The sequence below is a fragment of the Aegilops tauschii genome, chromosome 7 (assembly GCF_002575655.3).
Source record: "Aegilops tauschii subsp. strangulata cultivar AL8/78 chromosome 7, Aet v6.0, whole genome shotgun sequence".
NCBI classification, from domain to species: domain Eukaryota; kingdom Viridiplantae; phylum Streptophyta; class Magnoliopsida; order Poales; family Poaceae; genus Aegilops; species Aegilops tauschii.
Window position 1 is genome coordinate 430178866 of NC_053041.3, and position 72089 is coordinate 430250954.

The 72089-nt window shown below is 50.7% G+C and overlaps 1 protein-coding gene across 1 annotated transcript; it reads left to right on the forward strand.

Annotated features, from left to right (window-relative positions):
* Positions 1-37252: 37252 nt before the first annotated feature.
* LOC109736266 (RING-H2 finger protein ATL39) lies at positions 37253-38774 on the forward strand. The gene has a single exon (XM_020295490.4). The coding sequence runs from the start codon at positions 37828-37830 to the stop codon at positions 38305-38307; it is 480 nt and encodes a 159-aa protein (XP_020151079.1). The 5' UTR covers positions 37253-37827; the 3' UTR covers positions 38308-38774.
* The last annotated feature ends 33315 nt before the right edge of the window (positions 38775-72089 follow it).

Genomic DNA, 72089 nt, shown 5'->3' on the forward strand with positions numbered 1-72089 from the left:
AGGTCCCAGTCGGATTACCATTGTACCCCCGGGGGGTAGGCCTATATAAACCCCCCGGGGCACCCATGCAAAGGGTTAGCTTCTGAACACAGCACACACACCATAGAGATAGAGAGAAGCAAGAGCTAGCCTTGTTCGGCACCGGGTGTCATATCCATGAATGTATTATCACATTTTGAATTCTTGTCCGGCACCGGGTCCGACTAATCGGCCCGGGGACTGGCCGCCTTGAGCTATATTCTAAGTTCTTCCCGAAGTCAGCAAAGTAGTGCGCCGGCTCCCAAGTCCTCTCTTGTTGAAAGTCGCAGCTCAAAGAACTGACTGTCCGACTAGCAAGAGAGAAGACAGAAAGGACGCCCACATGAAAAACGGCTAAGGAACAACTAACCTATATAGCAAAAAGACGGCCTCCATATATGCCTGCCGACTGTCACAGCAGTCGGCTGGCCGGCTTCCTAAAAAACTTAGCTTAAGTCCGGGAGAGCTAAAAGTACTTCCCCCTCCCCAATCGGCCAGGCACTCCCCGACTACAGATTGCAGAGCAACTGTTTGACTAGGGAGGCGGCAACCAAGGGAGGGCGGCAAAGGAAAACAGCAGAAGGACAAAAAGCGAAAGAACAAGGAAAGACCGATTGCATAACTTATATACATAAAGCCGCCCACAGGCCGGCAACAGACTTAAGTTTGAATACACCCAGTGGGTGGAATTGTGCAGACTTAACCAAACATTGTTCAAAAGTAACAAGACAGGAAAACAAAAGAAAGAAGACTAAGGCGCGACTTGGAGGCCGAGCTGGTCGGTGAAGGCAGCTCGCCGGCTGAAGGAGTGGCCGCCTAGCTGGTCCCGGCTTGACCACCTCCCGCGGCAGGAGACGCACTCGCACGCGACGTAGTGCTGGAGGCGCGGCCAGGCTGGCCGGCTACTCCACCAGCCGGCTCGGCGTCTTCACCTTCCTCCTCCTCCTCTTCGCCCTCGTCGCTGGAGTCGATCTCCTCCGCCGAGTCCTCGCCGTACGCTGGGTCCAGCCCGAACCAATCTTCCGGCTGGGCGACTCCATTGTCGTCCACCTCGGGGGCGAAGACGTTGGTGTCGGTGTAGTCGGCGATCGCTGAAGCCCGCCGAATGATGGCCGGCCGCGCCGGCTCCAGCTCCGTGTCGGCTTGCTGCCGCCAGGTCGACAGCTGGTCCAGGTTCAGGCCGGGATACCAGGCCTTGACGAACTCCAGCGGCCACCTGGCGCCGGAGCGAGCCGCTGACGCCTTCCAAGCCTCGAAGCGGCCAACTGCCACCTCCAGCCAGTCGGCGGTCCGACTGGGGGTGCGAGGGACCACTTGGCCGGGCCAGAGGGCGGCCAAGACCTGCGATCCCGCGCGCTGAAGCCGGCGGAGCAGCCTGTGAGCCGGCTGGATGCGAGCCTGGATCGCCAGGAGCTGTTCCTCCAGCGAGCGGCCGGCGGTTGGCGAGATCTCGAAGCCGGCTTGCCTCTTCGCCTGACGACGGGCTTCGATGGCCTGGTTGGCGGCAGTGGAATAGCCGGGGAAGTACTCTGCGCGAAGAAGAAAAGAAAAGAAGAGCACCAAAATCAGAAAAACAAGCCGAAGTGGCAGATGGCAAGAAAGGATGAAGGGGTAGACGACTTACCGTCAACCAGGTCCTCAATCTGGCCATAGCCGGAGACCAGAGTCTGCCTGGCCTCTGCCCAGCCGGCCGCCTCCGTCTCGAACTCGGCCTGGAGGGTGGCTTCGCGATCCTGCGCGGCCTTCAGCGCCGCCTGGTGGCCGTCCTCCTGGTCGGCCAACTTCTTGACCAGGCGGTCGCGCTCTTGCACCAAGGCGGCGAGCTCCGCGTCCTTGGCACGAAGAGCGGTTTGGGACTCCCCCAACTGTGCCCTCAGACTGGCGTTGGCCGCTGCAGAGATAGAAGAAGAAGAAGAGCAATGAGAAATCATCAAGGAAGATCCGAGCCGACTGCTCAGCAGTCGGCCCGAATCTCGGGGACTACACCCAGTGGGTGCGCTGACGCGCCCCCACATGAGATAAAGAGCAAGTCACATACCTCGGCTTTCAGTGAGATCGGCGGTCTTCTGAGCCAGCTCCCGAGCCTGGGAGTTGAAGGCGGCCGCTCGGAGGTTGTGGTAGTCCTGCAAGACGGACAGAAGACCGAAGTGAGAACAAAAGCAGCAAAAACAAAATCTCCAAGAAGTTCCAAACCGCCTGCTCAGCAGCCGACTCGGAACTCGGGGAACACCCAGTGGGTGCGCTGACGCGCCCCCACGAGAGAAATCAAGATCAAGAAAGAACAAGATGAGAATACTAACCGGATGGCTGCCCGTGTGGCGAGGAATTCGTCGGTGAACTGCCTCAGCGTCGCGGCTTGGCTTTGCAGCCGGGTCCGGATGTCTTGTGCAGCGACGTTCACCACGGCTGTCCCTCCGCCCGGCGTCCACCCCGAGGTAGCGCTGGCCGCCTCCACGTCTCGGGCCGACGAGCTGGAGCCCACGGCCGGCTGTGGCTCCGACGCAGCCTTCTGCGGTTTAGACGCGGCCTTCCCTGCACGCCGGCTTGGCGGAACCCGGACCGCCACCTCAGCCCCCGCGGGCGGCTCGCCCTCCGCCGACTGTGCTGGCGCAGGCTCAGGCTGGCGGCCTTGGGTCGCCCTAGTCGGAGGAGTCAGCCCCGGCGCCTCCCCCAAGATGACGACGTCGTCGCCGCTTCCTCCCAGCCCCAGCTGGGAACCGCTGGCTCCCCCTGGCGAGGGATCCACGTCCCCGGGCGCCATGGTGCGCAGGGGGGTGACCATCAAAGCCTCCCCTGCCGCCGCTTCGGCCTCGGCCTCTGCCTGGGCCTTGGCTGCGGCCTCGGCGAGCGCCTTCGCCGCCTCCTCCTCCCGAGCCGCCTGGGCGGCGGCTGCCCTCCGTGCCTCCGCCTCCCGCGCTTCCTGCTCCTCCCGCGCCTCCCGCACGTTCCTTTCCGTCGCCTCCAGGAGGGCGGCGCGGGGATCTACGCGGTGGGTGGTGCTCCCAGAGCCCCCTGGCGACTCGATGACGGAGCCGGCGGCCGCCCGCTCAAGTGATAGCGGAGCTCTGACCATTGAAAAAGAAGACGAAGGTTCAAGAACCACCAAAGGAAAGAAAGAAGGACAGTACATAGAAAGAAAGAACTTACGCCGACACAGTCTGCGGCTGCTTCACCACTTTGCGGAAGCGAGCCGCCTTCGCGGCCGCCTCTTCCCGCCTGGTGGCCGCCGCCCCGCCCCTGGGCTTCTTCGTCCGGCTACCGAACATGCCCTGGGTGGCGCGACGTTTCTGGCCTCTACCCCGAGCAGGCTGCGCGCCGGAGGAACCCGCGCCGCGTCCGGATGCCGGCTGGCGATGCGGGACGGCTTCGGCTTCGTCCTTGTCCGGCCAGTCGTCGAAGGTAGCGGTGAACCCGGAGCCGCCTGCTTCGCCGCCGGCTTGGCCGCCGGCCGGCTCGGCGGCGTCCTCCATATGGACCGCCCCCAGGTCGGGGTCCTCCTGGTCGTGTTCGGTCCGGTCGGGGACGAAGCGGCGCTCCACGTCTGCCCCGCCGGCCGGCCGGAGCAGAGGACTCTGTCAAAAGAGCAAGCCGACTGAGTTAGTGTCGGCCCAGAGGAACTCGGCGACAAAGCTGAGAGAGAGAGAGAGAAAAAGAGACAAGGGGAGCGTACCGTAGGCGGAGGATTGGCGCGGCTGTATGGCTCCTTGCCGAATTGCCAGTCTTCGGAAAGTTGGCAGTTGGCGAGGTAATTCACCATGTCGGCGGCGTCGGGCTGTGGCATCTCCTTGGTGCACATCCGGCTCGGATCGAGCTGGCCGCTCATCTGACAGATCAGATGAGGCCGGCTCTGGAGCGGAAGGACCCGGCGCGTAACGAACGCGGCCAGGAGGTCGGGCCCCGTCAGGCCCTCCGACTGGACCATCACCCGCAGGCGGGCGATGGCGGCGTTTCCTCCCTGCGACAGCGTCACCGCCCGGAAGGACCACTGGGGCAGCCTCCCCGCCGGTGGGCCAGCTACGTAAGCCGGCAGGTTGAGGTAGTCGCCCCGGGGAGCGATGCTCCGCACGTAGAAGTATGACTTCTGCCACTTCTTCACCGATTGGATCAGCGTGATGACGGGGAAGGGGTTGTCGGCGCCTGATCTCCGCGACGCGATGAAGGCGCCGGTCTGAGCCGGCACGCCCCGCACGTGCGTGCCCAACTTCGACTGGAAGAACTCTCCCCAAAGCTCGAGGGTGGGGAGGACGCCAAGATAGCCCTCGCACAGGGTGACGAAGGCCGACAGCAGCACCACCGCGTTGGGGGTGAGGTGGTGCGGCTGGAGCTGATAGAATTCCAGCCAGGAGCGGAAGAAGGCGCTCACTGGCAGGCCGAAGCCGCACAGGAAGTGCGAGCGGAAGACCACCCGCTCGCCCTCCCGCGGCGCCGGCCTGACTTCCTTCTCCGGCGCGAGGCGGACCTCCACTTTGTCCGCGCTGGGCAGACGCCGGGTGTCGCGGAGGAAGTCGATGTGGTCGTTATGGACGATGGAGCCATCCCAGTCCCCGCCCAGCTGCTCTACGTGGGGAGGCATAGCGGAAGCTAGCACGGCGGCGGAGGAGCGTGCGGAGGAAGAGCGCGGCGGCGAGGCGCTGTCGCGAGAACGAGCAAGGCAAGAAGACAGAGGAAGTAGGAGGAGCGTGCGAGGGTCTGCCGCCCTCCACCTCCCCCTACTTATAGCTTCATGCGGCCGAAGAGGCCGGACGTGGGGGGGGGAGACGTGGGATTAACTGCGCCCATTCCCCCCACGTCTCGCGTTTATTACGCATAAGTGCGAGCCGAAACTGCCGCACGGAACGTGCGGGCGGTTTCGGGATACAAAGGATCCGCGCCTGGGCCGGGGCGCGGACGTGGCGGGCCCCCTCCCTGCGGCGACGTCCCGTCACGCGCGTGGGCTGGCAGGCTTTCCGGCCACGTGGCACGCCAACGGCCCGAGGCCGGCCCGCGGCCCGGTGCATGTCCCTGCGGGTTCCCGCCCCCCGACTCCAGAAGAATTCGACTAAGGCGGCGCGCCTGATCAAGGCCGGCTCCCAGCTGCCGGCTCGTCACGATAGGAAGCTGATCGGGCTTCTTGAACCCCACTCCACCTCGAAGCCCAATCAGCTTCGTGGACTACTATCGGAGTAAATGGCCACGGGTAGCCTAACCGACTACCCCTGGCTCTTCAGAAAATTTATCAGGCCTTTGGGCCTTCAAGCACTCCAAGCATTTGGGCCGCCTTCCCCGGCCGGCTACTACTAAAGCCGACTCCCGGAAGGAGACCCAGCCTCACCGACTCCTCCCTAGGACGACTGGGGGGTGGCCGACTCCAGGAAGCCGGCCAAGAAGGACGCCGACTCCTAGAAGCCGGCCAAGACCACAACCACTCCTACATAACGGCGACATGACGGGGTGTGGCCACAGTGCGGCCCACGACCCCCGAAGCCCGAGGCGGGCATGGCTACAGGAGGCCGTACGGGAGGGACATCCCCCGTGCGGCTCGGCACTGTAGCCACGCTAGCCTCGGCGTCATCCACAACCCACTCCTGTACGGCCCAAGGACTGCGGGCCCCTTCAGCCAGAGAGAGGCGTGAAGGCGGCCCGGCTTTTCCTAGTCGGCCAAGAGTATAGCCGGCCTCCGGAAGCCGGCTACTCCCTTCCTCGAAGCAGGAGCCCCATTAAGGAGACAAGACGAGGTGAGGCTACAGTGATAGCCCCCGAGGCGGCCCACTGTAGCCACGCTCACCTCGACAAAGCCCTCATCATCAGAGGCGCGGCTACAGTAAGCAGCCGCCGACAAAACCCTAGGCGGTGGGACCGGCCTGTCGACCAAGTAGCCGGCAGCCGGCGGGACCCAGCAGCCGGCGGGACCCAGCAGCCGGCGGAGAAGCCGGCGAGCGTACACACTGACGGCTGGGACCAGGTCCCAGTCGGATTACCATTGTACCCCCGGGGGGTAGGCCTATATAAACCCCCCGGGGCACCCATGCAAAGGGTTAGCTTCTGAACACAGCACACACACCATAGAGATAGAGAGAAGCAAGAGCTAGCCTTGTTCTTCTTCTCCCTTGAACCCAACAGCTCTAGGAGCAATTGTAGCTACCTTTCCTTGATCTAGTGATCATGCGGAGACCCCGCAGAGCAGGACTAGGGGTGTTATCTCCTCGGAGAGCCCCGAACCTGGGTAAGATCCGCCGGCGTGCATGTCTTCGCCTCATCCTGTTTCCAGGCACCGGCGACGTTTTATTGGCTCCCACAATGATAAGCCATCCCTTGGCATATGTCGCACCAACCACCCGACATTTGGCGCCCACCGTGGGGCCAGGTGCACCGTCGTCCGGAGACCTGTTCTGGACGGGAACCCTCTTCCTTCCCCACGAGCGCAGCCAGCCTGCTGCGCCCGATGGCGTTTGCCCCGACGCGCTGCAAGGCGTCGACGACGCCTGCGCAGCGAGCCGCCTCGCCGATCTGCTCGGCGAGACTTGCATCTCCGACGAGCCTGCGTCCGACGCAGGCACCGACTACCCCGAGAGCCGCCTCGTCAGCCTCCTCGACCAACTTCACGTCTCCAGCGAGCCTGCCGCGGACATGGAGTCGGTCGGCTCCACCGACCCGATGCTCATCGACTCCGACACCGCGTCGCTCGACGCCTACCCCTCCGACGTGGTGGTCTTCGACGACCCCCTCCCTCGAGCTGACAGCGGCAGCAGCACTGTCACCGAAGTGCTGGTCATCAGCCACGTCTCCAACTCGGGCGAGAACGCCCGCGGCGCTCAGCAAGCGGCGACGCACGACCTCTCCGTCCCCATCCCGCCCGACGCAGACGTGGAGACCCTGGAGGCACGCCGCCTTGCCCTCATCGCGGAGAGCAAGAAGATAGCCTCGATGAGACGCCTCACCGAGGCCCACCAGCGCGAAGTCGACCGCGCTGCCTTCGGGACGCCACCGCCTAGCGGCCCGAGCCGAGCCGGCTTCGTCCAGAAGCGCGGCGCAGCCGTTCCCAGCATGCTGGGCGCGGATCGCCCCGTCTACGCCACCCCGCTCGAGAACCTGCGAGCCGCTCAGGCGGCAGCAGAGGAGCTCAATGGGCTGGGAGCCGATGAGCTCCCCTACATGACAAGACGGATCCAGCAGCTGATCGACGCGGCTGCAGAACGGCACGAAGCCGGCGCCCGAGCTGATAGCCATCCCCCGCGCCGGGAGCACGCTGTGACGTCCCGCTCGCTGACTACGAGCGGTGCGCGCCAGAAGAAAGACAAGGAGCCGGCTGCCAGCCGCAGCCGGACTCGCATTACCATCGAGCGCGACGCGGATGGCCGCCCTCGAGCTGTAGAGCACCAGGGAAACCTGCCTCCTCCCCCACCTCGAAGAGAAAGACGCCTCACTCCACTGCCTGTCACCCATCCGACTCTTGGCGACCGACTCGGCCGCCGAGAAGGAGTCGGCGAGAGTGACGCCCGCCACAGGATCGACCGCCTTGCTCGATCCTTGGCGTTAGAAGAAGAAGACGATGTCGGCCCGCCGTGCTTTGGCCCCCGCATCCGCGACGAGCCCTTCCCCAAAGGGTTCTCGCTTCCCAGAGACACGCCCAAGTACAACGGCTCGGTGAAGCCGGAAGATTGGCTCATCGACTACTCCACAGCCGCCAGCATCGCCAACGGCAATCGGCGCGTCGCCGTGAAGTACGTCCCTTTGATGCTGCAAGGCACGGCGCGCACATGGCTCAACAGCCTCAAGCCCTACAGCATCAACAGTTGGCTGGACTTCGCCGAAGTTTTCATCCGCAACTTCACCAGCACCTACAAGCGGCCTCCCAAGCCTCGCCAGCTCTCCCTCTGCGTCCAAGGGCCCAACGAGTCGACCCGCGACTACCTCACGCGATGGGCCGAGCTCCGCAACTCCTGCGAGGGAGTGCACGAGGTCCAGGCCATCGAGTATTTCACCGCCGGGTGCCGAGAGGGCACCCTCCTCAAGCACCGACTCCTCTGCGACGAGCCGGCTACCCTCGATGAGTTGCTGATCACCGCCGACAAGTATGCCACTGCCGACTCCTCCATGAAGACCGAGCTCCGAGTGGACGCCTTGGGGAAAGTAGTTGCTCCGGCTCCCAAGACGCCGGCTGGCGACCCTAACCGGCGCCCCTACCAGAACGACCACAAGCGCAAGGGCCCCATGCCGACTTCCTCCAGTCGGCAGGTGGCCACCGTTGAAGACGAGCAGCCCGAAGAGCGGCCCGCTCCCAAGAAGAAGGGTGGCCGGCCGCCTTGGCAGCCGTCTTTCTCCTACGAACAAGCACTCGATGCTCCCTGCAAGTTCCACAGTGGCGCGAAGCCGTCCAACCATACGACACGGAAATGCCATTGGCTCACCCGCATCACCAAGGGCGAAGGGATGGTGCCGCCTCCGCCTCCCGGCCCGCCGCCTCTAGCTCCCCAGCAGCCGGCGGCCCGGCCGGCAGTCGGCGCCATCCAAGACGAGTTCCCCGAAGCGCACGACGCCTACGTCGTCTTCACAAGTCAAGTCGACGACAAGCGCAGCCGACGCCGGCAGCACCAAGAAGTAAACGCAGTCGCCTCTAGCATCGCCGAGTTCATGCACTGGTCGGAAAAGCCCATCAGCTGGAGCCAGGCCGACCACCCAGAGGTGATGCCTTCGCCTGGCTCCTATGCTATGGTCTTGGACGTCACCCTTGCGACGGAGAGGCGAGCTGCCAGATTTTCCCGCGTCCTGATAGACGGCGGAAGCAGTATCAACATACTGTACCGCGATACCATGGACAAGCTGAACATCAAAGCAAAGCAGCTCATGCCGAGCCGCACCGTCTTCCATGGTATCGTACCCGGCCTATCTTGCTCTCCGATCGGCAAGATCAAAATGGATGTTCTCTTCGGAGACAAAGATCACTTTCGCCGGGAAGCAGTATGGTTCGAGGTGGTGGATTTGGAGAGCCCCTATCACGCACTACTTGGCCGACCTGCTTTGGCCAAGTTCATGGCTGTGCCCCACTATGCCTACCTGAAGATGAAGATGCCTAGCTCGAAGGGGATCATCACGGTAGCCGGCGACTACAAGAAGTCCATCGAGTGTGCCATGGCCAGCAGCCGGCTGGCCGAGTCCCTCGTGGTGGCCGAAGAGAAGAAGATGTTGGAACGGGTTGTGGCCATGGCCGGCAAGCAGCCGGCCTTGTCCCCCAACCCCAAGGACTGTGATGCGCAGGGCTCCTTTCAGCCTGCGAAAGAGACGAAGAAGATACCTCTAGACCCGGAGCACCCGGAGAGGTTCGCCGTGATTGGGGCGAACTTGGACAGTAAATAGGAAGGCGAGCTCGCCGACTTCCTCCGAGAGAATCGAGACATCTTTGCATGGTCCCCAAAGGACATGCCGGGTGTCCCGAAGGATTTCGCCGAGCACAAATTACATGTCCGAGTTGATGCGAAGCCAGTCAAGCAACCCCTCCGCCGACTATCAGAAGAGAAGCGAAGAATCGTGGGAGAAGAGATAGCCCGGCTCCTTGCAGCCAGCTTCATCATGGAAGTGTTCTTTTCGGAATGGCTTGCCAATCCAGTTCTGGTTTTGAAGAAGAATAACAAGTGGCGCATGTGTATAGACTACACAAGTTTGAACAAGGCCTGCCCAAAGGATCCGTTTGCTTTGCCACGGATTGACCAAGTGATAGACTCCACAGCCGGATGCGAGCTGTTAAGTTTTTTGGATGCATACTCAGGGTATCATCAGATCAAGTTGGACCCGGCTGACCGCCTGAAGACTACCTTCATCACACCCTTTGGAGCTTTCTGCTACCTGACAATGACATTCGGCTTGAGAAACACCGGTGCCACTTTTCAGCGTTGCATGCAGAAATGTCTCTTGAAACAACTCGGCAGAAATGCCCACGTCTACGTAGACGACATTGTGGTGAAGACAGAGAAGCACGGTACCTTGCTGGAAGACCTGAAGGAAACATTTGCCAACTTGCGCCGATTCCAGATCAAGCTCAACCCTGAGAAGTGCGTGTTCGGAGTGCCAGCCGGCCAGCTGCTAGGCTTCCTGGTCTCCGAACGCGGCATTGAGTGCAACCCTGTCAAGATCAAAGCCATCGAGAGGATGGAGATTCCCACCAAGCTGCGAGATGTGCAGAAGTTCACTGGCTGCTTAGCCTCCCTGAACCGTTTTATCAGCCGACTAGGAGAGAAGGCCCTCCCCCTGTACCGACTCATGAAGAAGTCCACTCACTTTGAGTGGAATGATCAAGCCGACCAAGCCTTCCATGAGTTGAAGAAAATGTTGACCACTCCGCCTGTCCTGGCTGCGCCGACTGAGAAGGAACCCATGCTCCTCTACATCGCCGCGACAAGCCGAGTCGTCAGCACTGTTGTTGTGGTCCAGCGCCCGGAGGAAGGCCGAGCCCAGCTGGTCCAGAGGCCAGTCTACTATCTCAGCGAAGTACTGTCCAGCTCAAAGCAAAACTACCCGCACTACCAGAAGATGTGCTATGGGGTGTACTTCGCTGCCAAGAAATTGAAGCCCTACTTCCAAGAGCACCCCATCACGGTCGTGTGCACTGCCCCGCTCGCCGAGATCATAGGCAGCCGGGATGCATCCGGCCGGGTGGCCAAATGGGCCATTGCCTTGGCGCCCTACACGATCTTCTATCAACCCCGCACCGCCATCAAGTCGCAAGCATTGGCCGACTTCCTCATCGACTGGGCCGAGACCCAGTACTTACCGCCGGCTCCCGACTCTACCCATTGGCGGATGCACTTTGACGGGTCCAAGATGCGCACCGGCTTGGGAGCCGGCATCGTCCTCACCTCTCCCAAAGGCGACAAGCTCAAGTACACGCTGCAGATCCACTTCGCCGCCTCCAACAACGTGGCCGAGTACGAGGCACTCGTACATGGGCTCCGGCTAGCCAAAGAACTCGGCATACGCCGGATCCTGTGCTACGGCGACTCAGACTTGGTGGTCCAGCAATCATCTGGCGACTGGGACGCCAAGGACGCAAACATGGCAAGCTACCGTTTCCTCGTCCAGCAGATGAGCGGATACTTCGAAGGGTGCGAGTTCCTTCACGTGCCAAGGGCCGACAACGACCAAGCAGATGCCCTAGCACGGATCGGCTCCACCCGACAAGCCATACCGACTGGCGTCTCCCTCCAGCGCCTCCTCAAGCCGTCCATCAAGCCGTCTCCAGAGTCGGATTCCATCTTCGTACCGCCTGCGCCAGAAACAGCCGGATCCGGCTCAAGAAATCCCGCAGGCGGCACGGGGACTTCGACGACTGCCCCGGGGACTGACGTAGTCGCACCCGGCCTAGGGACTTCAGAGCCCGGCCCGGGGACTGCAGCAGTCGGCCCGGGGACTGCAACGACACAAGAAGCGGTGGTCGACTCCAATGCAACACCCAACCCACCCACCCGAGTCATGGTGGCCACATTAACAGCAGAAGAAGTCACAGCTCCCTCATGGGCCCAGCCCATCCTCAAGTTCCTAGTCAGCAGAGAGCTGCCGGCTGATGAGATCGCAGCAAGACTAGTGCAACGACGAGCCGCAGCATACACAATAATCAACAGGGAGCTTGTGAAGCGCAGCGTCACTGGAGTCTTCCAGCGTTGCGTCGAGCCAGAAAAAGGAGTGGCAATCCTCAAAGACATCCACCAAGGCAAATGCGGCCATCATGCCGCCTCAAGATCCCTCGTGGCCAAGGCTTTCCGCCATGGGTTCTTTTGGCCGACTGCCTTGGAGGATGCTAAAGAAATAGTCAAGAGCTGCAGAGGATGTCAAGTCTTCAGTTCCAAACAACACCTGCCGGCTTCTGCCCTGAAGACCATTCCCCTCACCTGGCCTTTTGCCGTCTGGGGACTGGACATGGTGGGCCCTTTCAAGACAGCCCGCGGTGGCTTGACACATCTACTCGTTGCTGTGGACAAGTTCACAAAGTGGATTGAAGCCAAGCCAATTAAGAAGCTGAACGGGCCGACTGCCGTGACATTCATCACCGACATAACTACTCAGTACGGCGTGCCGCACAGCATCATCACCGACAATGGCACGAACTTCGCCAAAGGCGCACTGGCACGTTTCTGCGCGACACAGGGCATCCGACTGGACTTCGCGTCCGTTGCCCACCCGCAGTCAAACGGCCAGGTCGAGCGAGCAAATGGACTTATCCTCTCCGGCATCAAGCCCCGACTGGTTGTACCACTGGAGCGATCGGCCGGCTGTTGGCTCGAAGAGCTGCCGGCTGTCCTCTGGAGTCTGCGCACTACACCCAACAAGTCAACCGGCTTCACTCCATTCTTCCTTGTGTACGGTGCCGAGGCTGTCATCCCAACAGACATCGAGTTCGACTCGCCTCGGATCACCATGTACACGGAGGAGGAAGCCAAAGATGCAAGAGAAGACGGCGTCGACCTACTGGAAGAAGGCCGGCTGTTAGCCCTCAGCCGGTCCGCCATCTACCAGCAAGGCCTGCGCCGCTACTACAACCGCAAGGTCAAGCCAAGATCCTTCCAAGAGGGCGACCTTGTGCTCCGGCTGATCCAGCGAACAGCCGGCCAGCACAAGCTCTCGGCCCCTTGGGAAGGCCCCTTCGTCGTCAGCAAGGCACTCGGCAACGACTCCTACTACTTGATCGATGCGCAAAAGCCAAGAGCACGCAAGAGAGACGACTCCGGCAAGGAGTCGGAGCGACCAAGGAACGCAAACCTCCTAAGACGATTTTACAGCTAAAAAGCAGTATGTATCACGCTACCCCTTTTGTATTAAGTTACACCAACAGGCCCCCCGAACAGTACTCGGGGACTGCCTTTTATTTATCTATGAATGACGAGTGTCATATCCATGAATGTATTATCACATTTTGAATTCTTGTCCGGCACCGGGTCCGACTAATCGGCCCGGGGACTGGCCGCCTTGAGCTATATTCTAAGTTCTTCCCGAAGTCAGCAAAGTAGTGCGCCGGCTCCCAAGTCCTCTCTTGTTGAAAGTCGCAGCTCAAAGAACTGACTGTCCGACTAGCAAGAGAGAAGACAGAAAGGACGCCCACATGAAAAACGGCTAAGGAACAACTAACCTATATAGCAAAAAGACGGCCTCCATATATGCCTGCCGACTGTCACAGCAGTCGGCTGGCCGGCTTCCTAAAAAACTTAGCTTAAGTCCGGGAGAGCTAAAAGTACTTCCCCCTCCCCAATCGGCCAGGCACTCCCCGACTACAGATTGCAGAGCAACTGTTTGACTAGGGAGGCGGCAACCAAGGGAGGGCGGCAAAGGAAAACAGCAGAAGGACAAAAAGCGAAAGAACAAGGAAAGACCGATTGCATAACTTATATACATAAAGCCGCCCACAGGCCGGCAACAGACTTAAGTTTGAATACACCCAGTGGGTGGAATTGTGCAGACTTAACCAAACATTGTTCAAAAGTAACAAGACAGGAAAACAAAAGAAAGAAGACTAAGGCGCGACTTGGAGGCCGAGCTGGTCGGTGAAGGCAGCTCGCCGGCTGAAGGAGTGGCCGCCTAGCTGGTCCCGGCTTGACCACCTCCCGCGGCAGGAGACGCACTCGCACGCGACGTAGTGCTGGAGGCGCGGCCAGGCTGGCCGGCTACTCCACCAGCCGGCTCGGCGTCTTCACCTTCCTCCTCCTCCTCTTCGCCCTCGTCGCTGGAGTCGATCTCCTCCGCCGAGTCCTCGCCGTACGCCGGGTCCAGCCCAAACCAATCTTCCGGCTGGGCGACTCCATTGTCGTCCACCTCGGGGGCGAAGACGTTGGTGTCGGTGTAGTCGGCGATCGCTGAAGCCCGCCGAATGATGGCCGGCCGCGCCGGCTCCAGCTCCGTGTCGGCTTGCTGCCGCCAGGTCGACAGCTGGTCCAGGTTCAGGCCGGGATACCAGGCCTTGACGAACTCCAGCGGCCGCCTGGCGCCGGAGCGAGCCGCTGACGCCTTCCAAGCCTCGAAGCGGCCAACTGCCACCTCCAGCCAGTCGGCGGTCCGACTGGGGGTGCGAGGGACCACTTGGCCGGGCCAGAGGGCGGCCAAGACCTGCGATCCCGCGCGCTGAAGCCGGCGGAGCAGCCTGTGAGCCGGCTGGATGCGAGCCTGGATCGCCAGGAGCTGTTCCTCCAGCGAGCGGCCGGCGGTTGGCGAGATCTCGAAGCCGGCTTGCCTCTTCGCCTGACGACGGACTTCGATGGCCTGGTTGGCGGCAGTGGAATAGCCGGGGAAGTACTCTGCGCGAAGAAGAAAAGAAAAGAAGAGCACCAAAATCAGAAAAACAAGCCGAAGTGGCAGATGGCAAGAAAGGATGAAGGGGTAGACGACTTACCGTCAACCAGGTCCTCAATCTGGCCATAGCCGGAGACCAGAGTCTGCCTGGCCTCTGCCCAGCCGGCCGCCTCCGTCTCAAACTCGGCCTGGAGGGTGGCTTCGCGATCCTGCGCGGCCTTCAGCGCCGCCTGGTGGCCCTCCTCCTGGTCGGCCAACTTCTTGACCAGGCGGTCGCGCTCCTGCACCAAGGCGGCGAGCTCCGCGTCCTTGGCACGAAGAGCAGTTTGGGACTCCCCCAACTGTGCCCTCAGACTGGCGTTGGCCGCTGCAGAGATAGAAGAAGAAGAAGAGCAATGAGAAATCATCAAGGAAGATCCGAGCCGACTGCTCAGCAGTCGGCCCGAATCTCGGGGACTACACCCAGTGGGTGCGCTGACGCGCCCCCACATGAGATAAAGAGCAAGTCACATACCTCGGCTTTCAGTGAGATCGGCGGTCTTCTGAGCCAGCTCCCGAGCCTGGGAGTTGAAGGCGGCCGCTCGGAGGTTGTGGTAGTCCTGCAAGACGGACAGAAGACCGAAGTGAGAACAAAAGCAGCAAAAACAAAATCTCCAAGAAGTTCCAAGCCGCCTGCTCAGCAGCCGACTCGGAACTCGGGGAACACCCAGTGGGTGCGCTGACGCGCCCCCACGAGAGAAATCAAGATCAAGAAAGAACAAGATGAGAATACTAACCGGATGGCTGCCCGTGTGGCGAGGAATTCATCGGTGAACTGCCTCAGCGTCGCGGCTTGGCTTTGCAGCCGGGTCCGGATGTCTTGTGCAGCGACGTTCACCACGGCTGTCCCTCCGCCCGGCGTCCACCCCGAGGTAGCGCTGGCCGCCTCCACATCTCGGGCCGACGAGCTGGAGCCCACGGCCGGCTGTGGCTCCGACGCAGCCTTTTGCGGTTTAGACGCGGCCTTCCCTGCACGCCGGCTTGGCGGAACCCGGACCGCCACCTCAGCCCCCGCGGGCGGCTCGCCCTCCGCCGACTGTGCGGGCGCAGGCTCAGGCTGGCGGCCTTGGGTCGCCCTAGTCGGAGGAGTCAGCCCCGGCGCCTCCCCCAAGATGACGACGTCGTCGCCGCTTCCTCCCAGCCCCAGCTGGGAACCGCTGGCTCCCCCTGGCGAGGGATCCACGTCCCCGGGCGCCATGGTGCGCAGGGGGGTGACCATCAAAGCCTCCCCTGCCGCCGCTTCGGCCTCGGCCTCTGCCTGGGCCTTGGCTGCGGCCTCGGCGAGCGCCTTCGCCGCCTCCTCCTCCCGAGCCGCCTGGGCGGCGGCTGCCCTCCGTGCCTCCGCCTCCCGCGCTTCCTGCTCCTCCCGCGCCTCCCGCACGTTCCTTTCCGTCGCCTCCAGGAGGGCGGCGCGGGGATCTACGCGGTGGGTGGTGCTCCCAGAGCCCCCTGGCGACTCGATGACGGAGCCGGCGGCCGCCCGCTCAAGTGATAGCGGAGCTCTGACCATTGAAAAAGAAGACGAAGGTTCAAGAACCACCAAAGGAAAGAAAGAAGGACAGTACATAGAAAGAAAGAACTTACGCCGACACAGTCTGCGGCTGCTTCACCACTTTGCGGAAGCGAGCCGCCTTCGCGGCCGCCTCTTCCCGCCTGGTGGCCGCCGCCCCGCCCCTGGGCTTCTTCGTCCGGCTACCGAACATGCCCTGGGTGGCGCGACGTTTCTGGCCTCTACCCCGAGCAGGCTGCGCGCCGGAGGAACCCGCGCCGCGTCCGGATGCCGGCTGGCGATGCGGGACGGCTTCGGCTTCGTCCTTGTCCGGCCAGTCGTCGAAGGTAGCGGTGAACCCGGAGCCGCCTGCTTCGCCGCCGGCTTGGCCGCCGGCCGGCTCGGCGGCGTCCTCCATATGGACCGCCCCCAGGTCGGGGTCCTCCTGGTCGTGTTCGGTCCGGTCGGGGACGAAGCGGCGCTCCATGTCTGCCCCGCCGGCCGGCCGGAGCAGAGGACTCTGTCAAAAGAGCAAGCCGACTGAGTTAGTGTCGGCCCAGAGGAACTCGGCGACAAAGCTGAGAGAGAGAGAGAAAAAGAGACGAGGGGAGCGTACCGTAGGCGGAGGATTGGCGCGGCTGTATGGCTCCTTGCCGAATTGCCAGTCTTCGGAAAGTTGGCAGTTGGCGAGGTAATTCACCATGTCGGCGGCGTCGGGCTGTGGCATCTCCTTGGTGCACATCCGGCTCGGATCGAGCTGGCCGCTCATCTGACAGATCAGATGAGGCCGGCTCTGGAGCGGAAGGACCCGGCGCGTAACGAACGCGGCCAGGAGGTCGGGCCCCGTCAGGCCCTCCGACTGGACCATCACCCGCAGGCGGGCGATGGCGGCGTTTCCTCCCTGCGACAGCGTCACCGCCCGGAAGGACCACTGGGGCAGCCTCCCCGCCGGTGGGCCGGCTACGTAAGCCGGCAGGTTGAGGTAGTCGCCCCGGGGAGCGCTGCTCCGCACGTAGAAGTATGACTTCTGCCACTTCTTCACCGATTGGATCAGCGTGATGACGGGGAAGGGGTTGTCGGCGCCTGATCTCCGCGACGCGATGAAGGCGCCGGTCTGAGCCGGCACGCCCCGCACGCGCGTGCCCAGCTTCGACTGGAAGAACTCTCCCCAAAGCTCGAGGGTGGGGAGGACGCCAAGATAGCCCTCGCACAGGGTGACGAAGGCCGACAGCAGCACCACCGCGTTGGGGGTGAGGTGGTGCGGCTGGAGCTGATAGAATTCCAGCCAGGAGCGGAAGAAGGCGCTCACTGGCAGGCCGAAGCCGCACAGGAAGTGCGAGCGGAAGACCACCCGCTCGCCCTCCCGCGGCGCCGGCCTGACTTCCTTCTCCGGCGCGAGGCGGACCTCCACTTTGTCCGCGCTGGGCAGACGCCGGGTGTCGCGGAGGAAGTCGATGTGGTCGTTATGGACGATGGAGCCATCCCAGTCCCCGCCCAGCTGCTCTACGTGGGGAGGCATAGCGGAAGCTAGCACGGCGGCGGAGGAGCGTGCGGAGGAAGAGCGCGGCGGCGAGGCGCTGTCGCGAGAACGAGCAAGGCAAGAAGACGGAGGAAGTAGGAGGAGCGTGCGAGGGTCTGCCGCCCTCCACCTCCCCCTACTTATAGCTTCATGCGGCCGAAGAGGCCGGACGTGGGGGGGGAGACGTGGGATTAACTGCGCCCATTCCCCCCACGTCTCGCGTTTATTACGCATAAGTGCGAGCCGAAACTGCCGCACGGAACGTGCGGGCGGTTTCGGGATACAAAGGATCCGCGCCTGGGCCGGGGCGCGGACGTGGCGGGCCCCCTCCCTGCGGCGACGTCCCGTCACGCGCGTGGGCTGGCAGGCTTTCCGGCCACGTGGCACGCCAACGGCCCGAGGCCGGCCCGCGGCCCGGTGCATGTCCCTGCGGGTTCCCGCCCCCCGACTCCAGAAGAATTCGACTAAGGCGGCGCGCCTGATCAAGGCCGGCTCCCAGCTGCCGGCTCGTCACGATAGGAAGCTGATCGGGCTTCTTGAACCCCACTCCACCTCGAAGCCCAATCAGCTTCGTGGACTACTATCGGAGTAAATGGCCACGGGTAGCCTAACCGACTACCCCTGGCTCTTCAGAAAATTTATCAGGCCTTTGGGCCTTCAAGCACTCCAAGCATTTGGGCCGCCTTCCCCGGCCGGCTACTACTAAAGCCGACTCCCGGAAGGAGACCCAGCCTCACCGACTCCTCCCTAGGACGACTGGGGGGTGGCCGACTCCAGGAAGCCGGCCAAGAAGGACGCCGACTCCTAGAAGCCGGCCAAGACCACAACCACTCCTACATAACGGCGACATGACGGGGTGTGGCCACAGTGCGGCCCACGACCCCCGAAGCCCGAGGCGGGCATGGCTACAGGAGGCCGTACGGGAGGGACATCCCCCGTGCGGCTCGGCACTGTAGCCACGCTAGCCTCGGCGTCATCCACAACCCACTCCTGTACGGCCCAAGGACTGCGGGCCCCTTCAGCCAGAGAGAGGCGTGAAGGCGGCCCGGCTTTTCCTAGTCGGCCAAGAGTATAGCCGGCCTCCGGAAGCCGGCTACTCCGTTCCTCGAAGCAGGAGCCCCATTAAGGAGACAAGACGAGGTGAGGCTACAGTGATAGCCCCCGAGGCGGCCCACTGTAGCCACGCTCACCTCGACAAAGCCCTCATCATCAGAGGCGCGGCTACAGTAATCAGCCGCCGATGAAACCCTAGGCGGTGGGACCGGCCTGTCGACCAAGTAGCCGGCAGCCGGCGGGACCCACCAGCCGGCGGGACCCAGCAGCCGGCGGAGAAGCCGGCGAGCGTACACACTGACGGCTGGGACCAGGTCCCAGTCGGATTACCATTGTACCCCCGGGGGGTAGGCCTATATAAACCCCCCGGGGCACCCATGCAAAGGGTTAGCTTCTGAACACAGCACACACACCATAGAGATAGAGAGAAGCAAGAGCTAGCGTTGTTCTTCTTCTCCCTTGAACCCAACAGCTCTAGGAGCAATTGTAGCTACCTTTCCTTGATCTAGTGATCATGCGGAGACCCCGCAGAGCAGGACTAGGGGTGTTATCTCCTCGGAGAGCCCCGAACCTGGGTAAGATCCGCCGGCGTGCATGTCTTCGCCTCATCCCGTTTCCAGGCACCGGCGACGTTTTATTGGCTCCCACAATGATAAGCCATCCCTTGGCATATGTCGCACCAACCACCCGACAACACCCAGTGGGTGCACGTAGCGTGCCCCCACTGGCTCTGGTGTCATTCGACTTGGCCAGTCCAGACCGAGTGACAAAATTCAGATTCTCAGACCACAGTCGACTGCCCGCAGTCAACTATGGTCTCGGGGACTACACCCAGTGGGTGCACTAAGAGTGCCCCCACTAGTTCAAAGATTCAATCCAAGACGATTCAAGTTGACTTGTGCAACTTCAAAACAGTCACACCCCAGTGGGTGCTCGGACGAGAAATATGATCAATCGGAAATCAACTAACCTGGACATTGGTCTACAGAGCTGCTCCGGCATTGAAGGCCACCTGACTGGTCTCATGCACCACTTTCATTTGCCCCCTCACAAGGTTCAACTGAAGAAGAGCTTCCTTGGCGCAGACGGTGGGTCGTCCGGGGTTTGATACGCAGTGAAAAGCGATGAAGGCAGAGCAGTCGGAACAACCGCTGGGTCTGATGCGTGGAGTTGTATTGGTGCAGCAGAAGTCTGAGCAGCTGGTCCTGATGGGCAATCAGTCGACAGCGGGATAGCGAAAGTGACGCTGGTACGTGCCGGATCTGTCGATCGCTCGACTGCCGTCCCAGGCATCTCAGTCGACTGAGGAACCTGGGCCTCAGGCGCTTTCCTGCTCAGTTCCTTGTCCCTCCTCCTCTTTCCCCTTAGCGGTACTTCTTCTTCATCGTCCGGGAGCACAACAACGTCCCGTGGTGCTGCAACAAACAAAGAAAGTTAAAGAGATAGCTGACAAACAATCCATTCGTCCAAATAAACTCGAGTCGGGCAGACTTACTGGCTTTGGAGGTAGCTGCGTCGTCGGTTTCCTCGTCGTGTGGGGTCTTGTCGATATCCATATCAGCCGCAGCCGAGGCCGGGCTGTAAAGGTTCATCATCCACTCGGTCAGTACAAGAGAATCGGTCAGAACAAGAAATACAGGGATAACATTTACCCAGAAGCAACAGGAATGTCCATCTTGATTCTAGGCAAGGTCTTCCGAGCCTTGAAGGATTGATCTTGGGCTGCTTGGTGACCTTCTCAGCCAATTCTGGAGTCGAAGACCGAGCGCGCTTTTGAGATGGAGCGCTCGAGGCCACAGCCTTGCCGCGCCTGCCCGCGGGATCATGGTGCTGCTTGGATCGACGTTCGGAACGAGGTGGTGAGTCGGCTACCTCCTCGTTGTCTGACTCGTCGCTCTCATCTTCATCATCGTCGGCTGGTGACTCCCACTCGTCGCTCTCCTCCGCGCTGTCCTTGCCTTCATGGTCCTGCTCCAGAGCTTGTTCGCCATTGGGCATTGAGTACATCTCTGTATAAATCTACAAAACAAGGAGCTGAGTGGAAATCAGTCGGATCAACAAACAGTCAGAAAACACATCCAAATTCAATCAGTTGTAGTGGTCAAACCTTGTCTGGCTGGTTGTTGTCGCTGAAAGGTTTGACTCTCCTGGCGCCCCTGGGGTTGTCCTTGTTCTCGGTGATGCCCCTCAGCCACTGTTTTGGCCTCCACCTCCTCCGGATGAACCCGAGCGGTATCACCAGCCCCGGAGTACATCCACATGGAATGATCACGAGCTTGGAGTGGTTGAATGTGCCGACTGAGGAACACCTCCAGCAGATCCATGCCGGTACACCTTGGTTGATCATTTGAACTACCCTCTCGACCAACATGCCCGTCTCCGCCTTCTCTGCGGCGGTCACTTTCAATGAAGATGGAGTTTCAACACGATCAAAAGAGAAAGGGGGAAGTCCAGTCGACTGGCCTGGGGTCACGATATCCTGGCAATAGAACCAGGTCGACTGCCAGCCCCTGACCGACTCAGGAAGAGTCATCGAAGGGAAGGAACTCCTCTTCCTCTTCTAAATACCCAGACCCCCACACATCTGGATAACATGGGTTTTCTTGTCGTTCGAGTTCGCTTTCTTCACTGTTTGGGAGCGGATAGTGAAAATGTGCTTGAAAGACCCCAGTGCGGTCGACACCCCAGGAAATTCTCGCACATGGACACGAATGCGGTGAGATATATGATGGTGTTGGGAGTGAAATGATGGAGTTGAGCCCCGAAGAAATTCAAGAAACTTCGAAAGAAGGGGTGTGGAGGAAGCGAGAAGCCGCGGTCGACATGAGTGGCGAGCAGAACACACTCACCCGGTCGCGGCTGTGGCTCCGTTTCCCCCTCCGGCAGCCACGCAGACTCATGGACGATCAGCCCTAACTCGGCCATATCGTCCAAGTCTTCCTGCCGAAGTGAGGATCGGATCCAATCTCCCTAGATCCAACCCGATGGCAGCCCCGAGCGCGATGAAGATCCCCGATTCGTCTTCTTGCTTTTCGCCGCCCCCGTCGCCTTCTTCGCGCGTTCCAGCGCTGCCGTCTTCTCCTTCCCCATGGCGGTGGAGCGGCGGCGTCGAGAGTGGAGAAGCTGAACGAGGCAAAGGAGCAAGAGGAAGAAGAAGGAGAATGGGCACGCACAGTGTGGATGCCTCGGCCTCGCCCATTTTAAAGGCCTACTTCCGAGTGGCTGACGCGTGGGTCCGGACGATCCTGTCAAATCCCTTAAACAGTCGCACACGGGATACGTGGCGAAAAAGGTGGCACAGAAATCGAAACATCCTACTTATCTACTCCGCTTACCACGGCGTGCTCCGCCTGGCGCGCTTCCACCAAAATTTTGAATCCCGCGAAATCCGGGATCCTCTACAACCGATCACGCCAAAGATTCCATGTCAAAGATAGCATTCGATGGATGACGTTATAAAACCAGTCGGTCATTTCTGAATCGATCAAGGTGACTGAAACGAAGCCGAAGTTCCAACAACTGGCATCCATTTGGAGATGAAAGCAAGAGTCAAAGCAAGGTCAACTTCAACCTTCTTTTCACTCAGACCTCAATCCATTCGGGGGCTAATGATGAGGGCATAGACCTGGGGTAGGGTAATAGGCCTGACCTATACCTCCTACCTAAGGTCCTTGTCCTAGAAGCAAAGAGGTTCAGAAGTAAATAGAGGGGACCCAATGAAGGTACCGAGTGCAATCCACTCGACCTACCATTCACTCGGAGACCCCCCCCCCCTATTTAGGTCACTCGACCACTAAACCACTCGACGTGCAGAAGACCTAAAGCCACTCGCGCAGCAACGGTCGGGCATTTACTCTTAGACTTAATAGTCATTTATATTACTTTACTACAGACGTTACCTTTAACGCTCCTTCTTTATGAACATTGAACCCTATGTAACGGAGGGGAGCTGGGGTCCTGGCGCACTCTATATAAGCCACCCCCTCCTCTGGGACAAGGGTTCGCACCCCCTGTAACACACACACACACACACACACGCATATAATCCAGTCGACCGCCTCCGGGCTCCGAGACGTAGGGCTGTTACTTCCTCTGAGAAGGGCCTAAACTCGTAAAACTCGTGCGTACAGCTTCTCCATAGCTAGGACCTTGCCTCTACATCCCTACCCCCATTCTACTGCCAGACTTAGAACCACGACAGGGGGCACCCTAGAACACACAAGTTGATCATTGATCTCTCTTAGCCGTGTGCGGTGCCCCCTCCACCATAATCCACCTCGGTCATATCGTACCGGTGCTTAGATGAAGCCCTACGTCGGTAGCATCATCATCACCGTCACCACGCCGTCGTGCTGACGAAGCTCTTCCTCGAAGCTCTACTGGATCGTGAGTTCGCGGGACGTCACCGAGCTGAACGTGTGCTGAACGCGGAGGTGCCGTACGTTCGGTGCTGAGGATCGGTCGACCGTGAAGACGTACGACTACATCAACCGCATTGTTATAACGCTTCCGCTTATGGTCTACGAGGGTACGTAGACGAGACTCTCCCCTCTCGTTGCTATGCATCACCATGATCTTGCGTGTGCGTAGGATTTTTTTTGAAATTACTACCTTCCCAAACACTTGGCACATGTGATATGTATGTATGGTCTCGTTTGCTTGTCAGTCATACCTCTTCTTATGCACATGGTTGCTGTGTCGTTGAGATTCTTGTCATATACCTCTCTTGGTGTAAGATTCTCCGGGTCAACAACTTGGTAGCCATACTCCAAGATCTCCAACATCTCGTCATTTCCATATTGAAGATGGTCCTGCATAGCAACTCTCCACAAAGCAAAATCGGTAGTTTCATCAAGTAAAGGAGGTTTGCCTTGAGGGTTATACTTGGGTTTCTCTATTTGAGATCTTGCATAAAGCCAAGGAACACTAGAGTGTTCATTGCTAGGAGGTTGTTGGCCTAGTGAAGGAGTAGGCACAGCTGGCCTCGAGGCCGCACCACCAGAAAGTGGTGCAAGCATCGTGGTTAGTGTGGCTAACCTCATTTGGACCAAGGCCTCAAGAGAGGCATCATGCTCCTCCTTTTGCTTAGCAAGAGCTCGTTCCATATCCTCTCTGAAGTGAAGGACTTGGCTTCCGTGGAAGCCACGCCCGTATTCTTCGGATCTGCAACAAGGGGGGTCCCATCAGGGTTCATCTCGCTTTAGGGCGGTTAAGCCACAAGAATAGAGCACGAGGCTCTCATACCAATTGAAAGGATCGAGATGGACCTAGAGAGGGGGGGGGTTGAATAGGTACAATTACAAATTACAATTATTACTTAGCAATTTTAGGCAATAATGCGGAATATGAAAGTGAGCCTAACAATCGCAAGTGTGATGCTAAGAGCTAAGCAAGACAAACAAGTAACACAAGTATGTAAGTAGGCAAGCACAATAAGATATAAGTAAGTGCTAAGAGACAAGTAATCACAAGTAGAGAGTTAGGGTTAGGGATAACCGCAACTCCGGGAGACGAGGATGTATGCCGATGTTCACTTCCTTGGAGGGAAGCTACGTCACCGTTAGAGAGGTGGATGTTACTAGGAAGGCACACCAATGCCATGAAGGCTCACCCTATTCTCCCTTTGAGACAACACCACAGAGGCGTTTCTCAACCACTAGTGTGGTAGACCTTGGGGTGGTCTCCAAACCCTCACAAACTTTTCCGGGGGTAATCACAATGGTCGATTCCTCTCCGAAAGACTCCTACCGCCTAGGAGTCTCCATCCTCCAAGAGTAACAAGAACGGTGGGTAAAAGCTCAAGACTTGCTCAAATCACGAATTCCTTTGGTGCAAAGAAGGGGAAGGAGTGGATCTATCCCTTGATAGGACAACTTCTCTCAAATGTTCTCAAATCCCTTGGGGATCTAAGATTTGGTGTGGAGAAGTGAGAGAGAGAGAGAGAGTGAAATGTGTTCTAGGGTTTGTTCAAAGTGAATGGTCAACCCTCTCCCGTGGGGGAGAAGGGCTATATATAGTGTGAGCACAAATATGGCCGTTGTAGTGCAAGTGAACGGGTAGGCCGGACATCCGGCCTGGCAAACCACTCGAAGAACAAGGCAGAAACAGAGCAGAAAGCAGAGGGGTCGGACATCCGGGGGCCAAGCCCGGACATCCGGCAAGTCAGGAAACCCCGGACATCTGGCACATGGCCGGACATCCAGCAAGTTTACCAAATTAGAAATGGCCTCTGGATAGCACAGGCCGGACGTCCGGCAGGGGAGCCCGAAATCCGGGGTGCACTGGGAGCCCGGACATCCGGCATAGAGGGCCGGACATCCGGCAAGCAGCACAGCACAAAGTGCTCTCTGGATAGCTAGGCCCGAATATCTGGCGAGCAGGCCGGATATCCGGCGTGGGGGGGGGGGGAACATCCGGCTTGAAGCCCGGACTGAAGGAAATATGCCCTAGAGGCAATAATAAAGTTATTATTTATTTCCTTATATCATGATAAATGTTTATTATTCATGCTAGAATTGTATTAACCGGAAACTTGATACATGTGTGAATACATAGACAAACAGTGTTACTAGTATGCCTCTACTTGACTAGCTCGTTGATCAAAGATGGTTATGTTTCCTAGCCATAGACATGAGTTGTCATTTGATTAACGGGATCATATCATTAGGAGAATGATGTGATTGACTTGACCCATTCCGTTAGCTTAGCACTCGATCGTTTAGTATGTTGCTATTGCTTTCTTCATGACTTATACATGTTCCTATGACTATGAGATTATGGAACTCCCGTTTACCGGAGGAACACTTTGTGTGCTCACAAACGTCACAACGACTGGGTGATTATAAAGGTGCTCTACAGGTGCTTCCAAAGGTACTTGTTGGGTTGGCGTATTTCGAGATTAGGATTTGTCACTCTGATTGTCGGAGAGGTATCTCTGGGCCCTCTCGGTAATGCACATCACTTAAGCCTTGCAAGCATTGAAACTAAAGAGTTTGTTGCGAGATGATGTATTACGGAACGAGTAAAGAGACTCGCCGGTAACGAGATTGAACTAGGTATTAAGATACTGACGATCGAATCTCGGGCAAGTAACATACCGATGACAAAGGGAACAACGTATGTTGTTATGCGGTCTGACCGATAAAGATCTTCATAGAATATGTGGGAGCCAATATGAGCATCCAGGTTCCGCTATTGGTTATTGACCGGAGACGTGTCTCGGTCATGTCTACATAGTTCTCGAACCCGTAGGGTCCGCACGCTTAAAGTTAGATGACGGTTATATTATGAGTTTATGTGTTTTGATGTACCGAAGGAGTTCGGAGTCCCGGATGAGATCAGGGACATGACGAGGAGTCTCAAAATGGCTGAGACGTAAAGATCGATATATTGGACGACTATATTCGGACTTCGGAAAGGTTCCGAGTGATTCGGGTATTTATCGGAGTACCGGAGAGTTACGGGAATTCGTATTGGGCCTTAATGGGCCATACAGGAAATGAGAGAAAGGCCCCAAAGGGTGGCCGCACCCCTCCCCATGGACTAGTCCGAATTGGACTAGGGAGGGGGGGCGCCCCCTTCCTTCCTTCTCCTTCTCCCTTCCCTTCTCCTACTCCAACAAGGAAAGGAGGAGTCCTACTCCCACACCTTGGCGCGCCCTCCTCCTAGGCCGGCCGCCTTCCCCCTTGCTCCTTTATATACGGGGCAGGGGGCACCCCATAGACACAACAATTGATCTCTTGATCTCTTAGCCGTGTGCGGTGCCCCCCTCCACCATAATCCACCTCGATAATATCGTAGCGGTGCTTAGGCGAAGCCCTGCGTCGGTAGAACATCATCATCGTCACCACGCCGTCGTGCTGACGAAACTCTCCCTCAACACTCGGCTGGATCGGAGTTCGAGGGACGTCATCGAGCTGAACGTGTGCTGAACTCGGAGGTGCCGTACGTTCGGTACTTGATCGGTCGGATCGTGAAGACGTACGACTACATCAACCGCGTTGTGCTTACGCTTCCGCTTTCGGTCTACGAGGGTACGTGGACAACACTCTCCCCTATCGTTGCTATGGATCACCATGATCTTGCGTGTGCGTAGGAAATTTTGAAATTACTACATTCCCCAACCGTGGCATCCGAGCCTGGTTTTATGCGTTGATGTTATGCACGAGTAGAACACAAGTGAGTTGTGGGCGATATAAGTCATACTGCTTACCAGCATGTCATACTTTGGTTCAGTGGTATTGTGAGATGAAGCGGCCCGGACCAACATTACGCGTACGCTTACGCGAGACCGGTTTCACCGTTGCGAGCACTCGTTGCTTAAAGGTGACTGGCGGGTGTTTGTCTCTCTCACTTTAGTTGAACCGAGTGTGGCTACGCCCGGTCCTTGCGAAGGTTAAAACAGCACCAACTTGACAAACTATCGTTGTGGTTTTGATGCGTAGGTAAGAACGGTTCTTGCTAAGCCCGTAGCAGCCACGTAAAACTTGCAACAATAAAGTAGTGGACGTCTAACTTGTTTTTGCAGGGCATGTTGTGATGTGATATGGTCAAAGCATGATGCTAAATTTATTGTATGAGATGATCATGTTTTGTAACCGAGTTATCGGCAACTGGCAGGAGCCATATGGTTGTCGCTTTATTGTATGCAATGCAATCGCCCTATAATGCTTTACTTTATCACTAAGCGGTAGCGATAGTCGTAGAAGCATAAGATTGGTGAGACGACAACGATGCTACGATGGAGATCAAGGTGTCGCGCCGGTGACGATGGTGATCATGACGGTGCTTCGGAGATGGAGATCACAAGCACAAGATGATGATGGCCATATCATATCACTTATATTGATTGCATGTGATGTTTATCTTTTATGCATCTTATCTTGCTTTGATTGACGGTAGCATTATAAGATGATCCCTCACTAAATTATCAAAGTATAAGTGTTCTCCCTGAGTATGCACCGTTGCGAAAGTTCTTCGTGCTGAGACACCACGTGATGATCGGGTGTGATAGGCTCTACGTTCAAATACAACGGGTGCAAAACAGTTGCACACGCGGAATACTCAGGTTAAACTTGACGAGCCTAGCATATAACAGATATGGCCTCGGAACACGGAGACCGAAAGGTCGAGCGTGAATCATATAGTAGATATGATCAACATAGTGATGTTCACCGTTGAAACTACTCCATCTCACGTGATGATCGGACATGGTTTAGTTGATATGGATCACGTGATCACTTAGAGGATTAGAGGGATGTCTATCTAAGTGGGAGTTCTTAAGTAATATGATTAATTGAACTTAAATTTATCATGAACTTAGTCCTGATAGTATTTTGCAAATTATGTTGTAGATCAATAGCTCGCGTTGTTGCTTCCCTGTGTTTATTTTTGATATGTTCCTAGAGAAAAATTATGTTGAAAGATGTTAGTAGCAAAGATGCGGATTGGATCCATGATCTGAGGATTATCCTCATTGCTGCACAGAAGAATTATGTCCTTGATGCACCGCTAGGTGACAGACCTATTGCAGGAGCAGATGCAGACGTTATGAATGTTTGGCTAGCTCAATATGATGACTACTTGATAGTTTAGTGCACCATGCTTAACGGCTTAGAATCGGGACTTCAAAGACGTTTTGAACGTCATGGACCATATGAGATGTTCCAGGTGTTGAAGTTAATATTTCAAGCAAATACCCGAGTTGAGAGATATGAAGTCTCCAACAAGTTCTATAGCTAAAAGATGGAGGAGAATAGCTCAAGCAGTGAGCATGTGCTCAGATTGTCTGGGTACTACAATCGCTTGAATCAAGTGGGAGTTAATCTTCCAGATAAAATAGTGATTGACAGAATTCTCTAGTCACCATCACCAAGTTAGTATAACTTCGTGATGAACTATAGTATGCAAGGGATGACGAAAGTAATTCCCGAGCTCTTCGTGATGCTGAAATCGACGAAGGTAGAAATCAAGAAAAACATCTGGTTGACGAGACCACTAGTTTCAAGAAAAGGGCAAAGGGAAGAAGGGGAACTTCAAGAAGAACGGCAAGCAAGTTGCTGCTCAAGTGAAGAAGCCTAAGTCTGGTCCTAAGCCTGAGACTAAGTGCTTCTACTGCAAAGGGACTGGTCACTGGAAGCGGAACTACCCCAAGTATTTGGTGGATAAGAAGGATGGCAAAGTGAACAAAGGTATATTGGATATACATGTTATTGATGTGTACTTTACTAGTGTTTATAGCAACCCCTCGGCATTTGATACTGGTTCAGTTGCTAAGAGTAGTAACTCAAAACGGGAGTTGCAGAATAAACAGAGATTAGTAAAAGGCGAGGTGACGATGTGTGTTGGAAGTAATTCCAAGATTGATATGATCATCATCGCACACTCCCTATACTTTCGGGATTAGTGTTGAAACTAAATAAGTGTTATTTGGTGTTTGCATTGAGCATGAATATGATTTGATCATGTTTGTTGCAATACGGTTATTCATTTAAATTAGAGAATAATTGTTGTTCTGTTTACATGAATAAAACCTTCTATGGTCATACACCCAATAAAATGGTTTGTTGGATCTCGATCGTAGTGATACACATATTCATAATAATGAAGCCAAAAGATGCAAAGTTAATAATGATAGTGCAACTTATTTGTGGCACTGCCGTTTAGGTCATATTGGTGTAAAGCGCATGGGGAAACTCCATACTGATGGGATTTTGGAATCACTTGATTATGGATCACTTGATGCTTGCGAACCATGCCTCATGGGCAAGATGACTAAGACTCCGTTCTCCGGAACAATGGAGCGAGCAACTGACTTATTGGAAATAATACATACTGATGTATGCGATCCGATGAGTGTTAAGGCTCACGGCAAGTATCGTTATTTTCTAACCTTCACAGATGATTTGAGCAGATATGGGTATATCTACTTGATGAAACACAAGTCTGAAACATTTGAAAAGTTCAAAGAATTTCAGAGTGAAGTGGAGAATCATCGTAACAGGAAAATAAAAGTTTCTACGATATGATCGCAGAGGTAAAATATTTGAGTTATGAGTTTGGCCTTCAGTTAAAACAATGTGAAATAGTTTCACTACTCACGCCACCTGGAACACCACAGTGTAATGGTGTGTCCGAACATCGTAACCGTACTTTATTAGATATGGTGCAATATATGGTGTCTCTTACCGATCTACCACTATCGTTTTGGGGTTATGCTTTAGAGACGGCTGCATTCACGTTAAATAGGGCACCATCAAAATCCGTTGAGACGACGCCTTATGAACTGTGGTTTGGCAAGAAACCAAAGTTGTCGTTTCTTAAAGTTTGGGGTTGCGATGCTTATGTGAAAAAGTTTCATCCTAATAAGCTCAAACCCAAATCGGAGAAATGTGTCTTCATAGGATACCCAAAGGAGACAGTTGGGTACATCTTCTATCACAGATCCGAAGGAAAATTCATTGCTAAGAATGGATCCTTTCTAGAGAAGGAGTTTCTCTCGAAAGAAGTGAGTGGGAGGAAAGTAGAACTTGATGAGGTAACTGTACCTTCTCCCAAATTGGAAAGTAGTTCATCACTGAAATCAGTTCCAGTGATGCTTACACCAATTAGTGAGGAAGTTAATGATGATGATCATGAAGCTTCGGATCAAGTTACTACCGAACCTCGTAGGTCAACCAGAATGAGATCCGCACCAGAGTAGTATGGTAATCCTGTTCTGGAGGTCATGTTACTTGACCATGACGAACCTACGAACTATGAGGAAGCGATGATGAGCCCAGATTCCGCAAAATGGCTTTAGGCCATGAAATCTGAGATGGGATCCATGTATGAGAACAAAGTATGGACTTTGATTGACTTGCCCAATGATCGGCGAGCCATTGAGATTAAATGGATCTTCAAGAGGAAGACGGACGCTGATAGTAGTGTTACTATCTACAAATCTAGAATTGTCGCAAAAAGGTTTTCGACAAGTTTAAGGTGTTGACTACGATGAGAGTTTCTCACTCGTATCTATGCTTAAGTCTGTCCGAATCATGTTAGCAATTGCTGCATTTTATGAAATCTGGCAAATGGATAAACAAAACTGCATTCCTTAATGGATTTATTAAAGAAGAGTTGTATATGATGCAACCAGAAGGTTTTGTCAATCCTAAAGGTGCTAACAAAATATGCAAGCTCCAGCGATCCATCTATGGACTGGTGCAAGCATCTCGGAGTTGGAATATACACTTTGATAAGTTAATCAAAGGATATAGTTTTATACAGACTTGCGGTGAAGCCTGTATCTACAAGAAAGTGAGTGGGAGCACTACAGCATTTCCGATAAGTATATGTGAATGACATATTGTTGATCGGAAATAATGTAGAATTATTCTGCAAAGCATAAAGGAGTGTTTGAAAGGAGTTTTTCAAAGAAAGACCTCGGTGAAGCTGCTTACATATTGAGCATCAAGATCTATAGAGATAGATCAAGACGCTTGATAAGTTTTTTCAATGAGTACATACCTTAACAAGATTTTGAAGTGGTTCAAAATGGAACAATCAAAGAAAGAGTTTCTTGCCTGTGTTACAAGGTGTGAAATTGAGTAAGACTCAAAGCCCGACCACGACAGAAGATAGAAAAAGAATGAAAGTCATTCCCTATGCCTCGGCCATAGGTTCCATAAAGTATGCCATGCTGTGTACCAGATCTATTGTATACCCTACACTGATTTTGGCAAGGGAGTACACTAGTGATCTAGGAGTAGATCACTGGACAGCGGTCAAAATTATCCTTAGTGGAATAAGGATATGTTTCTCGATTATGGAAGTGACAAAAGTTTCGTCGTAAAGGGTTACATCGATGCAAGTTTTGACACTAATCTAGATGACTCTAAGTCTCGGTCTAGATACATATTGAAAGTGGGAGCAATTAGCTAGAGTAGCTCCGTGCAGAGCATTGTAGACATAGAAATTTGCAAAATACTTATGGATCTGAATGTGACAGACCCGTTGACTAAAATTATCTCACAAGCAAAACATGATTACACCTTAGTACTCTTTGGGTGTTAATCACATAGCGATGTGAACTAGATTACTGACACTAGTAAACCCTTTGGGTGTTGGTCACATGACGATGTGAACTATGGGTGTTAACCACATGGTGATGTGAACTATTGATGTTAAATCACATGGCGATGTGAACTAGATTATTGACTCTAGTGCAAGTGGGAGACTGAAGGAAATATGCCCTAGAGGCAATAATAAAGTTATTATTTATTTCCTTATATCATGATAAATGTTTATTATTCATGCTAGAATTGTATTAACCGGAAACTTGATACATGTGTGAATACATAGACAAACAGAGTGTTACTAGTATGCCTCTACTTGACTAGCTCGTTGATCAAAGATGGTTATGTTTCCTAGCCATAGACATGAGTTGTCATTTGATTAACGGGATCATATCATTAGGAGAATGATGTGATTGACTTGACCCATTCCGTTAGCTTAGCACTCGATCGTTTAGTATGTTGCTATTGCTTTCTTCATGACTTATACATGTTCCTATGACTATGAGATTATGGAACTCCCGTTTACCGGAGGAACACTTTGTGTGCTACCAAACGTCACGACGACTGGGTGATTATAAAGGTGCTCTACAGGTGCTTCCAAAGGTACTTGTTGGGTTGGCGTATTTCGAGATTAGGATTTGTCACTCCGATTGTCGGAGAGGTATCTCTGGGCCCTTTCGGTAATGCACATCACTTAAGCCTTGCCAGCATTGCAACTAAAGAGTTTTTGGCGAGATGATGTATTACGGAACGAGTAAAGAGACTTGCCGGTAACGAGATTGAACTAGGTATTAAGATACTGACGATCGAATCTCGGGCAAGTAACATACCGATGACAAAGGGAACAACGTATGTTGTTATGCGGTCTGACCGATAAAGATCTTCGTAGAATATGTGGGAGCCAATATGAGCATCCAGGTTCCTCTATTGGTTATTGACCGGAGACGTGTCTCGGTCATGTCTACATAGTTTTCGAACCCGTAGGGTCCGCACGCTTAAAGTTAGATGACGGTTATATTATGAGTTTATATGTTTTGATATACCGAAGGAGTTCGGAGTCCCGGATGAGATCAGGGACATGACGAGGAGTCTCAAAATGGCCGAGACGTAAAGATCGATATATTGGACGACTATATTCGGACTTCGGAAAGGTTCCGAGTGATTCGGGTATTTATCGGAGTACCGGAGAGTTACGGGAATTCGTATTGGGCCTTAATGGGCCATACGGGAAAGGAGAGAAAGGCCCCAAAGGGTGGCCACACCCCTCCCCATGGACTAGTCCGAATTGGACTAGGGAGGGGGGGCGCCCCCTTCCTTCCTTCTCCTTCTCCCTTCCCTTCTCCTACTCCAACAAGGAAAGGAGGAGTCCTACTCCCGGTGGGAGTAGGACTCCCCCCTTGGCGCGCCCTCCTCCTAGGCCGGCCGCCTTCCCCCTTGCTCCTTTATATACGGGGGCAGGGGCACCCCATAGACACAACAATTGATCTCTTGATCTCTTAGCCGTGTGCGGTGCCCCCCTCCACCATAATCCACCTCGATAATATCGTAGTGGTGCTTAGGCGAAGCCCTGCGTCGGTAGAACATCATCATCGTCACCACGCCGTCGTGCTGACGAAACTCTCCCTCAACACTCGGCTGGATCGGAGTTCGAGGGACGTCATCGAGCTGAACGTGTGCTGAACTCGGAGGTGCCGTACGTTCGGTACTTGATCGGTCGGATCGTGAAGACGTGCGACTACATCAACCGTGTTGTGTTAACGCTTCCGCTTTCGGTCTACGAGGGTACGTGGACAACACTCTCCCCTCTCGTTGCTATGCATCACCATGATCTTGCGTGTGCGTAGGAAATTTTGAAATTACTATGTTCCCCAACATGGACATCCGGCGGCCCAGAGACAAAAGCATGAAGATGGATCATGTGCATATATGGCAAGGAGGTTTGTGGCAAGATCAAGCCTTTAACTAACCCTATCGATCCCCTCTTAATAGTGCAGGATCCTATACTCAAGAAAACGAATATGTAATCAATTTTTATGCTTTATCCTTGAGTAAAATTCACTTTGTATGCTCTTGATCCACACACTTTGATGAACCGGGGGCTAACACCTGAGATTTACTTGACAACCATTGTTAGACCCCTACATGTATATTGTCATCAACATCAAAACATGATATAAGGGCATGATTGCTCTTTCACCTCCTGCATCCATTGGCGTCACGTCATGAGCATAGCTCGATGCTATCTCTGGCCTCCGCCTCAGCGAAGCAAACTTTTTTGAACCCACGAGTTTGTAAAAGCAGCGGTCGGGAAGTCGTCGATGTAGATCAGAAGATGCCGACGGTCACGATCTGCAAAGTAAATCGGTGCACCAAAGAAGAATACGCTGACAAGAGCATGTAAAAACTCCAAAACCATGAACATAACCGAATCTAGACATATCCACCAAAAACCTAAATCAATTGGACCCCGAAAGACCCACTGAAGACACAACTACACACACCCTCCGTTGGCGAAAAGCCGCCAACGGAACGGATTACCATAAATCATCCCACCAAGTAAACTATAAATCGACTATACTAATTCACATAGGTTTTGGATTGCCAGATTTTCTGAGTGATTTGGTGATTTCTGAGCAATCAACTCGTGTATTTCCTCAAAAATCTGGTGTACAACTTAACCCCAACCGTCCAACGCTCCACCATCTATGATGCAGCGTGCCATGGCTCCACCGCCTATGATGCAGTGTGCAATGGCTCCACTGATGTATGCATCCATAACAAGCTCTCTTCCCTTCCCCATCGAGGGTCCCCACCTCACCTCTAGAGCTCACCACTGTTTCACGTGTGTGTATTCCAAACCCCAGCGGCACCCCCACACATCCTTCTTGACCTCGCAGTCGGCCAGCAGCTCACCGTAGCCTTCACCGCTAGGACCTAATCTTCGCTCCCGGTGCCTCAACAGACATGCAGTAATTGACGCTTGCATGAGGTAATTCATGCCTGGAATTTAGGTGTAATTTATCCTAAAATTTTGAATCCTCACACTGAGCATGCTTCACAAAGAGTGAACAAATAAACTGTAGTTTATATTCCAAGATGTAGCCCATTTTATATACTACTGAATGTATAAAAAGGAAGAAAAGAGGAAGAAAAAACAAATCCTAGCTAAGCGCTCCTTGGCTCCGTGCGGCGCCCAACATTAATATCCCTAACCCAACTGCACTCTCACTTCAACATTGACTGGTCCGATGCCACCCGCACTGGAGCGTTGAAGGAGGAAGGAGGGCATAGGAAAGGGATGAGCGAGGAAGGGAAGATATGAGGGGTTGGGCAGGGGGCAGATGGGTCATTTAGCTTGCCTACGGGAGATGTGTGGCGACTCCCACATACTCATTGTCTTGTAGAAGAGCGGCGCTAACGCATGTGTGCTTGATTGCGACACTTGATGCCCTTTAAGATCCGGTTTGGATAACCAAAATGTTCTCTGCCTTTTTCCCGAGGAGTGACCCAGAGATATCAAACCCACGAGAGGATGTGCACTACGACAAAGGCTCTAACAAGTTCTTGCGAGAGAACCGAATTCCAGTTTTGTGAACCGGACCTTAACAACCTTAGGAGGTGTAAACACTAGAATTAAAATAGGCATGGGTATGCGGTCTTGATTCTTACAACCATATATTTGTGCTCGGAATCAACATGATATTAATTTGTGCTCTCAAAGACACCCGTTAAGATGTGCTTGCAATGCGAAGAAGTGGGGGATGTGTCCAAATTACGTCTTGATTGGTGCACGGCCTGCATCAAGAGTCAGTTGTCCAACCACAGGTGCTTACTATCTCGTAGGGTTACCTAGAGTATTAAGAACAAATATTCATACAAAAACATTGGGTGTTTAATGACTACACCTCATGAATCCCCAAGGATTGGCTTTCCGCTACCGTAGTAAGCTTTCTCTGTCACTAGTGTTCAAAATAGCGTTATGCATCCTCCTCGTTCCTTACCTCCTGCTTGATCGAACTTTGAGATCCCGGGTACCTGCAAGGTCGTAGAATGATAAAGAGATAAGAGACAACTCCATAGCAATCAGACGCATGCATGATGTTGATTATTCAAAGTTATTCCATCAATCCCTCATACAAATACACAGGGTTGCAAGACTATGCCTGAACCCATTGTCTTACCCAATAACTCACCCATGATGACCTGATCTCAAGAGGAAACCATTGGATAAGACATAAATATGAATGCTTTATTGATAATATGTCTTCCAATGGTTGTCGGATGCGACACATGATTACAAGTATGGATAACTTGGAGGGGAGTTGCTGCGGTGATGGTGTTGGCGCCTAGGAGATGGGATGAGAAATGGTGGTGACTAGGGTTGGAAGATGATTTGTGTGCTGTTCTAGATGCTCTCTCCTCGTTTGTTCTGTTGTGGTTCTGGTGATGGACCCTTTATAAATGTTGGAAGGATGGACCTTATAGAGCAGTTAGCACCTGTTATAAACGCGTGCGCTTGTACCAAATGTCATCTTGTGCTCCGGTGGCTTGGCTATGCCTCCAATTTCTTCCATTCAGTCTCCATTTTTCTTGTTTACTTTCCCTCATGATTTGCATCCATGTTTGGCCTCTTCTCCTATGCAAATGAATTAAACAAAGGATTCCGTGATCTCTCGCATTCATTAGTCATTAGTGGCAATATTAGAGTGATTTTCTTAGAAATTCTAAGATTATCTGGTTTACACAACGGTGTGATGAGCATAAAAATATCACTCATCAACACATGCTTACTCGTCACGTTGCCACATTGTCGAATATCGGCGGAGGCAACATAGAGAATCGAAGGCTGCGAGATGATTAGGCATGTGAGGAGGGTGGGGAGCAACATCGTGAGGCAGTGGCGGGGTGGGGAGATGTTGGAAGGAAAGGCATGGTCCGTGCAAGAGGCGGGCATGGGGACTGCATGAAGTAGTTTTTTTACACAAAGGGGTACCGAGGGATTAAGACAGAGTTTATAACGTGTGGCATTGATGGGTAGTTTTTTTTTAGAGTGCTAAACGCGTTTGGTGCTCAACATGGGACCGATCTACTCCTTTGGATCGACTTAATTTGACGGTCAAGTTTGTTTTGAATCTCTGCTCTTCGTGTTTTTATAAGGGTAGTAAGATGCTAACCAACAAGACAAGAAAATTCTTCTTAGCCAATGGAAGCCAGAAAGGTAAAGCTGTTGCTTGACTTCAAAAATAAATAAAAAACTACGATCAAGTCCTCTATACTGAAATACATATTGTCATAGATTTCTAAAACACTATCGCGTCGCTCCAAGAGCGACTCGGGTGGAAGTTAGCTCCCGCCGCTGCCACAAACACCCCTCCTGTCTCGTCGCTATTGTCAGCTCACGTCGACTAGCAAGTGGTAGCGACGCTAGTCGTCATGAGGGCAGGGGGCAGATGCGCGGTGTTGTTGGAAATATGCCCTAGAGGCAATACTATTGTATTCTTATATTTCTCCTCCAAATCGGAATCCATTGTTTGAAAGAAGAAGGGATAACTTTTTTAGCTCCGACAATTCATCGAACAGTTGCCGGGCATGGTGAGTATAGCAGTAGCAAATGGTACCTGGCGGGATGGTCGGAGGAGAGGGGTTGAATGCCACGGAGGAGAAGCGGTGTGGAGTCGGCTGGAACGCAGTGTTCACTTTCCCTACTAAATGTTGTTTTCATGTCATGTCACCACGCATATATATTGTTAACAAATTAACAGAACAAAAAATCACACTCATTTTGGGTTTTTTTTATCAAATTTTCTTTTGATGCTTACTCTAAATAATATCTCTTTCAAACAATTCTTTTATCATCAACTTATATTATGTTTCATAAAGTTTCTCGTGTTTTTTAAACATCAAATTATTTGTTAATAGTTCCTGCAACAACGCACAGGGTATCATCTAATAGTTAATAAAAATGGCAAAGCTTTTACCTCGTGTTTAAAAAAAATGCATTATGTCATCTTCGGTGCAAAATCGTCATTGATTAGGTGCACCACTTGTATTGTTTGGATTATTATCTTTTCTTGTTTACAACTAGCGTGCAGAGAGTTGACAAAGTGTCTGTTACTACTAAACTCGTAATAATTGATGTCATCTCCGTGCCGGTAAACTCTCCTCCTCATGCATACCACTCTGAAGCTAATCTAGTACAAGTCAATGCTAAATTGATGACAGCTGCGAGTAAAATTCTCCCACCCGCAACATTAGAAAATGCACCAGTTGCCACCGTACCCTCTACCCATATCTCGGCCTGCATGATAAGGCAGGCCCTCGCTGTGATCGGCGTTGGCTCTCATTCCTCTACCTTCGAAGTACGAGCCGGCGAAAGTCTTCCAATCAGAAGCAGCTAGCCTAGCTCCATGGCTTCGTTCGGGCCGACGGGCTTGCCAAACTCAGAGCACCTGAGGCACACCAACAAAGGGACGATGATCTTTAGCTACACCTGCGTCGGCCTCACGGGCGCCGCGCTCTTCTCCGTCATCTTCTTCTTCTGCTACCAGCTTCGGAACCGGGCGCCGGTCGCGGCCGCGGGAGCGGAGGCCGGCCGCCGCCGCACGGTGGACCTTGCCAAGCTGCCGGAGTTCGCGTACACCCACTCCGCCAGGCACAGCGGCAAGGAGGGTGGCGGGGAAGGCGCGCAGTGCTCGGTGTGCCTCGGCACGGTGCAGGCCGGCGAGATGGTGCGGCTGCTGCCCTTGTGCAAGCACCTGTACCACGTGGAGTGCATCGACATGTGGCTGGCGTCCCATGACACTTGCCCGCTTTGCCGCGCCGAGGTTGAGCCCCAGCCCCCGGAGGACGATGGCCAGCCCGAGGTGACGACCGAGCTTCCGGTCTAGGGCTTCGGCCGGTCACCGAAGCTGTCTTCCGCAAGGTGCATACTAGTTTAGTTTGTAGCTTGTCGCCTGTGTTAGCTCTGATACAGCATGTAGTTGTAACTTGTAAATGCCTCCGTATACAGAGAAAAAGTTATTCTGGGTACAACGGATACTGCAACATCACCGCTCCTCCTGTACTACAATTAACGTTCTCCCTTGAGCGTACAAGTTTCTAAATTCTTCTGTCAGAAGTTGTTTTCAGCAGCTGTGCAATTAGCTGCACCTGCATCATCTAATTCAATTTGACACGCCTGATCGATCTTTTAATTCTAGAAGTCATTAACCGGCCGTATGATTGCACATTTGCACTGGCTAGAAATTCCCAAAAATGCACTATCACTATTTCAAGTCCATGAATAAAATATATTCTATGAGAATAAATAAAACACCTGTTTCAAAATAATCACTTCCTATGTTTCAAAATAAAATGATACTCTACAAAGCGAGCAGGCAAATTCTCTAACATCATTTAATAAAAATTGCAGTGGGGCCTTGCCCTACTGTGTACAGACAAAAAAAAAAGTCTAACATCGACTACATTACAGTTCCATATCTACCTAGCACCTCGTTTGGCACCCATAAATTGGGCCTAGAATTTAAGAATTGGAATTGGATTTCATAAATATGCATTTGACTGCACGATAATTGGAATCATAATTTCCAAACCCAATCCAGTGAGTTAGAATATGACTAAAGAAATTCTTTTTTTTACAGTCAACAATCAAATAAAATTATGGGCCCATGTACACTTTTGGGACCAACATGTATATGTGAAGCAGCCAAAATGTGCAAATTTGCTCCTCTATGCACCAAGTCATCTCCAAAAGTTAAATATAATTTTGAGAAATTTTATAGTGTGAATGTGAGATAAAAAATTGGAAGACCAATGTTTTGTGAAGTACTCTGCCTCTCTACAACTATGTGGGGTCTACTTGCACAAATTGTCTAGCGAATAATCTCAATGTTGCTCCTTGACATGTAGACCATACAATACATTTTCATAATAATGGTGGAAATTTTATATTGTGAGCAATGTAAAAAAATTGAATACTGAAGTTTTAGGAAAGCCCACACAGGTTGTACTTGTACAGGTCAGCCTTTTGATAAGCGCAAAGTAGCTTCTCCATATGTGGAAAATATTGCTCAAATTCTAATTGATTTCGAGTAAATTTGTATGTGTGAACATGAAAATTAATTTCTAAGCATCAAACTTCCATAGGATGGATAACCTCCATTTCACGTGAAATCCAAACATTAAATCATATTAAAATTGGATTTGGAATCCAACTGAATTAATCAAATTCAATTCTTGGGAGGCAAATGATTTTTTGGATTGGTTATATTGAAATAATACAGTTTGGTTCTCATAAAAATGTCTCATAATCATATAATTCTGCACTTGTGTATTCAAAAGTACGGTTTTGTCTGCACAATAGAGGGAAATTAGGAAAATATGCTGCTGTCGGGGGTACAACTCGCCATGAAATTGTATAGCGGTGCACATTCTTTTCCTTTCTCTCACCCTCCCTCTCTATCTATCCAAGAGATGGAAGGGCATAGTTTTTTTTTCATCTTTTCATGAAAGAGTTGAACAATGAAGATAGATGGCTCCCCCTCTTTCCCTTTGCATGTGCATAGCTAGCTACAATGCATCTCTACTACTTGGCAACCGATTCACCCCCTCCCACCACGTCTCTGCATCGATTTTTTTCATCCTATTGAGGGTTTCCCCCCATCATGCCATATTGACCGCACCTCACATTAATTTACTTACCTTTTGTAGCACTACATCAACTCCACATTAATTAACTTACATTTTGCAATAACAGGGGATTACACTACTCAATTCCATGCCATATTTCACCTTCCCGTGCACCGCTCTATCACATTAATTTACTTACCATGCATGATACATGATACCAAATTTATTGAGATACAAACTATTTGACCCCCGTGGCAACGCGTGGGCACATACCTAGTGTAAGAAAAAAATGCAAGAGAATCTACGATTTGCCAGAAATTTTTGCAATAGAGGCCTAATAAGATGCTTCTTCCTTTTTTGCAAGAAAAAGGCCCGGGATTCTTTCTTTTTTTGGAAGTTCAAACCATGTCCTACTTATTCATAAAAAGGCCTGGGATTCACAAGTTTGTAACATGAGTAGTTGTCATGCTTCTGTCCTGTGTACGTACATGGCTACCCTCTATAACTAAATATAAGATGTTTTTGCAGTTTAAATTGAATTGCAAAAACGTTTTATGTTTAGTTATAAAGGAAGTAACATTTAAGCAATAGCCGTTGGATGACGGCACGATGATGGGCGGTGGATGAAGGGGTGGCGCAGTGCCCCGGTGATTATACCGGACAAACAAGCAAAAATGGGCGGCAGCTCCCATCCATTTTTTTCGCTCATAACCCTTGCCAATTTAGATAACGAAAAAAATCCAAAATATTGGGATATGCTGCTACAACGGGGTATATAAAAGTCGCTAAAAGTTAAATTGACAGACAGAAAAGAGACGTTGAATGCTTCCACTCTTGTGTTAAAAAGAACAGCACGTCAAGTTCAAAAAAAAAAACTGCACGTCATACGGCGGCCTCTTCAACATGTAAATATAACACAAGGTTACTTGAAAAAAGGGAACATAAGTTATGTTTGCATGTCCCCGCCTCTAAGCAAACTTCGGTTGACAAACAAAGGAACGTATCACCTGACCTATACGACCTTGGGCCAGTTGCTAAAGTCAACTAGCACCGTAGGTAGCAGCCGTGATGGATGTTAAATCACACATAAACAAACCTCTGTCCATTATATAAACTTGGTTGAAAATTCAAAACTTTCTTCCATGCCCACAGATTCATCGTTATCCACAGTGCCGGTCCGTTGAATTCCTCACTGCCCTCTTGTATAGTAGTATAAACCTGAAGCAATAATGAGTCGTATAATATTAGGCAAGCTAATTCTGACTTGTGAAAGATTCACAGCACCACGTACCATGCCGCGTCTGCGTGCACACATGTCGGCTGGCGGGCCGCTCGAGATCGATGCACCTGTGAGGAAGACTATAATAGAAGATGTTTTCTTTTAACGCAATCGAAGCAGCTGTTGCACATGAACCATCAGATGTGGAGTGGATGCTCTAGATTGGGCATTTCAGAGCTGGTGGAGGGATCTGTTTTGTATATAAGTGTCAAGTCAGGGTGGTTTTCATGAAATGGACATAACTCTCCGCAAGCTGCTGCACGGTCAATCAGGAGCATCCGTCCGAGATCGGACGGATCATGTTGATTTCATTATTTATCTTTTGCTGGAAGAGTTGCTTCTATTGCTTCAAAAATAAAATTCTATTTCAATCTTCCCTTGCAGGCTTTCATCCTTTCGGGTTTGCCCATTTGGTTAACGACAGTGCGGCGTGAGAAATTTAACTTTTTGGTCCGCTTTATAAATAAAACAAAGGGGCACTAGGCGTCAGCCGGATGATCCCGAGCGCGGATCCGCCAGTCTAACAGACGTTTGATTAGTCCCTCTGGTTTGTACCACGTCCGTCTGATCTATTTCATTTTTTAATTAGTCCATTTATTAAAGTAGGGACTCACCCACCCTCTGCATTTCTGTATTATACTCTGCGCCACGAATACCCGCAGCCCTGCCCACCATGACCAGTAGCATTGCTCACGTACACCTCCCTCAAATGAAATAGAGCAATGCCAGACACTTTCTACTGTAGTGTCGTCACCGCTGGAGTATCTCTCCCATGCCACTGCTTACTCACCTCGTGTTGCAACATGAAAACTGCACATACATCATTTAATTGATTTTCCCACAAAAAACATTTAATTTGATCTTTTGCAACAAGTAAAACCATGGTAGGCTACTTCAAAAGAATCGCTAAACTAAAAAAAGAATCACTAAAATGAAAATAAATATATTTTTTTGACCGGACATAGCAACAAAAAGATCAAAACATATTTGGCTAGCGGCCAGAAGTTTTGTAATGTTGCACGACTAGCTTTGCAACAGATGGTCCAGCTTTCGCGTAGAGGAAAAAATTTGGCGGTCGGTTTGCAACAAAGACAACTAATCTTGCCACATCTCACAACCGGCCTTGCAACACGATAGTACGACCTTGCTGCAGGAAAAAAAGTAGTTACAGTAGGAATCACAACATCATGAGTCCAACTGCGGCGGCTCAGGTTGTTGCGTGCATGACCAATTTCACAGGATCGCGCAACCGACGACCTTGCAGCGCGACGGAAAGGCTTTGTCGTCGAGAAAAAAGGCAATGGCCAGGCTCGCATCATCACGATTCGGTTTGCAGTGTGCCTAGTTTTTGCAGCACGGTTGTGTTGGAAATATGCCCTAGAGGCAATAATAAAGTGGTTATTATTATATTTCCTTGTTCATGATAATTGTCTATTGTTCATGCTATAATTGTATTAACTGGAAACCATAATACATGTGTGAATACATAAACCACAACATGTCCCTAGTCAGCCTCTAGTTGACTAGCTCGTTGATGAATAGATGGTTATGGTTTCCTGACCATGGACATTGAATGCCGTTGATAACGAGATCACATCATTAGGAGAATGATGTGATGCACAAGACCCAATCCTAAGCATAGCACAAGATCGTGTAGTTCGTTTGCTAGAGCTTTTCTAATGTCAAGTATCACTTCCTTAGACCATGAGATTGTGCAACTCTCGGATGCCGTAGGAATGCTTTGGGTGTATCAAACGTCACAACGTAACTGGGTGACTATAAAGGTGCACTACTGGTATCTCCGAAAGTGTCTGTTGGGTTGGCACGAATCGAGACTGGGATTTGTCACTCCGTATGACGGAGAGGTATCTCTAGGCCCACTCGGTAATGCATCATCATAATGAGCTCAATGTGACTAAAGGAGTTAGTCACGGGATCATGTGTTACGGAACGAGTAAAGAGACTTGCCGGTAACGAGATTGAACGAGGTATGAGGATACCGACGATCGAATCTCGGGCAAGTAACATACTGATGGACAAAGGGAATTGTATACGGGATTGATTGAATCCCCGACATCGTGGTTCATCCGATGAGATCATCATGGAACATGAGGGAGCCAATATGGGTATCCAGATCCCGCTATTGGTTATTGGCCGGAGAGGCATCTCGGTCATGTCCGCATGGTTCCCGAACCCGTAGGGTCTACGCACTTAAGGTTCGGTGATGGTAGAGTTGTAATGGGAATTGTATGTGGTTACCGAAAGTTGTTTGGAGTCTCGGATGAGATCCCGGACATCACGAGGAGTTCCGGAATGGTCTGGAGGTAAAGATTTATATATGGGAAGTCCTATTTTGGCCACCGGAAAATGTTCGGGATTTTTCGGTATTGTACCAGGAAGGTTCTAGAAGGTTCCGGAGTGGGGCCCACCTGCATGGGGACCCACATGAACGTGGGTAGTGGGGCAATGCCCCACACCCCTGGTCAAGGTGCACCAAGATCCCCACTTAGAAGGAATAAGATCATATCCCGAAGAGATAAGATCAAGATCCCTAAAAAGGGGGATAACAATCGGTGGGGAAGGGAAAGGATGGGATTTCTTTCCTCCCACCTTTGCCAACGCCCCAATGGACTTGGAGGGAAATAAACCAACCCCCTCCAGCCCTATATATAGTGGGGAGGTGCATGGGAGCTTCACCCCTTGCCCCTGGCGCAGCTCTGCTCCCTCCTACACCTCCTCCTCCTCCATAGCGCTTAGCGAAGCTCTGCCGGAGAACCACGAGCTCCATCGCCACCATGCCGTCATGCTGCCGGAGTTCTCCCTCAACTTCTCCTCTCCCCTTGCTGGATCAAGAAGGAGGAGACGTCCCCGGGTTGTACGTGTATTGAACGCGGAGGCGCCCTCCGTTCGGCGCTTGGATCGGATCTTCCGCGATTTGAATCGCCGCGAGTACAACTCCATCGACCACATTCTTGTAACGCTTCCGCTTAGCGATCTTCAAGGGTATGAAGACGCACTCCCTCTCTCTCGTTGCTAGCATCTCCTAGATTGATCTTGGTGACACGTAGGAATTTTTTTGAATTATTACTACGTTACCCAACAGTGGTATCAGAGCTAGGTCTATGCATAGATTCTATGCACAAGTAGAACACAAGTAGTTGTGGGTGATGATTTGTTCAATTTGCTTACCATTACTAGTCCTATCTTGATTCGGCGACATTGTGGGATGAAGCGGCTCGGACCGACCATACACGTACGCTTACGTGCACTACAAAAAAAAATACACTTCCGTGATGATGCATGTTTGTCACAGTAGGTCACGTTTTCTGTCATGCATATACATCCATGACGATTTTATGATAGAATCAAGATAGTCATACCTGTGCTGTCATAGAAGTGTTCCATGACATTACCAAAATTATCATCACGGAAGTGTCCACTTCCATGACGATAAATGGCACGTCATGCAAGTGCTTTCGTCAAGGGTGACCGACACGTGGCATCCACCGTAACGGGTCGCCATTAAGCTATCGGGTCCGGTTTTGGATCCGATAACCCGTTAACAGTCCGGACCAATGAGGATTTTCCACGTGTAAAATTCTCATTGGCTGGAGGAAACACGTGTTGGCTCACCGTTGGGACAGATGTCATCCACTCATTAGACAGGAGGCGCCTATGATAGGTCGACACGTGGCACGGCCCAACAGTGGCCCATTTCGGTGAAAAAGGCCGACCTAGTAAAAATTAGCAGGCCGGCCCATATAAGGCCTACTTGTGTCAGGTCCATTTAAGCCCACGACCCATACGAGATGTGTCAATTCGGCCCGTCAACAGCCCGTTAAAGATTTGACACCATTGCAGCCCATCGTCAGTTCGAGCCCGTTAACAGCCCGCTATATATTTGGGCTCAATATCGGCCCAATGTGATTTCGGCCTGTTAACGACCCATTCAAGGGATGGGCCAATTTTCAGGATGTACATCTTTCGGCCTTTTAGCGACCCATTTAAGTGTTGGGCCAATTTCCGGCCCGGTGTGTCTTTCAGGCTGTTGACGGCCCATAAATGAGTTGGGCCATTCGTAGTCGGACCTTAGTTTTGGCCTTTTAGCGACCCATTTAAGTGTTGGGCCAATTCCCGGCCCGGTGTGTCTTTCAGCCTATTGACGACCCATAAATGAGTTGGGCCATTTGTAGTCGGACCTGAGTTTTGGCATTTTAACGCCCCATGCTTTTCATGGTCCAATACCAGCCCGGTTTCTCTTTCGGCCTGTTAAAGGCCCACAATACAGTTGGGCCATTCACAGTACGACCTGACTTTCGGCCTCTTAGCGGCCCATGCTCTTCATGGTCTAGTACGAGCCCGCTGTCTCTTTCGGCCTGCCAAAGGCCCACAATATAGTTAGGCCATATGTAGCCCGACCTTAGTAACGGCCTGTTAACAGCCTGTGAAATCAAATGGGCCCACCTGTTGCCCGCTTCGATCTCGGCCTATTAACGACCCGGGAGGAAAGTGGGCAGAACATTAACTTTCGGCCTGGTAACGGCCCATTAACTTAATGGGCCCACTAAAGTTCGTACATGTCTTTAGGCCCAATTAGATAATTTGAGCCCATTACGACGAGCAATTATGCACAGGACCAAAACCGATCAAGCAAAGGTACGGCATACAGGGAAAAACGTTGCACATCCAGCATATATTACAGGAAATTACATCCTAATCAAAGATTGATGCCAATGCAAATAAATGAACAGAACCTAACGATCTACAACGTCACAATCTGCAACCTCAGCGCGGATGACGCCCATAAGCATGTGAGCAAGTTCTTGCTGTTTTGCTACACTTTCTCTGAAAATATTGATCAGTTGTTGTTGCGCACGAATGTGCAGCTCTGATTCCTCCACCATTTCCATCATTGCTTCAGCCATTAATTGGTTCACAAACATACATTTTTCCGTTGCATTCGAGACAGAGGAAACTGGACAGATTCAGATGGCGATTTTGGCAGGCTTGTATTATTGATAGTGGAGAGTGTCTCGACCACTGCATCATAACATAAATTAGGAGGGGAACCGAACAGATTAATCATGAGTTATTGCCATATTACCTGGCCTAGATTTATTGGAAAGAAACAATGGGGTTGCTTTGCTGTATTCAGAGTTTGTCTTCTTATCTTCAGCAGCCTGCACCAAATTAACACACTACCATTGCTATCATTGGCCAAGTCAGATAATAGGAAAGCAACATTGACACAACGAACGTTTGGGCAACCAGACCACACCAGCCTACACCAAATTAACACAATATGGCACATCTATCATCAGCCAGGTAAGGTAATACGAAAGCAACATTGACACAATGAATGAATGGGCAACCAGAGCAGCACTACAATTCAGTAATGTGCATGATATGAGATAGTACACTCATGCAGCTCAGTATGCAAAACTACCAGGCAGTTTTCCTTACAAAAATCAATATTGTCGCCTTTAACATTATGCTACAACTGAATTTAGATCAAATAAAGGTTGGATTCACACCGATTAACAAAATACACGCTGATGTAAAAATATAGTGATATACAACAAACTTACATCAGCATTGGAGCACAGAGAATTCCCGCAAGATACTTTCCTCGAATACGATCCCAATGGAGGGAATCTTCTATCGTTTAACCTTATTTTCTAAAAGAGAGATGGGTAAGAAACATGTAGAAAATATGATCAGAATGCTATAAAATTTCATGATGCGAGGATACGCACACACTTCTTAGAATGGAGTTGACATATTTTTGCTGGACTGGAGCGGACTAGTTCTTTGGCCACTGGAATCTGCTTATTATCAGTGGGAGTTGGGTTTCTTTGTACTGGAGCAGTATCTATGAACACCGGAGTTGGTTTATTATCTCCTGGCATTTGGATCTTTTGCAAAGACCTGGTTTGTAACCCTTCAGATTCTAACATAGCCGTCTTCCCCCTTGCATGCCTTATATAGAAGAATGGTGCTTCAATTATAAAACATGCTACAGCACAGATGGAATAGGTACTGAAGAATAGAAAGGCATGACATATTGACATGTATTCCCTCCATCCAGAAATAAATGGATGGGTCTAGGTGTATTTCAGTTCTAGATACATCTAGTTTTATCCATTTCTGTGACATGTAATCCGGACGGAGGGAGTATGATGTAAGAGCTAGGGATATGACAGGACAACAGTGTAAAATACACTACTTGAATGTAAAACTGTATGCTAGCGGAATACATTACAGAAAAACACTAAGGCAACATATGCGTGTATGATTGGAAAACTAAGATGGCATTGCAAGAGACCACTAAAACAACACTTCAATATAAAAAAAGAACATGGTATGGTAGACAGATGAAGTACATACTAATGAATAACAATGCATAAGATATTGAGAAGCATGATGTCCAAACTAAGCAGTCATTGCGATAGAGTAGAATGACAGTACTTGAATTTGAAAACATGTTATCATTAATGGAATAGGTACTGAAAAACAGGAAAGCATGCCATATTTACATGCATGATCAGGAGGCGAAGCACAAGGCATTGCAATAGAGTAGATGCACTCTAGGACATTATATGCATGTTGTACCCATATCAAGGGCCAAGTTAGAGCAAGGACCTTATGGGGTGAATAGGATTCATCATCTTTCTGCAAGTCTTGTGAAGAAATGCCTTTACATGTTCCATCATATTGGGTATCATTGACGTCAAGTTTGTTGGCCGTTACATTGCTCCGTGAGGTTCTTATGGATAAATCAGTATGTGCAATTATATCTGACATGAATGGAAGACAACTAGTAGTTAGATTTATGTAATGAGTGCCTGTAGGAGATGACATAAATAATAGGACTGGGGTTAACTAGCAGCAACAGGTCTCAAAAACTAAAGGGAGAACACAGATGAAAGCTACAGAATATGTATCGTTTGTACTCGAGATTAACTAGATGGCACACAAAAGTATTAAGGAACAACATAGGTTATACTAGAAGTGGTATAATACTATAAGCACTAGCCTGTGGGATAGCATTGGCTGATGGATGATAACTATGGAACAACATTACCTAAAGAACAAGTCTCTTAGCTGAACTATGGAACAGCGTTAACTCCTAAACAAGACCCGTAAGAGATCAGCATGAATATACAGATAATCTATTTTCAATGCTTAGATGAGTAAAAAAGCCATAAATGTTGCACACAAGTAAGATGAGGGTACAACTTATCTGGCCGCCATCAATAGGAGTGAGCATCATGTGCTGACTTGTCGATGGCCCTGTAGTTGTGGTGGCTGTCCATGTCGGGCACGCGCATTCGATGCAGGGAACTGTTGAGTGGGGACTATAGCTCCCTTCTGGTGCATGCTTCCCTTGTTGGAGCAGCTGCGGTGAGTCGGAAGACGGTGTGGCTGAAGATGCAGAAAACGCATAATGTTAAGAACGACACATCTCTCTGATCTGAAGAAATACCCTAAGATATCAACAGCAAGGTACGAGAGTGGTCACACGTCTGTTGACTGAAGACTAAATTGGGGTCACACGATTTTATTTTATTTTGGTACTGTCTGATCTACGCCGGATGGCTTGATGGCCGTCTTGTGCCTCCCGACTGACACTGTTCGGAATCTTCCCCGAAGAGCCAGCGACCACCGGCAGAGTAGCCCGCCTCCTCCGTCCGTGGCTCCGACAAAAACCCCGCTCCCCGCCCCACCGTACTGCCATGGTTGCGCTGCCCCCGGGCCAATCCACAAAGACTCGCCGTCATCCAGATCCGGCGGTGGCAGTACCTTCAACCCACACAACTCTAAGATAGCCATCTAAGCGCTGCTTCCGCGGCAAACTTATGCCCCCGCACCCTTATGTCAGACACCAGCCAACCGGCAGCCTAGGATCTCCGCCGGCTCGAGGGGTGCTGCTTCCCATTAGGAATCGATTGGCCCAGAATAAAAATTCAGACAACTAATGCCTAAATAAAGTGATTTGAGATGAGAGTGCGACCTGTCTGGTGGCCCGGTGAAGTAGGCAGCTCCAGCTGCCTAGTCGGTGGGGCCGGCGCGGTTGCGGTGGCTACCGGCGGCAGGGAAGTAGAGATGTCGCGATGGTCGACGGCTACAGGGAAGCAGCGCCGGGGCTCTGGACGGGTCCAAAGTTGGAGCCGTTCCGGCGCCGTGAACAACGGCGAGGGTGAATCGGCTCCAGTATGGTTCACACGGCCATCATCGAGGCAGCTCCGGCAGCATGGAGTAAGAGGCACACGATCCAGTGCACGACAACAAATGGACAACGTCTCCGGGATTAGAGAGGAGGGCGGCTGTGAATTTGGTGCGGTGGGGGGTGCCATGGAGGAGGGGCTGAGGTTTCGCGGCTCGGGAGAAGGGAGCTTCCGGGGAGAAGGTGATTTGGCGCCGACGAGGTATGAAAGGGGAATTGGGAGGGGGAACCATGTCTTACAGACGCATTTGTCTGAAATGTGGGGGGGAGTTACAGTTCTACCCCTGCCTTTAGGCTTCTAGGCTTGGGTCTGTGTACTGAGTGTCGGGGATAGTAGAGTAACTTTGCTTCTCCCAAATAGTGGGTGCGAGCGATTTCGGGCGTGGAGGGCGTGTTTTGAAATATACTGGGTGCGAGCGATTTCGGGTGAGGAGGGCGCGTTTTGAAATATAGTGGGCGCGAGCGATTTCGGGCGAGGAGAGCATGTTTTGAAATAGTGGGCGCGAGCTATTTCGGGCGAGGAGAGGGTGTTTTGCCGACCATGGTTTATGAATTATTCGGCACATGTCATTTCGGCCGAGGAGAAGGCGCGCTTGGATGAAGTTACGAACCTACCCTCGATGTACAACAAGCCAACTGATGCGTGTCCCACATAGGCCAGTAATTTCACGTCTCCCATTTATTTGCTCGGGTGAATTCCACCGAGCAGAGGGTGTTTAACGGTTCGTTCAAATTTTGGGAGAACGAGCATCCACGTCTACCTTACCAAGTCAATTCGAATCAAATTTTGAAATATTAGCTTGCCACTTCTTTTTTAGATCGAGAGATGATGCTCGGGAGTAATGTGTTTTTACATGCTCGTTGCTAGCGATTTACTATATGACAAATAGTTGACCCACTCAAAAACGGGAATCAAACCCAAAATGAAATGTCTCGATTCAATGAAATAGCTCGTTCACCAGGTCAAAATAGTGAACTAAATCCAAAATTAAACACCTCAATCGAGTAGCATGTTGTACAGTATTATAGTACTCCATGAACATGTTGAGAGTCAAATTAATGAACTTGTTTGATATGTGCATATCTCCGTTCATGTGTGGATTGCAGACAACATGTTCTCCAATTTAAATATTTGAATGCAAGTTTATATTGAAACATGGTTTATATCAGTCTTTGATGCATAAAACATGACATCCCCCTCTTCCGGACTCATGCTCTCTCTCTCTCTCTCTCTCTCGCCGACAATCTTCAATTCTGTTGCACGCATCTAACACACAAACCTTGTTGGTCCCTCTCCCTCTCTCTCTGTCTCTCTCTCTCTCTTTGTGTGTGTGTGTGGGGGGGGGGGTGGTCTTTCTAGTTCGCATGCATATATACTCCATCTATAGGTCTCTCTCGCACACTATGTATGATTCTCTAGTCCAAGCTAAATATCTTGGGTGCACTCATCGTACGCACACAAATTCCTTGGATCGTTGCCCGTAACTCTCTCACGCACCACTCCGTCGTCTCGGAGCTCTTCCCTCTCTCTCTCTCAAACTCTCCATCTACCTGGGTCACACATACACATGCATATCTCACTCGCACTCGATAGACCCATCTAAAAATTTATCTCTCTCCCTCGTTCTCTCTCCATCTCACACGCACACACACACAATCTCATGCCTAGCCAAGTATGGTGGTCTCTTTCTCAAATGTAGGCACACACAATCCCCCCTCCTATATGTATATGACTAGCTAATCTTAGTCTCCATCACAAACATGTGCATGGTCTATCTCGATTCCTCTTGGGGCATCTTTCTATCTCGCACGCACCTCCCTCGATCTCCCACCCATATAAGTCCCCTCACGATCTCGAGGGGATCTCTCTATCACAAACACACCCTCTCTCCCTCCCCATGCGTCCATGTTCTCCATGTGTCCCTCTCGACCTTTGTTCCTTGTTGGCTAGACCTCTATTGGACATGTGCTATAGGGGTGTCTCTCTCCGTTGCAAACAATCACACACTAGCTATCTTCGTGTATCTCCTCACCTCGCTTTTCTATCTCGGAGATGCATGTGTGATATGTTTGCATAAGAAACGAAAAAACACACACTCTCTCTCTCTAATTTATCGTTTGTTGTCCCTTTCTCTTTTGCACACATACTCCTTTTGCACACTGTAACGCCCCGGATCCGATGTGCCAGGTGCCATCCAGTTATTCGTCATTGTTGCCATGTCATTTGCTTGCGTGTTGCATTTTGCCATGTCATCATCTGCATTTCATCTGCATGTTTTTCAAAACTTGCATCCGGTCCTTTTCCCCGTTGTCTGTTTCGCGATCCGACACTCTCCCTCGCGCCCGTCGCCCCTCTCAGACCTTGTTTTGTGAGCGGGAGAAAAACGTTATCAGAATGGGCCGAGATTTGCCGAGTGTCCTTGGTATAGCACCGACAGACCGCCCGTCAAATTTCGTTCCATTTGGAGGTCGTTTGATGCCCCAACGGTTAACCGCGTAGCCCAAAACCCCTCTCTCTTTGCAGCCCAGCACCCCTCCACCATAGCCCACTAACCCAGCAAAAACCCCTCCATGCTCTCGGTCGTTCGATCACTGTGGCACCCCGATCCGCATGGAGCAGGGGGCCTTCGCACGTCAGCCCAGGATAACACCTGACGCACGACAGGTCCATAATACAGCATTCCAGGTACAATAATATTCATCAAATACATGTATATGAGATTACATCCTTGATGAATACAACCATCTGGCATAGCCCTACGGCTATTTGAATGACAGCGGAAGTCTAAAAAAAAGGCGGCGGAAGTCTTGGTTTGGCGGCTCATCAACTCTGGCTGGGCTCCACAACTCACAGGACTGGCAAGATTACGGCCTAGCACGACGGATCAAGCGAGCAATACGGGTACGACCTACAAAACTGGCATGACACGCCAGGTCAGTACATTGAATGTACTTGCACGACAAACAAATACATAGCATCCAAACAAGCTGCAGACAAAGCAAAGAACCGAGCGCATGCAACACCCTATCTCATATCAATTACTAAACATGGCATGATAAAAATCAACTAAGCATGAACCAAATCATAACATCTACTAACATGGCAATGGCATGGCATATCAGAACATGATTATAACATTGTAATAGCAAAACATAGAATTTTATCTCAATCATGGCATAACTTAACATGTCAATCAAAGCATAGCATGGCATCAAGAAACTATGCTGAAAATAAACTACCAATAATATCCAATGCAGACATAGCATGTTAACATTATGCAATCATCTTCTGTTCTATCATGGTTCTTTAAATGCAAATAATGATATATTATTCCAGCAATGCAACCAAACTTGTGCACTGAGTCCCTCGGACTCTCTTACCAATGTGTTGCCTCGCAACCGAATGGTGATCTTTCCGGCGATCACAACCATGACCAACACTTGGTCTCCAACCGTGATCCTTACGGCGATCACAACCACGACCAATATTTGGCCTGTGATCCTTACGGCGATCACAACCACTTATCTCATCATCAAAATATCGTCGTGACTCCTCACGACTATCTCATAGTTCAAGTTACCATATTCTTGTTATCACATATTTATTTACCAACTTAATTATTTCAGTTTGTCCTCCATTTCGACCAAGACCTGATAGTGGGACCTACTACGAACTTATGCCCATGACTGAGGACGCAGCTATCGATTGACTTTATACACTCTGCAGAGGTAGCACACTGTACCCACACCACGGAACCCATGGCCTCGTCATCCCATTCGGGTGGACCAACGGCATTTCGACGAAACCAACCTACTGCCATGACGCTCTCCCGGCCACTCCGACCGAATCCCCAACGGGCTGGTCCTGGGTGGCCCCGTGTCTACCAAAGACACCCCGACCACCGTCGTGGTGAACTCCCACTCGGGGACTGGTACCAAAAATCTCAAAAACAAGCACACAAGGTTATGTCCGCTTACCTAATCAGGGTAAGAACGCCCATAACCTTCCCTAGTGGGAGGCACCGGCGAGAGGTCACGACAATAGCTCGCCTTAAGGCCTCCCAGAAGGCAAATGTGGCTGCACTGAAAAAAGTTCGGTTTGGCGGCACTATGACTCAATCCCATCGATGACGGAGGAGGTTTTTTATTATTAAGTCATTTTATTTCCTTCTCCATCATCATGAACATATTTAACATGAGTGCAACATGCCGCATACAAATGCACGAACAAAATATTGAACTCCTCAAGTGCACAACTATAACATAAAGGACACGACAATAGTATATCAACGGTGCATTACAATCCTCATAACAGTTTATAACGATGACATGCAAATAAAGTAGAGTAGTGGCATGGCATTATTAATAATAACATTCTAATTAACATGGCAAAGGTATCATGAAACACAAGCATGCAAGATAGGCATGAAGAAATAACTGCCGATGAAAATGATATAAAACAACTGCAACTACACACACACACAAGGTGCAAGCAAAGTCAACATGCAAGTTCGGGGCTCATGATAAGAGGTTGGCTTGCGTGGGGGTCGACAAATACTCCGGGAAGAAGTGGGAAACGATCGTGAAAAGATTTGCCGGAAACAGTTCCTTCTCTTAGGGGGCTGTTTACGGGCAAGGGCAAAAAGGTCATTTTCACTGTGTGAAAATATTATGAAAATGACATCAACGGAACGGGCTCGACGAAACAAAGACGTGGGCTTTGGATTCACCTCATTCAGAGCTACGGGTAAAAAGATATGACTGTTTAACTACCAGGGACCTATCGGTAAAGAAAATCATTACAAACTGGGCCCTGGCAGAAAAACAGACCGCGTCTTTCTCAGAATATGCTTTCCAGAGAGGAAAGCGCATTATGGCCCGAAGAAGACGAGAAATACGCTTTCGGCTTAGGGAAAGCGCACACTCCGGAATACGCCTTCGGGGTTCCGAAAACGGAAAACGGCCCGAGGCGCCGCCACTTAACTGACTTGGCGAAGCGGGGTCAACGCGGGGTCACTAACGAGGGGGACCCGCGAGGGGGTGGGGCCTGCCTGGCTGTCTTCTTCCTCCTCCCGCTCGAAATCGAGCGAGGCCGAGGGAGGCGCCAGCCCCGACGGCGCTTGCCGGCGCGTCCGGCCACGGCAGGCGACGGGCGGCCTACCCACGGGTTCAGGAGGAGGAGGCGCACCCCGGGGTAGTCTCCGTTGTCGGTGACAAGCACTGGAGAGGGAGCCACCCGGCCCGCGGCGGAGAGGGGCTTCGGCCTCCGGTGGACACGGGGCTCCGGTGGAGGAAACGGAAGGCCGAGGCTATGGGGAGGCTCACTGGAGCATGGGGGATGCGGTGGTGGTGAGAGAACGGGGAGGGAAACACCACATCGCTGGAATCGGGAGAGACCCGAGGCGGCGGCTATGGCGACGGTGAAGGTCGAGGAGCGACTCCGGGGACGAGAGGAGGGGTTGGGGAGGCGTAGAGGGGTGGGGAGAGGCTCCTGATGATCTCCAGAGGCTCGAGGGCGGGCTATTTATAGCCGGGGCAAGGAGGGGGGGGAGGTGGCACGCGGCGGGCGACGTGTCCGCGCGTCGGCGATGGCGCAGTGTCGGCAGGCGCGGCCAAGGCCCACGGGAAGGCGACGAGGAGGGTGAGGACGAGCGCCAGAGGCTCACGGAATCGAGCAAAGCTCGCGGACGAACGGAGAAGAGGACATGAGCGAGGAAGGCGACGATGGCTACAGTAGCTCACTGTTCGGTCCTTGACACGGCTCGCCGGAGAAGAGAACGGAGGGGGCCAGAGGTCCAGAGGGAAGACGATGTCGAGGGGGAGCTGTTGGGCATTAATGGCAAGGCCAGAGACGGTTGGAGCAGCGCTGCCGACGAGAACAGTGGCTAGACCACTGTTTTGGCTGGCTGCCCTCGTAGTCACCACTCGCATGGCGCGCTCTGGGGTTTTTACCGATGTAAGTTCATGTCTAATGCGTATTCCTTCCAGCGTGGAGTGTTACCATGGTGAAAGATCGGGCAGAGACAAATGGAGATGAGTGAAACAAGCTCCACAAGTTTGCTGTTGCAAACTTGGCAACATCCTAGAGATTAAACCAGAGAGGGTAATTGGTAAACTTGATGTCCTGGAGGCTTGGGGTAGAAAGGACTACGGTCCTGTGAGTTTTGAGGTAAAATGGACAACTATTTACCATAGTTGCTGTACAACCACCAAAACTGACCCAGAAACTTAATCATGATGAAACACTCACTAGGAGTGATGTATTGGGCTATAACTTGGCAAAGCCTGATGATTTGAACATACCATGATGCTGTAAAAAGTTCATACCAAATGGACTCACCGAAATGGTACTTCCTTCACAGCTATCATTTCTGTCCAAAAACTTCAGAAAACTCCTGAGGGCAATTGGTCAAGTGAAATGAGCCACAATCTTGTGGATATAGGTTATATGAGTAGGAGAAGGCCTAGAAAAATTATTAGCCATAATGGAGCAAGATAAAATACACTTGCTTCACAAACTGAAAATTTGGACAGAAAGAAGAATTGCTCCTGTGCTCACATAGTTCAATGAAATGAACTGAATTTTGGTGGAGGATAATGATTTGAGATACTTGAGAGGATGGAGAAGTTTCATCCCATTTGGAAACACTATGAAGGTACTTCCTTCACAAACTTGTGTTCTGGTCAGAAACTTTGAAAAATTGCACAGGGAGCTAGGGTGAATGGATTGAGCTCATCTTTGGTATCCATGGGTTATTTAACAATGTTAAACACCCTGCCAAATTGCAGCTCAATTGGAATTAGGAATAAAGCACTTCCTTTGCAAAATTTAAGAGAAGGCAAAAACTTGCATTGGATCATGTGCCAAATTTTTGAACTGAGGAACATGAGATTAGGATGGAACTAGTTATTATATAGCAAGGACAAGCTCCACAATTTATGTGGGAATTTTCTCTGCTATAAAAATAGCAGTTCCTTTGGAAATTGGCAGAAATGCAATATTGGCATTAAATAGGAAAAGGCAATTTTCCTTATTTAATTATGGCCAAAATACTTGCCAGAGCTTGGATTAGGCATAAGCATCAACTCCACCAATTCTCTTGAATTTAGGAGATGGCTAGATATGCCTTTGGATTTTATTCCTCAGAAAGGCAAGAAAAGGAATAAATCATAATTCAAAAATATTGCATTGCACTTAGCAATATTTTTGCATATCCAAGGTTAAGAAAGATAGGATGATCTCTGGGATCAATTGGGAGGATCAACAGAACAAGGAAAATTGTGGCTCCTTTGTAATCACAAGGGAATATCCAAATTCCAAAAATTTGGAATTAGGGTTTAAGAGGAATTGAGCTGATGCAAATGAGGTCTTGCCCACTGAAAAAGACATGAGCAGGAATTTGAAAGGTTGGAAATGACAAAATTTTCTCAGGGTCATCCAGCAAACTCAGGAGAAAATTTTGAAAATGAGTGCCAGGAGAGAATAACAGCACAAAAATTGATAACCCAATTTTGGGGCTGTTACAATCACGATCGTGTGGGCGAAAACCACACCCCATTTGGACTCTCCTAGCACACTCTACCTATATAAACACCTCCCCCTCCATTTTTCGCAGTCCAAACCCTAGCCTTCCCCCTCCTCGCGCCACAGGACGAAAACCCCGCCGCCGGACATGTCCGCCGCCGCCCCCTCGGCACCGCATGCTGCCACGTGGCCCTTCGCCACCTCCCGCCGCCGCCGGCCCGCGGGGCCCGAGTCAGGCCCGCGCGTCCCGCCCGCTGCCGCCCCTCGCCCAGGCGCCTCCCCGAGCCACCCCGACCCCGCGCGCCTCCCGCCGGACCCCACCGCCGGTCCCTTCCCTCGCCGCCGGCGGCGACCGTGTTCCCCGCCGCCTCTCTCCTCTGCGCCCGCGCCGCCCGGTGGCCGCGCCGCCCTGTGGCCGCGCCGCCCGGCCCCGTCCCTCCGGCGAGCAGCCCCCTCGCCGGCGCCGCCCCGTCCCCGGCCATCTTCCTCATCTCCGGCCGCCGGCGCCTCAGATCCGGCGAGATCCGCCTCGCCTCGAAATCCGTGCCAGGTCAACCCTAGATCCGGAGGTGAAAATCTTCCAAGTCCCAGTTTTTCAACATTATGTGCTCATGTTCATCATGCTATAACTCCATGTGTGATGCTCCGTTTTGTGCGTGTAATATATCGAAATGTTCATTGTGAGATGCTCTTCATTTCTTTCCATTGCGCCATGCTTGTTTGAGATCATCGTGATGCCCAAATCATCGTTGTAAAAGTGCTATATGATGTTTACTGCTGTCTGTTGTCAGAACTTGGTGATTTGTCTTTTTCATTGCATTTTGTGTGTGCATCCTATGAGCATGATCTCTACATGTGTTATGAACTAAATCATGCCATATTTACAGAGGTGCTTGTGTTGTATTTTTGTGATCTATGTGGCGACTAGCACAAGCATGCAAAGTCTGTATCAGTGTGATGCCATGTAAACCTGCTGTCACCATGAGTTCTATGCATAATCTGGAGATGTTCACTTAGGGTGTTTTGTTATACATGTTATGCTCTATCCATCCATGCCCTTGTTTGTATTTATAGCCTGCTTTAGCTGGTTGTAATCTTTCTCCAAACTTGCTAAATAATGTTGCTGTCAGCCTGTTAACACGAAGTTCAATTTTGACATGTGTTTTGCTAGTGATCCATACACCCTATGAACTTGCTCTTGCCATGCTTAGCTTCATAATTATTCCATCTTACTGTTGGATGCCTTCATATGCCTTGAAATGCTTTGTGATGACTGATTTGAGCTCGCAAAGATGCCTTCATAACTCTGTTTATGCCATGCTCAGTTTTTCTGCTAGTCTGAATCTGTTTATGAAATTTGCTATGTTTACTTGGGTGCCATCATATCTTCTGTGCCTTTTTGGCTCGTGATCAGTAAGGGACTTTTGTTCTATGCAATTGGCAGATTCAAGCCATGCCTTTGTTTGATCTGTTCCTGTAGCATGTTGTTATTTCTGCCATATCCAGTGATTTCTGCCAAGTCTGTGAAACTGTTATTATTTCCAATCTTGCCATGTCCTTTTGAGCATGTTGTACTGGTTTCTGGAGATAGCTCAGTGTTCATGTTTTGTAATGCTTTCCCTGTACATCACATCTATACCTTTTTTTTCATGGTGGGGTGCTGTAGTATATTATTTTGATGCTTGCAAGATGCCTAGTTGCTGTTTTGGACAGATTGTTGCTATATCTTGTTTGGAGTGTATGTGTTGCACCGTTGCTCCGTTTTGAGCATGCTCTATATGAAACTTGCTTAGTTTTGCATGTAGTTTTATATTACCTTGTTGCATCCTTGTTTTGAGAGTGTTTGCTTGATGTTTGAATGCATTTTGCATCAATGCCATGTTTAACTTGTTTTACTCATATCTTCTAGGCCGTAGCTCCGAATTAAACGAACTTTATATGTAACTTGACTAGAATTTCGTGTCGATCATCTTGGTGCATCTTAACTTGCTGTTTAACTACTTGAACGTAAAATTTATTCAGATCTGGACCAATTTCGAAATTTGCATATGAGGACTTACCAGATTTGTTATATGTTAGTTCCGGCCTCATTTAAACTTGCTTTGATGTGTTGCTCTTGTATGCATCATCTCTTGCCATGAGTAGCATCATATAGCCTTGTCATGCATCATACTTGATTGAGCATCATGCCTTGTTCATGTGTGGTGTGTTTACCATGTTGTGCTCTTTCTCGATAGTTCCCGTTTCGTTGCGATCGTGAGGATGCGTTCATCTATGCTTGGTTCGTCTTCGTGGCTTCATCTTCTTCATGGATTCGTTCTTCTTCCTAGCGGGATTTCAGGCAAGATGACCATAACCTTGGATCTCACTACTATCATTGCTATGCTAGTTGCTTCGTTCTTTCGCTATGCTGCGCTACCTATCACTTGCTTTTCAAGCCTCCCAAATTGCCATGTTAGCCTCTAACCTTTATTTCACCCTTCCTAGCAAACCGTTGTTTGGCTATGTTACCGCTTTGCTCAGCCCCTCTTATAGCGCTGCTAGTTGCAGGTGAAGATGAAGATTGCTCCATGTTGGATTATGTTTATGTTGGGATATCACAATACCTCTTATTTAATTAATGCATCTATATACTTGGTAAAGGGTGGAAGGCTTGGCCTTATGCCTGGTGTTTTGTTCCACTCTTGCCGCCCTAGTTTCCGTCATACCGGTGTTATGTTCCTTGATTTTGCGTTCCTAACGCGGTTGGGTGTTATGGGGACCCCTTGACAGTTTGCTTTGAATAAAACTCCTCCAGCAAGGCCCAACCTTGGTTTTACCATTTGCTTGTCATCTATTTCTTTTCCCTTGGGAGTCGCGCTCCCGAGGGTCATCTTTATTTTAACCCCCCCGGGCCAGTGCTTCTCTAAGTGTTGGTCCGATCTGAGTAGACTGCGGGGCCCCCTCGTGGAAACTCGAGGTCTGGTTTTACTCGTAGGATGTCTCATCCGGTGTTGCCCTGAGGACGAGATATGTGCAGCTCCTATCGGGATTGTCGGCACATCGGGCGGCTTTGATGGTCTTGTTTTACCATTGTCGAAATGTCTTGTAAACCGGGATTCCGAGACTGATCGGGTCTTCCCGGGAGAAGGAATATCCTTCGTTGATCGTGAGAGCTTATAATGGGCTAAGTTGGGACACCCCTGCAGGGTATAAACTTTCGAGAGCCGTGCCCGCGGTTATGTGGCAGATGGGAATTTGTTAATGTCCGGTTGTAGAGAACTTGACACTTGACTTAAATAAAACGCATCAACCGCGTGTGTAACCGTGATGGTCTCTTTTCGGCGGAGTCCGGGAAGTGAACACGGTAGTTGGGTTATGTTTGACGCAAGTAGGAGTTCAGGATCACTTCTTGATCATTGCTAGCTTCACAACCGTTCCGTTGCTCCTCTTCTCGCTCTTATTTGCGTATGTTAGCCACCATACATGCTTAGTCGCTGCTGCAACCTCACCACTTTACCCCTTCCTTACCCATTAAGCTTTGCTAGTCTTGATACCCATGGTAATGGGATTGCTGAGTCCTCGTGGCTCACAGATTACTACAACACGAGTTGCAGGTACATGTTTTGCGATGATCATGACGCGAGAGCGATGTTACTTGTTTTGGAGTTCTTCTTCTGCGTCTTCTTCGATCAGGGGATAGGTTCGAGGTTGGCAGCCTGGGCTAGCAGGGTGGATGTCGTATGAGTTTCTATTTGTGTTTCATCCGTAGTTGGATGTTGATCTTATGTATGATGTATGGGTGTATTCTTGGGGCGTTTGTGCCTTTTGTATGTATCCCCATCTTTTATGTAATGTTGATGTAATGATATCCACCTTGCAAAAGCGTCTTGAAGATGCGCTTCTATCCTTGGTGGGACCTTCGAGTTCCTTTAGGATAGGGTCGCATCTTGGGCGTGACAAGTTGGTATCAGAGCCTCGACCGACAATAGGAGCCCCCCTTGATTGATCGTGTAGTTTGGCCGTTGTTGAGTCTAGAAGAAAAACTTTTCTGAGTCTAGTTATATCGGAGAGTAGGAATTCTTTTTACTCCTCAGCCCCTTCGTCGCTCTGGTGAGAAATCTTGACGTAGGTGTTTTGAATTACTCCTCTTCCCCTTCAAACTTTCCTTAGGATCACGCGGTTAGTTTTTCGATCGTGGGTTCTCAACTCTTTTCATCCGGTGCATTTTCTCGTCAAGTCGATTCGACCTCTTTGTTTCTGCAAGTTCAATCCTCAGTTCTCTCTCAACGAAGTTGTTTCTCTGTCCTCAGTTGTTTTCTTTTTCCCACCCGCCCACCCTTCTTCTTCTCGGAGCCGGAGTCCGTGATCGAGTATCCATCCTACTCGTGTGAAGTCTTTGCATTCTTTCCTCAATGATTTCAACCGGCGTTTTCTCTTCAAAGCTATTCGTCGATTTCCCCTTCCAAGTTGCCGTTGTTTTTCCCGCCCTCCCATCCCCTTTTATTCCCGGAGCTTGAGTCTCTTGCGAGCATCAATTTCATTCGTGCGGAGCCTCTCCAGTCTTCCCACAGTTATTTCAACCGGTGAATTCTCGTCTCGTTTGACATTCTTCATCTCTTTTCTTCTCCGGTGGACTCAATTCAAGTTTTTCGGGTTGATCATATTTTTTCCTTGGATCAAGTGTTTTCCTTGCTCGTTCGCCTCTCGCCAGTTTATCCTTCCGGAGTGCTCAAGACATCTCAGGAGATTCGGCTGTGTTCGAATTAATTTGAGGTTGTCACCTCATTCAAATATTTCAATTGTTCCGGTGCATCATCTATCTCTTCAACAATCCTTCTTCAACGGTGATTTCTCTTCAGTGGGCCCATAACCCACAGGTCTTTTCCCAGGATCTTACCTGACTCTTCTAATTATTCCGGAGCCATTCCTAATTCTTTTCAAGTTTGACGTAAGAATGAATTTCATCAGTCACTTGCCTTCTCCAAGATCGTTTTCAAATTCTTTCATGATCAGGTCAACCTTTTCCTCTTTTCATTCTCCCGGAGTATCTCATCAATTTTTGGTGTTGTTTCTCGTCGTCATTCTCAACATTTCAAGACCGAAGTAGAGTTTTCCCTAAATCTTGTCCATTCTCCTGAAGATTCGTGGCGCTAGCTTGATGTTATCCTCTCAAGTTGTTTCCAGTCGTGCAATTCTTTTCACCCATCCGGAGTATCTCAGGAGTTGTCTTCCGTTTCGATCATTCGGAAGCCATCATTTCATAAGATTTCTACGTTCCAAGTTTTCAGCTCTGTTCGTTCCTATATTTGTACCGGTGCTTCATTCAAGTATCCTTCAATCAGTTCGCGATCTATGCGTTCTCTTGCATCTCGTTTCACTCAAGTATCTTCGTGCTTTTCTAATTCTTGCTGGTGATTCATTCTCCTTCGCCATTCAATTTTGAATTCTTACGGTGGTTCGTTCAAGATTCCTTTTCCATTCTTATCGCATATATTCATTCGTTCTTTCCAATATTACCGGTGGTGCATGAAGACTTTCTCAAGTTTTGCGCTATATCTACCCTTAATCCTTTCTTCTCCAGAGTTTCCAAGTTTTTCTCGTTTGTCTCGTCGAACCTCCTTCTATTCATCGCAAGGCTTTACCCTTACTCTTTTCATACCTCAATTCGGTCTCATCATCCTTTTGTTACAGGAGTTCTTCACGGTGGCTCGTCATGATTTATTTCATTCCTCAAATATTCGTCAAGATTCTTATTGGAGGAGCGCAAAGTATTCTTATTCTTGCTTCTCGAGGTGCAAGTAATCCTCCATATTTCTTTTGAAGTGGAGTTTTGCATTTCTTCGTCCTTCTCAGCTACTTCAACCATTTTTGTTTGTGGCGTAATTTCACCTCAAGTTTTGGTGATGTTTTAAATAAGTCCACAACAAGCTTATTCTTTTGTTGTTGATTTTCTCAACAACTCCATTCAATGCTTCCTTCTATGGATGCTTTTGATTTCATTCGTGGTAGAAGTTGTCATCTTCTTCCCCGTTCTTCTCATTCCAATCTTTCAAGTATTCCGGAGGCATTGTGTTGTTCCTCTCGTCAAGTATCATTCCATCTTCTCAAGTTCATGTTCTATTCTTTCCTTGTTCAGCCGTAGTTCTGCCTAAATTCTTTCATTCTTATTCCGCTTCTATCTTGTTCTAACCGCAGTGCTTTCGAATTCATTTTTGTTTCGGAGCTTTGATTCTCGTCATATTCGTCGTTTCCTTTTCCTACTCGAGTGTTCTTGACTTTGTTCATCCTCACTGTTTTGTTCTTATTTCACCTCATCCCTTTTTCCTTCCGTCTTGGTCCTAAGATCTCGGGACGAGATCTCTTGTTAGTGGAGGAGTGTTGTAATGCCCCGGATCCGATGCGCCAGGTGCCATCCAGTTATTCGTCGTTGTTGCCATGTCATTTGCTTGCGTGTTGCATTTTGCCATGTCATCATCTGCGTTTCATCTGCATGTTTTTCAAAACTTGCATCTGGTCCTTTCCCCCGTTGTGCGTTTCGCGATCCGACACTCTCCCTCACGCCCGTCGCCCCTCTCAGACCTTGTTTCGTGAGCGGGAGAAAAACATTCTCGAAATGGGCCGAGATTTGCCGAGTGGGCTTGGTATAGCACCGACAGACCGCCTGTCGTGGAATTGTCACGCTAGATGTCCTAGTGTAAGGACTTAGTCGTGAGGCCAACGCATTTATGCGGTAGCTTGAGAGGGGTTGGGCGGAATCGAGAGACGCAACACAAGACAATGATTTAGACAGCTTCGGGCCCCGGGAAACATCATCCGGTAACAACCCTACATGCTGTTTGAGGCTAGGTCTCATTATGATCACGGGAGAGTCGCCGGGAACCGGCTCTCGGTGTCTAGCCCTAGAGATTGTTTCTTGTTCCTTGTCCCTCTTTGGGGTGCCCTGCCCCTCCTTATATAAGTTAGAGGGGCGGGTTACATGCGGAGTCCTAGTAGGATTAGGACTAGTCTATCTTTCTTTATAAGTTGAATACAAGTCCGGGTCTTGCTTCCTTGTAAAAGAAATAATCCTCACACCTTTCATCTTAAGCCGGTCCACCGGAGTATAAGCTAGCCTGCTGGGCCTTGGGCCGTGGCGTCCGTTTGATCCGCCCGCCTAGTCTCCAGTGAGTCGTCTGGTCCATGAGCTGTTTGACCAATGAGCCGCCAGACCCATGAGTCCGGCCGGGTCATCGGTGAAATGCCAAGTCCGGCCGGGTCATACTTCCGGCCGGGTCATACCGCGGGGTATATCCCCGACATTAGCCCCCAGTTTAATTTGGATTTATCCATGTTAAACTGACCCTGCAACATAAACACAAGAACAAATTTGACAGGTTGTGCTCCGGGTTAAATATTCTTGTAAGCCGGCACCTGATCATTCTTAAGTCCTTGACATTTTCTCTTGGAATATCCGGGTCAATAGTCCAGCTTCATAATCCATTTGCTAACATTGGTTCTTGTAAAGAAATATTATAAGAAATAGTCCATTTGAGTCGGCCTTCAATGCTCTGATTTGACAAAAATATTAGTCTTGAAATATTCAACTGATATTCAGCCGGCTTAAAGATGTAGAACTTGCCGATTTATGACTGCTAAAATTGTCGGGTTATAAATAAATGATGCCGGGTCATGACTGTTGCAGACACCGGGTTAATCTGGTCTACTCCAAACTGAGATTTTGAAGATTTTTTCTCCCTTATATGCATATCGCCTGTAGCCCCCAAGTGCCGGGTTGTCATGCTTGCAGCAACTTGGGACTTGTAATTGCCTTATGCTCATGAAAACTTCAACCAGTGTAGCCCCCAAGGGCCGGGTCATTATGCAATAATGAGTAGGGACTTTGTAGATATAACCATGTAAACTTGAAAAACAACGTGTAGCCCCCAAGGGCCGGCTTAGTAAGATAATACTGAGCTGGGACTTTGATAATAACATCATATAATATAATCTCCACCATGGGGCTTGAACCCACGTCCACAAGGTTAAGAGCTTTGTACTCTACCAACTGAATAGTGGATCGTTCAATATAATGGATTAATGCTTGTGTACCTTGAATTGTTGACAGGAGCAATTGGTAGCCCCCAAGGGCCGGCTCATTATAATGTGATGAGTCGGGTATTCAATAAGATGATCAATAAATGACTTTGCATTAGCCCCCAAGTGCCATGGTGCCTGCTGGCAGTGACATGGGACTTGCACATTTGATGTGATCTCAATTTAAATAATGTAGCCCCCAAGTGCCGGGTCGTAAGCCTGCAGCGACTCGGGACTATTCTTTCCATTGTAGAATAAATCATATCCATTGATAAAATAATAGCCATTGCGCCAAAGCGACTTTGATCACCTCATCTGTTGATAAGCCAATCCGGAGTTTAAATACCCGGCGGCTCTTGGCCGATGGCGATTTAATACGCCTCCATTGTAAGCCGGAATTTGTACAACCCGGCGGCTTATAGCCTTTGAGAAAATCAAGAATTGATAACCCTTTTGAGACACCAATTTCAATCTTTGATGATGGGCTTGAATTTAATCATTTATGTAAGTCATAGCTCTGTAAATCCTGCACAGAATTTAAACAACATATGCCCTGGCGACTTAACGTCAAAAAGCCAGGGCGGGTAACCACCCAAATGTAGTCTTATCCTGCACACAAGTAGATCACAAGATCCCTTGGCGGTTTACCGCAGGGTGGGTCATAATATCTCACATATAACCATTGATGTGTAACAAGGAGTCACAGATAAGCCTGTTATGAATCATAACTATAATAATAATATTATACCTGTGATATTGAATTTTCACTGCCGGTTTATGTGACCTGTGCAGTAAGGGTGATAACCCAATCCTTAGAAGCCAATGCTTCCACATAGATGATGATTGTCATAAGCTGGCGATTTATCATCAAAAATCAAGCCGGGTTAAATAGCAACCACTCATATACACTTTAGATATGAAAAAGAGCTTCAAATAAAATCCAAAAATTGTTTGCAAAAAGAGACTTTAAAATTTTTGAGGCTTCTGATTCGAATACGATCAGAAAACCGTCCCAAAGGGGTTAAGCTAAGATTCGAATACGATCATATAGCCCCCAGTGGCTTTGGCGTTGCCGATCAAGAGGGTACCGACAACTATGTTCTCTTTGGTTCAAATACGACCTATGTTTGAACAGGAAGCCCCCAAATGACCTTGAGAGTTGTTTAACGACGCTGATTCGAATACGATCCACGTCGGTTCCCAAAAGGGGTTGAGCTATGATTCGAATACGATCAAGAAGCCCCCTAGTGAGCTCGACAGTGTGCCAATCAAAAGGGTACCGACAGCTACGTTCTCTTTGGTTCAAATACGACCTATGTTAGAACAGGAAGCCCCCTAGTGATCACGAGAATATTTAACGACTCTGATTCAAATACGATCAGGGTCACACCAAAAGGGTTAAACTAAATTCGAATACGATCAGCTCCCAATGGCCACTAAAGCAGGGTACCTATGTTTGAGTTGTGCTTTGTAACCGACTCTCTTTGGTCCCTTTAATTTTTCCTTGAACCGGATTTTGAACCGGATTTGAGAGCTTCAAAACTTTGTGGCAGATAAATTTCCCTTGAACCGGATTTTAAACCGGATATTTAAGAGCTTCAGTGCTTTGTGGGAGATGTCAAGTCTCTTGAGTCGGATCTAAACCGGAATCCTTCTTTTTAAACCGGAAATTTTCTGACGGCCTTTAAACTTTTTACCAATATGGTGGTAGCCTCCGGGACCGGGTTATTTTCCCCTCCAATGACCCGGAGTTCTTGAATGCATTGAAACCGACCAATGCTGCCGAGTCATATCATTGTAGCCCCCGAGTCTCAAGACGACTCGAGGAGTTGGCTTTGAGATTCTCCATATTGATCATAGCATAAGGTGTATATCATTGGTATTGATAGCGCGATGTGAATCCACAGAAGGTTGAAGTGACTGCGGCGGGTTATAAATGATCCCGTATGAGCCGTGTCAGCAACTCGGCCAATGGTTCCTTCCAACTGGATGTTTTCAAGTTAACCAAACTGTAGTGGCGGCGACTTGTGCGCCTGCCCATTGAACCATCCAGTGCAGACGGCGGCTGATAATACATGATAATTCGCCTCGAATTTGTTGAAAGAAAACCGGGCTTCCCAAGCAGTGACTCGCTCATATTCAATAAACAACTCATGCATACAGGTGCGGCCCAGTGTGTTTATATAGACCAACCCGCGAGAGACGGATGGTAAAACGACTGTTGCATCAGAGGCGGCACAGACAGATGATCTGGCCGTGGTGTTGTAAGCCGGCCCGGACGGGCGAATCGATCGCCGGCGCGGTAAGCTGCGCGGATGGGCGAGTCAACCACGTTGTGTTGATGTAGTGAACAATTGTCCTGTATCAAAAACCTCGCAAGCCAGATTAATTGCTCTTTTTAAAGAAACAATATATAATATATAAAAATTTACTGGATTGATTTCACCTGATATGTCAGGCCAGAAATTATCCACTGCGGAGTTGATGATCATCACGGTGAAGCTGAAACCAACCACGGCCGAGTCGGCCGCGGGAGCAGACAGATGAGCCGGCCGCGGCGTTGTAAGCCGGTGCGGTCGGGCGAGTCAATTGCAGGAGCGGCAAGCGACGCGGACGCCGATTCGGCCGCGGGGGCGGACGGGTAAGTTGTCCGTCACATTGTAAGCCGGTCGCAGACATGTGAGCCGGCCGCGAGGGTGGACGGGCAGGTCGTCCATGGCATTGTAAGGCGGCGCGGATGGGCGAGTCGGCTGGCGCGTTGATGTAGACCGGACCGCAGGGGCGGCGGCTTGCGCCACCTGTAAAGGCATCGGCAGCTCCATGCACGATCGTGGAGATGGCAACTGGTAGCCCAAGGTGCGGCAATTGTCCTGTATAAACAATATTGCAGACCAAGTAATTGTTTTTTGACAAAAACAATATATGCTAAAAAATAGGTTTAGATGGATAGCACCCGATTCGTTTAAAAGGCCGAACATAACCCGCCATGAAGTTGATGATCACTAGGTGAAACTAAAATCATTCACGGGTGAGTCGGCCGCGGGAGCAGACCGATGAGCCCGCCGCGGCATTGTAAGCCAGCGCGGACAGGCAAGTTGTCCTCCGCGTTGTATGGCGGCACGGACGGGTGAACCGGCCACGACTCTGTAAGCTGGTGTGACAGTCCGTTGAATAAGGACGACCACCTGTGCCGAATGATGTTGGCACGCCTCCATCTCCGTGGCGTAATACCACTTTGTAATGGATATTTCTCCTGCATATAAAATACAGCAGGGCAAAGTAATTTTGTTCGGATAAAATAATATGTGCTTAAAAATAAATAAAATAAATAGCACCTGATTCGTCCAGACGACAGATGATCTTTAGCTGGCGGTTTACAGTGGCCCCCCTCTGCGCGGTCTACCACGGCGGAGATGGCAGCAAAGCCGGTAACTCGGCGCGGACGCTGCCGAGGAGGCCCCTGGCGAAGGTGGCTCAGGAGCAGGAGTCGGCCGCAGCAGCGCGAGGTAGCGACGAGGTGAAGCCTCTCGGCCGCGGCAACTTACGGCGACAGAGGGAATCCAAGGTGCATCGGCGCGGGTCGCAGCCTACGCGGACAGAGCGGGGCGGCAGTCGACTGGGGAACCCGTGAGGCGAGGCGGGGCGCCGGGCCGTCTCGGGACAGCGCAGACACGGACGCAGTCTAGCGACCACTTGGCACAGGAACGGATGGCGCGAGGCAGTGGCTTCATGCGAGGTCCTCGTCCGAGTCGTTGTTGGATTTGCACCTCGTGCCTTCCAGATCGTGGCCTCCCCTTTTTTTCTGTAATTCCTGGTATTTTGACATTTGACCACTTACATATTAGCAATACTTAGTCCCACGTTGATTTGACGGATCGTCCTTATCTGCTGATGTGGGCGTGGAAGATCATGCGGCGGCTGCTCCCCTTTTTTGTAATCAGATCTTTCTTTCATAGCAAGTCCGTGCTCTAGTATTAGCACACCACGTGATTGACCCGAACACAGCTTGAGATCAGGCTCAGCGTACCCCGGCCGGCTGGCTCGAAACTTCATCTAGTAAGCCTCAGATACGATAGTAATCGGACACGGCAACAGTACACATCGAAACTATAGCAGACATTTCAGGCCTCGAGCTGGCAACCTGCGGCGGCACACGAAATTGATATGGCGGCTTGCGGTGGTGCCCAAGATGCAACTTCTGACTTCTCTTAATCGAAGATCTCGTGTCTGCCATTGCTGTGACCACTTCTCGATGATGTATATCCTTAAAAAATGGTTCTTGTTATCCGAAAAAATTGCGAACTTCTCGATCCCTAAGAAGGATCCCTCCAAGAACTCACACCACCGTGCGCGGGCCCCACGGTGGGCCCCAACTGTCATGGAATTGTCACGGCAGATGTCCTATTGTAAGGACTTAGTCGTGAGGCCAACGCATTTATGCGGTAGCTTGAGAGGGGTTGGGCGGTATCGAGAGACGCAACACAAGACAAGGATTTAGACAGCTTCGGGCCCGGGAAACATCATCCAGTAACAACCCTACATGCTGTTTGAGGCTAGGTCTCATTATGATCACGGGAGAGTCGCCGGGAACCGGCTCTCGGTGTCTAGCCCTAGAGATTGTTTCTTGTTCCTTGTCCCTCTTTGGGGTGCCCTACCCCTCCTTATATAAGTTAGAGGGGCGGGTTACATGCGGAGTCCTAGTAGGATTAGGACTAGTCTATCTTTCTTTATAAGTTGAATACAAGTCCGGGTCTTGCTTCCTTGTAAAAGAAATAATCCTCACACCTTTCATCTTAAGCCGGCCCACTGGAGTATAAGCCAGCCTGCTGGGCCTTGGGCCGTGGCGTCCGTCTGATCCACCCGCCGGGTCTCCAGTGAGACGTCTGGTCCATGAGTTGTTTGACCAATGAGCCGCCAGACCCATGAGTCTGGCCGGGTCATTGGTGAAATGCCAAGTCCGGCCGGGTCATACTTTCGTCCGGGTCATACCGCGGGGTATATCCCCGACACCGCCCGTCAAATTTCGTTACATTTGGAGGTCGTTTGATGCCCCAACGGTTAACCGCGTAGCCCGAAACCCCTCTCTCTTTGCAGCCCCGCACCCCTCCACCACAGCCCGCTAACCCAGCAAAACCGCCTTCATGCTCTCGGTCGTTCGATCACGATCGTGTGGGCGAAAACCACACCCCATTTGGACTCTCCCAGCTCCCTCTACCTATATAAACACCCCCCTCCATTTTTCGCAGTCTAAACCCTAGCCTTCCCCCTCCCCGCGCCACCGGACGAAAACCCCGCCGCCGGACATGTTCGCCGCCGCCCCCTCGGCACCGCACGCTGCCACGTGGCCCTTCGCCACCTCCCGCCGCCGTCGGCCCGCGCGGCCCGCCCGCCGCCGCCCCTCGCCCAGGCGCCTCCCCGAGCCACCCCGACCCCGCGCGCCTCAGCCGGACCCCTCCGCTGGTCCCTTCTCTCACCGCCGCCGGCGACCGTGTTCCCCGCCGCCTCTCTCCTCCGCGCCCGCGCCGCCCGGTGGCCGCGCCGCCCGCGCCGCCCGGCCCCGTCCCTCCGGCGAGCAGCCCCCTCGCCGGCGCCGCCCCGTCCCCGGCCGTCTTCCTCAGCTCCGGCCGCTGGCGCCTCAGATCCTGCGAGATCCGCCTCGCCTCGAAATCCACGCCAGGTCAACCCTAGATCCGGAGGTGAAAATCTTCCAAGTCCCAGTTTTTCAACATTTTGTGCTCATGTTCATCATGCTATAACTCCATGTGTGCTGCTCCATTTTGTGCGTGTAATATATCAAAATGTTCACTGTGAGATGCTCTTCATTTTGTTCCATAGTTCCATGCTTGTTTGAGATCATCTTGATGCCCAAATCATCGTTGCAAGTGTGCTATATGATGTTTACTGCTGTCTGTTGTCAGAACTTGGTGATTTGTCTTTTTCATTGCATTTTGTGTGTGCATCCTATGAGCATGAGCTCTACATGTGTTATGAACTAAATCATGCCATCTTTACATAGGTGCTTGTGTTGTATTTTTGTGATCTATGTGGCGACTAGCACAAGCATGCAAAGTAGCCTTTGTGATGTTGCTGATTTCTGTGACTTAGTCATTTCTGCTAAGTCTGTATCTGTATCAGTGTGATGTCATGTAAACCTGCTGTCACCATGAGTTCTATGCATAATCTGGAGATATTCATTAAGGGTGTTTTGTTATACATGTTATGCTGTATCCATGCATGCCCTTGTTTGTATTTATAGCCTGCTGTAGCTTGTTGTAATCTTGCTCCAAACTTGTTAAATAATGTTGCTGTCAGCCTGTTAACATGAAGTTCAGTTTTGACATGTGTTTTGCTAGTGATCCATGCACCCTATTAACTTTCTCTTGCCATGCTTAGCTTCATAATTATTCCATCTTACTGTTGGATGCCTTCACATGCATTGAAATGCTTTTTGATGAGTGATTTGAGCTCGCAAAGATGCCTTCATAACTCTGTTTATGCCATGCTCAGTTTTTCTGCTAGTCTGAATCTGTTTATGAAATTTGCTATGTTTACTTGGGTGCCATCATATCTTCTTTGCCTTTTTGGCCCGTGATAAGTCAGGGACTTTTGTTCTATGCAATTGGCGGATTCATGCCGTGCCTTTGTTTGCTATGATCTGTTCCTGTACCATTTTGTTTGATAGGTCTAAACTTTGCAACCTGATATTATTTCTGCCATATCCAGTGATTTCTGTTAAGTCTGTGAAACTGTTATTATTTGCAATCTTGCCATGTCCTTTTGAGCATGCTGTAGTGGTTTCTGGAGATAGCTCAGTGTTAATGTTTTGTAATACTTTACCTGTACATCACATCTATAACTTTTTTTATGTTGGGGTGCTGTAGCATATTGTTTTGATGCTTGCAAGATGCCTAGTTGCTGTTTTGGACAGATTGTTGCTATATCTTGTTTGGAGTGT

Excerpts from the sequence above, each read along its gene's own strand:
- LOC109736266 (XM_020295490.4), top strand. The coding sequence starts at position 37,828 with ATGGCTTCGTTCGGGCCGACGGGCTTGCCAAACTCAGAGCACCTGAGG.